At 32.0% G+C, this 70141-nt stretch overlaps 10 protein-coding genes across 12 annotated transcripts; 5 read left to right on the top strand and 5 right to left on the bottom strand.

Annotated features, from left to right (window-relative positions):
• The first annotated feature begins 14357 nt into the window (after nucleotides 1-14357).
• Nucleotides 14358-17199, top strand: LOC108777038 (NAD-dependent methylenetetrahydrofolate dehydrogenase). Of its 2 annotated transcripts, XM_018543837.1 has the most exons (4): nucleotides 14358-14843; nucleotides 15536-15720; nucleotides 15805-16173; nucleotides 16768-17199. In XM_018543837.1, exons 1-4 carry the CDS (start codon nucleotides 14770-14772, stop codon nucleotides 17157-17159), a joined length of 1020 nt encoding a protein of 339 aa, XP_018399339.1. In that variant the 5' UTR covers nucleotides 14358-14769; the 3' UTR covers nucleotides 17160-17199. The 2 variants fall into 2 exon arrangements, with proteins under 2 accessions (XP_018399339.1, XP_018399330.1); XM_018543828.1 differs by having other exon boundaries at nucleotides 15536-16173.
• A 1326-nt stretch (nucleotides 17200-18525) lies between these two features.
• On the top strand, nucleotides 18526-22178 carry LOC108777029 (glyoxylate reductase/hydroxypyruvate reductase). The gene is made up of 5 exons (XM_018543816.1): nucleotides 18526-18924; nucleotides 19177-19497; nucleotides 20008-20465; nucleotides 21421-21545; nucleotides 22085-22178. The coding sequence occupies exons 1-5, from the start codon at nucleotides 18731-18733 to the stop codon at nucleotides 22118-22120; spliced, it is 1134 nt and encodes a 377-aa protein (XP_018399318.1). The 5' UTR covers nucleotides 18526-18730; the 3' UTR covers nucleotides 22121-22178.
• On the bottom strand, nucleotides 21812-23185 carry LOC108777052 (mitochondrial thiamine pyrophosphate carrier). Its single transcript, XM_018543848.1, has 4 exons — nucleotides 23062-23185; nucleotides 22824-22976; nucleotides 22468-22670; nucleotides 21812-22308 (listed from the first exon to the last, which is right to left on the bottom strand). Exons 1-4 carry the CDS (start codon nucleotides 23182-23184, stop codon nucleotides 21858-21860), a joined length of 930 nt encoding a protein of 309 aa, XP_018399350.1. The 5' UTR covers nucleotide 23185; the 3' UTR covers nucleotides 21812-21857.
• A 710-nt stretch (nucleotides 23186-23895) lies between these two features.
• LOC108776551 (high choriolytic enzyme 1) lies at nucleotides 23896-28101 on the top strand. The gene is made up of 8 exons (XM_018543206.1): nucleotides 23896-24041; nucleotides 24614-24714; nucleotides 24783-24879; nucleotides 24984-25113; nucleotides 25205-25401; nucleotides 25536-25787; nucleotides 27875-28036; nucleotides 28082-28101. The coding sequence occupies exons 1-8, from the start codon at nucleotides 23933-23935 to the stop codon at nucleotides 28099-28101; spliced, it is 1068 nt and encodes a 355-aa protein (XP_018398708.1). The 5' UTR covers nucleotides 23896-23932.
• Nucleotides 28102-29248: 1147 nt separating this feature from the next.
• On the top strand, nucleotides 29249-31522 carry LOC108776691 (Protein-L-isoaspartate (D-aspartate) O-methyltransferase). Its single transcript, XM_018543383.1, has 5 exons — nucleotides 29249-29616; nucleotides 30277-30416; nucleotides 30649-30874; nucleotides 30985-31070; nucleotides 31139-31522. Exons 1-5 carry the CDS (start codon nucleotides 29556-29558, stop codon nucleotides 31313-31315), a joined length of 690 nt encoding a protein of 229 aa, XP_018398885.1. The 5' UTR covers nucleotides 29249-29555; the 3' UTR covers nucleotides 31316-31522.
• A 1502-nt stretch (nucleotides 31523-33024) lies between these two features.
• Nucleotides 33025-36441, bottom strand: Ent1 (Equilibrative nucleoside transporter 1). The gene is made up of 11 exons (XM_018543446.1): nucleotides 36100-36441; nucleotides 35759-35913; nucleotides 35569-35650; nucleotides 35322-35497; nucleotides 34970-35064; nucleotides 34827-34877; nucleotides 34504-34736; nucleotides 33880-34114; nucleotides 33718-33803; nucleotides 33436-33635; nucleotides 33025-33362 (listed from the first exon to the last, which is right to left on the bottom strand). Exons 2-11 carry the CDS (start codon nucleotides 35902-35904, stop codon nucleotides 33251-33253), a joined length of 1416 nt encoding a protein of 471 aa, XP_018398948.1. The 5' UTR covers nucleotides 35905-35913; nucleotides 36100-36441; the 3' UTR covers nucleotides 33025-33250.
• A 2863-nt stretch (nucleotides 36442-39304) lies between these two features.
• On the bottom strand, nucleotides 39305-43391 carry RnrS (ribonucleoside-diphosphate reductase subunit M2). The gene is made up of 6 exons (XM_018543506.1): nucleotides 43181-43391; nucleotides 41154-41339; nucleotides 40748-40989; nucleotides 39958-40186; nucleotides 39662-39880; nucleotides 39305-39520 (listed from the first exon to the last, which is right to left on the bottom strand). Exons 1-6 carry the CDS (start codon nucleotides 43241-43243, stop codon nucleotides 39353-39355), a joined length of 1107 nt encoding a protein of 368 aa, XP_018399008.1. The 5' UTR covers nucleotides 43244-43391; the 3' UTR covers nucleotides 39305-39352.
• Nucleotides 43392-46632: 3241 nt separating this feature from the next.
• Nucleotides 46633-49848, bottom strand: eIF5 (eukaryotic translation initiation factor 5). The gene is made up of 4 exons (XM_018543773.1): nucleotides 49767-49848; nucleotides 48022-49538; nucleotides 47698-47883; nucleotides 46633-47338 (listed from the first exon to the last, which is right to left on the bottom strand). Exons 2-4 carry the CDS (start codon nucleotides 49093-49095, stop codon nucleotides 47204-47206), a joined length of 1395 nt encoding a protein of 464 aa, XP_018399275.1. The 5' UTR covers nucleotides 49096-49538; nucleotides 49767-49848; the 3' UTR covers nucleotides 46633-47203.
• Nucleotides 49849-59929: 10081 nt separating this feature from the next.
• On the top strand, nucleotides 59930-63047 carry LOC108776778 (RNA pseudouridylate synthase domain-containing protein 4). Of its 2 annotated transcripts, none has more exons than XM_018543498.1 (5): nucleotides 59930-59965; nucleotides 60103-60359; nucleotides 61959-62145; nucleotides 62232-62418; nucleotides 62493-63047. In XM_018543498.1, exons 2-5 carry the CDS (start codon nucleotides 60155-60157, stop codon nucleotides 63030-63032), a joined length of 1119 nt encoding a protein of 372 aa, XP_018399000.1. In that variant the 5' UTR covers nucleotides 59930-59965; nucleotides 60103-60154; the 3' UTR covers nucleotides 63033-63047. The 2 variants fall into 2 exon arrangements, with proteins under 2 accessions (XP_018399000.1, XP_018398992.1); XM_018543490.1 differs by having other exon boundaries at nucleotides 60099-60359.
• Nucleotides 63048-63140: 93 nt separating this feature from the next.
• On the bottom strand, nucleotides 63141-64122 carry mRpL34 (mitochondrial ribosomal protein L34). The gene is made up of 2 exons (XM_018543697.1): nucleotides 64022-64122; nucleotides 63141-63373 (listed from the first exon to the last, which is right to left on the bottom strand). Exons 1-2 carry the CDS (start codon nucleotides 64060-64062, stop codon nucleotides 63154-63156), a joined length of 261 nt encoding a protein of 86 aa, XP_018399199.1. The 5' UTR covers nucleotides 64063-64122; the 3' UTR covers nucleotides 63141-63153.
• Between the last annotated feature and the right edge of the window lie 6019 nt (nucleotides 64123-70141).

Below are 70141 nucleotides of genomic sequence, written 5' to 3'. Positions count from 1 at the left end.
TGTGACAGATAATATCGAAATACGTGAAATTGAAGATAAGGCCCGAAGATAATTTGAAGGTAACATACCAGGACAAGCGAAGCAGAAGCTGTTAGCTTCCCTCGCAATATGCTAGCTAACACTCATTACGAATTCCTGCAATTTCATTCATCTACATAAATTTCGATGTCAATGAGATTAATTTTATTTTGATATCGAAACAAATTAATTTCTTTTTGAAAAAATTTGTTCAATATTGTCTCTCGCAATTTCCTAATGTTTAACGTTAATGCACGTACAGATTATTAATCCGTAACTAGAATATATGAGTTCTGGTGATTCTGAGACATTTTTTACCTCTAAGGGTCGGTTGTTCCATCTTTGGATAAATTATGTGATAATTTATTGAATGAATGGACAAAAGAGTAAAAGAATAAGAAAATCCGAAAATAAGAGAATAAAAAAAGCTGAATAAGTTTATCGAAAAATGAAAAAAAACAAGTCCCAGTCTATATCTCTTTTTATAGTAGATAACAAAAAGGTGAATCTTAAGGACATATGTTCTTTCAGTATCAAAAAATGTGTGTTACAGATTAGATTGAAATTTCGTTGAGAAATCAACTAAAAAAATCGTAAAAAATGTCTCATATTGTACGCGCATCATATAAACGATTTGTTCATTACCTGCTCTTCTTAAACTAATGACACTCTGCAAATCGCTATTGTTGGAGAAAGTAGCATACGTTTTACGCACGTTGCAGAGGTTTCGTGTTGCCGTGCGAAATCTTAGGTATTCTCATACAATAGAACATCGTGTAAAAGTTACGCGAAGCCCCGGCGGCTCTACGCCCGCGAATCCTCAAACGCAGTGGCAGACTTACGTTTAAATATTCAGGTCTAAAGATGTAAAATTATGCCGCGGAGAACGTGAACTGTACCCAAAGCGGAGTAAGACTTAAGACATTGACTGGAACGGGAAGCAACTTTGAAAATTTCGTATTCCCAGGGAGTTTTAGTGTATATCCGCCTTTTAGGACAAAGTACAAGACAAACTTGAGACAGAGGCCGCCTTGTCTGTTTACTTCAATAATGTCGTATTAACATATGAAAATAAAAATAAGATATGATGTGCGGGATAATTCTATAGAAATCTGTGAAATTTTATATCAACATAATCCGAATTTAGATTGATGAGAATAAATCTAATTAAATAAGAGAAATTTCTTTACTCTCCTGTAATTTCATTCAAGTATAGAAATTTTGATATCAAGATTAATTTGATTTTTATACCATTGCGAATTAATATATTTTCTTGAAGAATATTAAACTTTAGTATTTTGGATGAATATTTAAGCAGTAAAATCATTTTGATCGAATAAGGAATTTCTCTTATTTAATTATATGTACATCAAAAGATAATTTAATCAACATAAATTTTTTAGCGATTTGTTAGCGAAAATTTAGTCGAATTTCAGTTTGTCCTAATTTTATTAAATCATTATTAAATTTTCTTAATATAACATTAATAATAATATTATAATAAAAACAAATGATAATAATCTATTTGTCGAACAAATTATTTTACTAAAATTAAATTACGTACATTTCGATTATAAACAAGGTTTAACTTTGCATTATTTACCAAGACCATTATTATTACAGTTTTGTTCATCGTGATAGACGTTTTTAATCATCAGCAGTGATTTTGATAATTTTATACCTTATTTTACCAGTTTCAATTCAAAATAGACACATATTATTTCATATTTTTTATTTTTTATTTTAGCATTCTTGACTCTTATACGCCCCTATATATATATATGTATTTTTATATTTTAAAATTAAATTCTTATAAAATGAAGAATGCTAATTTTACAATTGCTTTATATTTCTACAAATTTGATACTCAATCATATATAATAAAAAAGAACTATTAATATAAATGGAAATTCTTGTAATCAAGGAATCGGTACCGGATTGTTATGGTAATGCAGATAAAGTTTGAGAAAACAATCTTGTTATCACTGAGAATGACGTTTCAAGAGATCGCGATAAGTGGCCATTAACTGTCGGAATTGTTTATAGTAATTGTCGAGAAAAAAAAACGTAACTAAGAGAATGCAGGGAGAAAGGAAAGAGGGAACGATATAATCCGACGAAAGGAGGTCAAGAGCCGGTTGGTTAGAATGAATAATATCCCAACATATGCGGCGAACAGTTTCAACCCCGCGGCGCTTCATTTAGCACGCGCTCGCGCCCCCGTCTCGCATTCTCCTTTCCTCTCGACTACCCCTGTTGAGAAGGCAGTGTTTTTCGCAAATTAAGAGATTCGCAATAATGGCCTTAATGGTAGCCGTAAGACTAGCAGCTGAAAATTACGTTGCCACTTAAATGCGATTATTTATTGCCTAATTTACTATTACTGCCAACAGGACAGCCCCGTGTACTTCAGTACACCGACTCGTTATAGCATTATGGCTCGTTGTGTACCCATAATTAATTTTTTCCTACCTTCGTTCTTTTCTCTCCTTTCTCTCCTCATCGCTGCTCTTCATCTCTCGATTATCCATACAGCGTGGCTGAGGTTTAAAACTGCGAGAGACGCGTAGGAAATTTTATGGGCTTTCTACAGTAATCCATTAGTAATAGATCAGAAGTTTGCGGGAGCGAATTGTAAACGAGTCGGTTAATGTGTTATAAGATACAATAATAAGTCAGTAATTAGCGAGGTAATTAGTGACTGCATGGAGATCAAATTCCATTTCTTATGAGTTAAAACATACAATTAGATAACGTTATGACTAACCAATCAAATATGAATAGAAGTCGGTATTCGTATAGGCCGGTATTTATAGCTCATTCTTATTTCAAGATCATCTTAAATAATGTCTCGAGATACTAATATTACTCTGGTTTGTATTATTATTGGTTTGTAATATCTGAAGATTGTGCTTAAATATGTAGAAGAATCGATCATGAACACCATCCATAGCGTCTTATTGTTTGTCTTGAAAACTAATATCATCCTTCTGATTATCTGAAATTATGATGCAACGATCTAATATGATTTATTTTAAATGTATAATATATGTTTTTCAAGATTTATGATTAATGATTTATATCTTAATAATTAATTAATTTATGACTTACCGTTAGTGTTATATGAGTGGAAATTAACGGCTTATTGTGAAAAGCCCATTATGCGTAAAAATCGATGAACTCTAATCGCGTGGAAAAAAGTACGGATACGTGTTAGCAATAACGTTTATCCCTTTCCTGACGAGCTCGATATTAAATCCATAAAGCTTAGAAAGCTTAGCTGAAGTTAATCAGAATATATTGTATTTTGGCATGGAATACTTTTGTTTCCCTGGAATCACGCGGTGATTTGTGTGTGTAAGCACAAACGAAGATTACAATTTAAAGAGGATTTTGAGAAGACGAGAGAAAATCGACAGTTACGTAATAAAAGCGTCGAAATCTCAACGCCGGACTAAGATGTCGAGGATCAGGAGCGTTATATGAAGTCTTAAGCTTCGCCAGCGAGAGTCTTTGGGGCGGCTGCTGCGGCTGATGCCCGATCGGAAAGTATTTCTCATTTAGCCTTTCAGGCTGCTCTCAGGATTACCCCTCAACCGATCCCACTTTCCACCGCCTATCACCGTTCCCCCCCTCGCTTGCACACGTCTACCGAAGACATCAATAACGCCGGCTCCAAAGTTTTGCCCGGCTTCAAAGTGTTTCTCCTACCTTTTTCTCACCTCCCACCTTCTTTTTCCTGCATTTTTTATAGCTCACGTCCGATGGTCCGGGAGGCAATGAACTTTGCTCAAAAAATGACAAACGAGCACTCGCAAGAAGTGGCGGAAAGCCGCCGGGTGAACGGAAGCCAGAGCACAACCACGGAGTGGAAATCTGTCGGGTTTGTTTCTAAATCTATCGTAACATAGAATTTTCTAGATAATCTTTCAACTACGTCCTCCCTATTAATATCGATCATTCATAATTTTTTTTTTTTAATTAAAGGGATTATCGCAACAGTGGGCTGCGCAAAACCACATTTTGTAAGAACTATCTCATACATTTTTTTTCACCATAAACCAATTATGAAGGACGCTGAAATAGATTATTAGAATGTCGAAACTTTTTGCAACATTGCTTATCATGTTTGAGTTTTCTAAATAATTGTTTTGTCAGTCCAACGAAATTATATTTTCAGATCTGTATGTTAAAGGAGCACTAGGATTCAGCGCGGAAAATAATATGCGCAAAATATTAGCAAAAAATTAATCATATACAAATTCTCTGCATGTTTTGTTTAGTTTTTTAGCCATCTTTAGCAGATAAAAAATCGAACATTTAGTTGCAATTCATTATATGTACACGTAGATATTTCGAAATATCGTCAAACCCTCATAACTCAATAAAAAGCAACTATATGCATGACACAGTTTATTTTCTTCGTTTTTACAAAACATAAATTAGCCCACTGTGCAGTACATGGACCGAACAATTTTGCTAAAGTATTTAATAATTTAAATATAGATTTGAGAATTGAAACTAATAAAAATTTTGATTCAGAAAATTCAAAAAGTTTAAATATTCTAACAGTTTAATTGCCCTCCATAATTATTTTATAATCTAACAAAATTATTTTTAGATCTATATCTAGCTAAATTTTGAGATATTTCAGCAAAACTGTCGCTTTCGTGTAAGTCCTTCAATTATCTTTTGGAAACATCAGAGCTTTTATGCGATTAAAAATTCTCCTTTAATCTCGCGTGCTATTCGATGATTTTTGTAGAACGAACCACTACCATTTGCATTTACAATCGCGCAAAGGCAGATCGCGAAATTTAGCAGAGTAAGAAATACTGGCAAGATCGAAATTCGAACTAACAAGAGGTAGTCGGATGAGAGACCGGGCGCTCGAAAAGAGAAACCAAGAATTGAGGGAGCAGTTGAAGGGACTGCATCAAGTAGATCAAACATTTTCTGTTGGTTACTCCCGCGGGGACCATGGAGAACCACCGAGAACCCGAATGAAAAAAATCTCTTAACCAAATGACGCGAAAGAAAGATCCATGACGGCGAAAAGAAAAGGAGAAGCGAAGAACGGGGTGGTGGAAGAAAAGCTTTCTGAAATTTTAAGCTCCTCCGAAAAGAATGGCCGATAAGAGGTTGGGACGAACATGCTCGCGGCGAGAGCGGGGCAAATAAAAAGTTCTGCAAATTTGAGTGGTGGTTTTAACGCCGATGTACGAACCACCGTGGCTGACCGCCGATAAAACCGCTCTCCCGGCCCTCCTCCCCCGGAGGCCGATGCCGAAGGCGATCCCGGCTACGATCGATTGTAATTAAATGGAAACGCTTTTACGTCCACGATGGGCTCGTTACGCTTATCGCTCCATTTTCCTCCCTTTTTTTTTTATCACGAAATAATATTTTAATTATTACAGCCGCGACGCGCGACGTCAAGCGCGGATTTAGCGACGATAAAATCGCCTTGCTGATGGAACAGCGATTTCTTAACGCGAAAGATAAAACCCGTCGCTTAAGTATATATAAGTTTGCTTTATTTTTAATACAAATCTGTACGAGACTTTTTTTCTCCATTCCAATATCATTACTATTTTGACAAGTGTCATTCATCGCAAAGTGAATACAAAAATATTGCGCTTTTTAAACGCTTTTCATTTTTTAGCAACTAAATTGCAGCTAACGTTGAACAAAACTAGGTAGAATCCTGCACTTTTACGAAATGTTAGTGGTGGATTTTACGCCACATTGCATTGGTGTTAAATATAATTCTCACCTATATTGCTGATATAAATACCAGTATGGATTTACAATGTGGATTATGCACTTATGTGACCATAAGTTTTAAATCATGGTGCTAAATCCCCATATTTTTATAGTATGCTTTAATCGAGAAAATGAAATAACTCGTAAACTGTCAATCGCGAGCAAAATATAAATAAAAAACATTAATAAATAATAAAAAGGGAAATGAAGAAAAGTAATTAATAAAGAGCATATAAGAATTACAAAAGTTAACTTTTTCAAAAGCAAATAAACTGTCCTCAAGCAAACCCGCAAGAAAGATTTACTTTATAATCTCGACTTGCTATTTAAAAAAAAATTCAATAGTCATTTCTTATAGTTGTATCACATATTTCCCCCTTTTATATACTAATTAACCGAGAAATGCATATTAATCATGCACAATATATTTTTATACAAAATTAAATAATTTTATTCGAATTTATACAAAGTTACGTTTATCGTGCATGACGATATGACTACAATACACAGCATATACAACGCAGTATGTTATACTCTTTTTTTTAACGTGACATTATTTTCTCTTAACTATATATAATATGCTCTGCATTTTATAGTGGTCATTACATTAATATCATGTACGTGCATCACGATGTATCTAGAAATGTATTCATGTATACGATTTTTATCAAGAAAAGAATTTCTATATACAGCTTTATGCACTATATCAGACACACGTGTAAGTATTTATGCAATACTGTATAAACGTTAATTTAATTGTAGAAATCTTGATTAAATTAATTGAATTCGAAATTAGTTTGAACTTGAAGTTCTGAAATGTCTTACTCGAGCATCGTCCAGATTAAACAATTATATTAATTTACATATTTAAAAAGTAATTTTTTGGTCGACACCTCTTATCGATATTAAATATTTTGGTATCGGTAATGGCTGCCCAAGGTCCAACGGATCCATGTTTTCGGTAAGTAGTAATACCGCAAATGCGGTGAGCCGCCAGTCCAGATTCTGATGGAAATCGCTGGCCGCAAATCCAGATTTCCACGAGAATCGCGAAACACGTCCAACATTCTCGAGAAATCGTAGAATTTACGTGCCCGCCATCGCCACCGCTTACATTAAATTAAAAGCTTAATTAACTGTACACTGCAAGTGGCAATCAATAACCGACGGAATTCCGTAATAAACCGCCGCCTTATTAATATGCGCGTGAAATCGGAAATAATATCAGGAGTTAACGACACGTATGATAGCTGCAGGGGAAAAAAGATTTTCGAGGCAGTGCATATAATCCAGAAGAAAAAATCAAGTGCAAAGAATATCAAATTGTATCTATACAATTTGAGTTTTTTTTAATCATTTCTATATGTATTGTCACTGCTTTTATTCAATATATCGTTTAACTAAAACAAATGGATTTTTACAGTGGAAAATTGGAAATAATCTTCAAATATATACGATACTTACTCTTATAGAAAATCTCGTAAACTATAATGTATTTAGCAGTATGACGTCATATCTTTTTTATTCAAATTTTTTAGACTTCATATTGAGATTTGTCCCATTATACGTAAAATCTTCAAGAATTGCTGAATCGCTTCTATAAATTAATATTACGTTAATTAAGAGCTAAATGATCGTATTATCGAACGGAAATGATAAAAATTAGCGTCAATCGCTGCACGTGTTACAACGATACTACGATTGTCACGCACGATTTCAATCAAAATAACCGCGGTGTCAGCGTCGTCTGTATGTACAAGCAAATATCCATTGCAAAAGTTGACTCCGGACAAGCCAATGCGTGACCTACTGACGTCAACCGTCAACACCGCTGTTGTTTTCAGAGATGTCAGCGACTAGTTTTACGTCATAACTTCTCGTTATAGCCGATATTTCGAACAAGGTTATTCATATCTGCGCAATTTTTTCCCTCCCAGTTTATCAAGACCCCCCTGGATACGTCTGATATAAAAATAGCAATGAACATTGCGACAACCGACTGTCGCAATGACGAAGTGTGATAACACAATACAGAACGTTCTATTTCATATAGCGTGCTGTGGTACCACAAATATATCTTAATAACACGTTTTTAGTTAGATTGTAAGCCAATTTTAATCAATATCTAAAGTAATCTAGCAATCGATAGCAAATAGGTGTTCAAATTAAATTATAGATTAAGTATAACGCCAAATATGACCGGGACTAGATTTTTTGATGCCTAATAAAATTTCTAACTTATAAGTTAATCATGAATTTATTATAGTAATTATACGATTCTAATAAGTTATCTTTAATTCGTGAGTATAAATTATTTGATTTTTTACATAAACGATTATTATTATTATTATTATTATTATTAACAACATATTGTATATTTTTTATTTTTTCTGATTTATTAATATTTGAGAACATTATGGATTTAATCACAATATTTTCAGATAATAAGTAAAAATTGAACAAATATTAAACGGAATAGCAAATTTTCTATTTAAAAAAAACTAATATTATATTACTGCGATAATAAGTTATTTAATTTTAATTAATTAAATTATAGTTAAATAACTTATTATGGCAGCAAAAAAAATTCTCTTAATAAAGATTTTAATTAATGTAACGCTTTTTTATTGCAGGTTTTTGATGGAATTATAATACATATTTAAAACGTTTGCAAAGAATAATTGTTAAAAAAGGAAAATATATTAAATAATTTACATACGAAACAATATTTGAAACAATTTATTTTTACAGTTGTAAAAATATCTCAAATGACTCTATTCCCAGATTGAAAAAAATTGATTTCCAAATTTATACTTTTTAACTTATTATGTAAATTAAATATTGTCCTATTTAAAAGCAGACGCAGAATGATAAACATAGATAAAAGCGGAATACAGAGCAAAGTTGCCGAATTTAGACGCACTCGCACTCGCCTTACTTACTGTGTCAATACCGATAACAATGTATGTACCGATTATGGCAACCGTTTTATACGCTGAGAGCGCCCAGATTCTTCGGACGATAAATTATGTATGAGCGCTGTCGCGAAGCTTACCGGGTGAAGGGTAAAGGACAAAGGGCGAGGGGTAATACATACGAGACAAGAATACATATTTATTCATTCAACGGGCGCATATTTTTTTGCATAATGCAGTTCTCGCGCGGTGCTACGATCTCGTTGACGTCGTCTGAAATATCGGGAGTAATTCTACTCGCGAAGAAAAACTAAAGTAAAAGAAAAGAAGGGGAAAAAGAAGGAGAAAGAAAGCGCGACATTCTTACGTGCCGCGGAAAACAAGACGACAGCTCGAAACACGAACAATCTCGCGGAGGAGACGCGGGTTCACAGGAAACGACGCTACTAAAGAGACGCATAATTATCATAGTTACGCGCAGTTATGGCACGGGCGCCGAATTGTTAAAATGTTGAACGGCGAGGAATTCTGGACGGGGGCTCAAAACAAGCTCGTGAATTTAGGAAATTCAAGTTGCATGGACACACACGAAAAAAACTTGCCGGAATTAATCACCACCGACTAAAATAGCTGAACTGCATGACATAGTTGCATGTCTCTCCCCCCCCTCCTCCCCCCCTCCCTCTTTTTCTATTCCTGTCAACGGAATATAAAATTAAATATTTACGAGAGCAGATATTTTATATAATTTTAATATAATTTACTTTATTCTCGTATAACGTGCATTAATATTTTATGTTTTACGAATTAGCATTTAAATCAATTTTGACATTTTGATCGTATTTTATTATATTTTACATACAGAAAGAATAATTTTGCTGAAGAATCCAAATTTAACTAGATACAGATTTAAAAATAATTTCGTTGGACTGTCAAAAATATGTATTATATACGAATTATGACGCTTAAGCATAATTAATGAACAATACTATAAAAAATGTGGGCATTATGGTAATAGTTTAAGGCCTACATAATTGTTTATATGTGTATATGTGTGCGTGCGTGTGTGTGTGTGTGTGTTAAAATAAAAGGCTAAAAATGTAGCTATATACATATATATGTATATATAGAGCTAAATTTTTAGTTTTTTATTTTAATAAACCGTTCTTTCCGTGCAATATAACAATATAAACATCATTCAATTTAAGAATAGACAAGTTGATATCTATATAAATTATTATTTAATATACAATATATATGTGTATACTGTCTATAATACTTTTTTACCTAATAAATGTATCATATATTTATATGTGCATCGAAGATATCAGAAATGTTTGATCCCATTTCGCAATATCAAGTATTTTAGTTGTATTGCAACCAATATGAAATTTTGACAAGCAAGCTTAGCAATAAACACGTGTTAACACATACCAGCACTTTGATCCATAACTAAGATCAACTATTTGATCAATGGTCGCATGTCGAGGCAGCTCAAGCCTGGCTTGATAATATCGGAAAGTATGCGCCCTATGCGCCAAACCTTGCGGCTAACTAAATATTTGGCCACACTGTGGGCAGATCTACTAAAATTGTCCAGCACCCCACCCTCAAAATAGTTAACAATAATCGATAGACCGCTGTTTTGAAACAAAGTGATGACAATGCATTGTTACGAAATTACAACGAAGACACCACGCGGCGCTTCACTGATTTATCGCCTTATAATAATAATGGAGTAGTACACCTGTTAGAGTAACAGATTTTATTATTTTAAATGACAAAATATTAAATTGTTTTTAATAAATAATGATTAAATAAATATATAACTTTAATAGATAATGAATTAAATTTAATAATAAAACATTTCGTTATTTTTAATAAATAATAAGTAAATAAATACACAACTTCAATAAATAGTAAAATATTTATTAATAAAATAAAAGTAATTATAAGGCTCTCTATATGTTGTGTGTGTGTGTGTGTGTTAAAATAAAAGGCTAAAAATGTAGCTATATACATATATATGTATATATAGAGCTAAATTTTTAGTTTTTTATTTTAATAAACCGTTCTTTCCGTGCAATATAACAATATAAACATCATTCAATTTAAGAATAGACAAGTTGATATCTATATAAATTATTATTTAATATACAATATATATGTGTATACTGTCTATAATACTTTTTTACCTAATAAATGTATCATATATTTATATGTGCATCGAAGATATCAGAAATGTTTGATCCCATTTCGCAATATCAAGTATTTTAGTTGTATTGCAACCAATATGAAATTTTGACAAGCAAGCTTAGCAATAAACACGTGTTAACACATACCAGCACTTTGATCCATAACTAAGATCAACTATTTGATCAATGGTCGCATGTCGAGGCAGCTCAAGCCTGGCTTGATAATATCGGAAAGTATGCGCCCTATGCGCCAAACCTTGCGGCTAACTAAATATTTGGCCACACTGTGGGCAGATCTACTAAAATTGTCCAGCACCCCACCCTCAAAATAGTTAACAATAATCGATAGACCGCTGTTTTGAAACAAAGTGATGACAATGCATTGTTACGAAATTACAACGAAGACACCACGCGGCGCTTCACTGATTTATCGCCTTATAATAATAATGGAGTAGTACACCTGTTAGAGTAACAGATTTTATTATTTTAAATGACAAAATATTAAATTGTTTTTAATAAATAATGATTAAATAAATATATAACTTTAATAGATAATGAATTAAATTTAATAATAAAACATTTCGTTATTTTAAATAAATAATAAGTAAATAAATACACAACTTCAATAAATAGTAAAATATTTATTAATAAAATAAAAGTAATTATAAGGCTCTCTATATGTATAAAATAGTATAAATATAAAGAGGGCAAAGAGCCAAGTAATTTAACAAACAAGTTTAATTCAAACAATCATATAAACATATCTAAAACAAACGTTTCGACTCCGATCGGGTCATTTTCAATGTTACATAAAATATATAAAATATTATAAATTAAAATTTACTGCATACATTCTTGATAAAGTTTTTTTATTTATTAATGAAATATTAAATTACGTTATTATGTGTTAAATTTTCCAGATTTGCATTTTCTTTTATAAACAAAAAAATAATAAACGTTTTCCGTTTCTTTAATCTAGATTACGTCAAGTTTTGCGATACGCGAGCGTATGCTCGGGCCAGACTCGGTGTTTAATATTTACTATGCAGGCCACGTTATAATAGTTATGATACGATGGATCGGAGTAATAATACGGTCGGCACGCCGGTACGCTCAGTCATATTTCATGCTCTTAATACAGTTCCAACGTAATATTATATAGGTACGCTTCGTCACCGAGGGGCGCGTCTCTTTTCCGGATCCCAAAAGTTGCCAATAATTTTACATAATCGCTTCAGCGTATTATCTCATTCCACAGAAATGTATTTTCTTAATGCGTGAACTGCAAGTTTCACATTACACGCAACGATCGACAACAGTGTCATCGAATTATTGGAAAAACAGGTAATAATTGTTTTTGCGTCAAACAATTAATAATTGATTACGTTGAGCAGAAAAAGCAACTTTGCAATTGTTACAAAATTCTGTAATACGATCACAATTTTATTCTTAATATCTTACTGGATCTAAATGTGTAAGTCAATTATATTAAAGAATTTTACAACAGTTGTAAAGTTGTTTTTTGTATTCAGCTTAATTATTATAAGTTGATCATATTTTTACTTCAACATTATTACACGAAAGATCGAAATATATTGTAACATTAATAATTCTAAAAATCTTGCAAAAATATTTCATTTCAAAGAACAGCAAATAAAAATTAAAAGAAAGGAATTTAATTAATATTTTAAATATTGGATATGCATGGATATTTCTATAACGATTTACCAAAAAAGAAGAATGTCGTATAAGCGTATAAATAAATTGTTAGCAAAATTAATTTTATAATGAATATATACAGGGTGTCCCATTTTAATCTATCGGTCGAAATATCTCCTAAAATACGCCAGCTATAAAAAAATGTTTCAAATAAAAATGGAATGGTGTCGAGGGGGACACGTTTTAGTCACATTGTTTTTTTTCTAAGTGGAGGCGCTAAAAAGATATGAAGGTCACCTCCACTTTTTTAAATGGAATTATGTAATTTTTTTTAGATAACGTGATTCCTCTAACTATTTTGCATATAAAAGTATTAAGGTAGAGATACCAAAAAACCAATAGTTTTCGAGATATTTTACACTTTATTTTGGTACATTTTGACACAAAATGTTAAATAACTCGTAAACTGTTGACTTTTTGATTATTGTACCTTAATACTTTTGTGAATAGAATAATAAGATAAATCAATTGGTATAAACAAAACACATAGTTGCTTTAAAAAAAATATGTATGCAAAATGGATAATTTTTTAAATACGCGACTATGTGTTTTCTTTATACCATTTGATTTATCTCATTATTCTGTTCACAAAAGTATTAAGGTACGATAATCAAAAAGTCAACAGTTTAGGAGTTATTTAAAATTTTGTGTCAAAATGTACCAAAATAAAGTGTAAAATATCTCGAAAACTATTAGTTTTTTGGTATCTCTACCTTAATACTTTTATATGCAAAATAGTTAGAGGAATCACGTTATCTAAAAAAAATTACATAATTCCATTTAAAAAAGTGGAGGTGACCTTCATATCTTTTTAGCGCCTCCACTTAGAAAAAAAACAATGTGACTAAAACGTGTCCCCCTCGACACCATTCCATTTTTATTTGAAACATTTTTTTATAGCTGGCGTATTTTAGGAGATATTTCGACCGATAGATTAAAATGGGACACCCTGTATAATATTTAAAATTAATATTTAAATGTATAATATTATATATTTACGACAAGATTATCGTTCATACATAAAAATTAATTTCGTGTATGATATGTAGAATGGCATATTCGTGCACACTAATACGATTATTCTTATTTCAATAAGAATCAAAGATAAAAAAAGCAAATAAATAATTCATTATTTTATTATATTTGTATGCTTACACTCGATACAGTCGACTAATGCACGAATCAATGAATTCGTGGAGCCATCTTTTTTGTCATTTGAAATTATTCAAATTTGCCGCTCTGCCGATAACATTGACTTGTCATTTTCTTCATTCATAGAAATAATTACACAAAATACAAGTAGTACTATATAATATATCAAATATTATATTTCTCTATTAATATATATATATATATATACATATATATAGAACATAAACAATTATTAAGATCCCACCTATTTTTATTGTATTTAAATGACGCATTACTATAGAATGTTAAGAGATTAAAGCGCGCTTTTATCGATAAAAATTAAAACGCGTTCTGAATATAGATTATGTTTTACTTGTTATCGTTTGTATTAAATTTACACAATCCTATAATATAAAGTATAACCTAGATATTTATATCGACAGTCGAGAAATTCACGTCTTGTATATCCAACAGTCGTAACGTCTGTACTTTCCAATTATCTCATATCTATAACCAAACTTACTTGAGAACAACGAAAATTTACTTGGAAAAGTCTGGCTTTTATTTTATACTATCTTGTCACAGAGAGTGATGTAATACGCATAACGTTCCGTTCAATGAGCTCATTCGCGAGCATGAGCTCCGCGGATCTTACGGAATCCGACCAGCTCCGGTTTTTCTACAGGATCTATCCTGTAGAAGGCGGAACTGGTTAAACGGCTCTAGCAGATCTAATAGTTCTCGCCTTTCACTCGGGGTCTCGCTTGACAACCGATCGATTTCACAACTGCAAATACTATCGACCCCCTGCGAACTAGCGGTTATCGCAAACTACGTCAGCTGTTTGTTCGGACGTGGCCCGCTATCGTACGAGCCCCCCTCGCGTTGTCGGGGATTACACAAGCCCCCTGCAGCGAGGGAATAGGGATTCCTCGTCGCCTCGCCGGGATTCGAAATCTCGTGGCAGCATGCGGTAGAACATCGACCTCAGATCAGCGTGCAAATTCTACAAAGCAACAGCAACAATGTTCTCCTGGAGGAGTGTCTTCTCTGTCGTCTCACAGAAGTTTGGGAGAAAGCTACATTTGTCAAAAGTCCGGTGAGTATGGAACTAATGTTCTTCCGTCAGAGACTTACGTCCACGTGGGCATCTATTTTAATTTGCAAGGCAAAGAATGTGTAACAAATTGTAATACATCATAATGTATATCGTTCACTTGCTACTTGCCATATATTTTTAATTTCTTACAAGAAACAAAAATAAACCACAAAAGAAAAATAAAATTGTAAAAAAAGGAAAAAAACATGTTTTAAAAAAATAAGAAACAATATATTTTAAAGAGCATATTTTTTATTACTTTTTATAATCAATTATTACACCATTACATTTCAAAATTATTATTACAAAATGTGTAATGATTAAAAACTTAATTAATTTAATTTAAACTCTTATTTTCTAGAAAATATTGATTATTTTTTTATATCATTGTAGTAAATGAATATAATATGGAAGATACATATTGTTATATATATATATATATATAACAAATACTTATATATATGAAATTTAGAAATATCAAATAATAATAATACACATTAAAAATAGAAAAATGAAAACAACAAAAAGTAAAAAAGTAGTTTTATTTTTATCTTCAATTTCTATGAAATTTTTTTGCTGATATACTTAATTTTACTAATTTTATATAGTAATAATAAAAAATATTAAATATAATATTTTTTAAAAATCATGATTTTCCGCTATCTTTAAATTACAAATCCTATCGTTTGCAGGCAAGAAGCTGTAATCATAGACGGGACGAAAATAGCAGAACAAATTCAAGAGGAATTAAAGGTGGTTATAGATACTTGTATAAATGCTGGGAAGAAAAGGCCAAAGTTAGTGGCGATATTAGTAGGAAATCATCCATCCAGTAAAGCGTACATTGGTAGAAAAATGAAAGCAGCAAAGTCGATAGGTAATTTTATGTTTACTCTCAACAAACAGATAATTTTCGCATTGCTTAGAATTCGTATTGCTAATCTCCTTTATCAATTGCCAGGAATTGAGAGTTACACCATTCATTTGGGAGAAAATATAACGCAAGCAGATCTTCTTAAGGAAATTGACAGTCTTAACAGAGATCCATCTGTTGATGGTGTTCTGGTACAATTGCCACTGCCGAAAGGCATAAATGAGAGAGAAGTATGTCAAGCGATAATTCCTAAAAAGGACGTGGACGGCTTTCACTTGGAGAACCTTGGTAATCTGACACTGGACAATAACAGTATTGCACCAGCTACCGCCTTAGCTGTTAAGGAATTAGTACTTAGAAGCAAAATCGAAACTTTTGGAAAGAACGCCGTAGTTGTGGGTAGATCAAAACATGTTGGACTGCCTATCGCGCTATTACTTCACGCAGATGGCAAAGGTGATTGACCAACCAATTTGATAATAAAATATAGTTTTATACTAAAGTATCGAGATAACAAATTTTGACGTCACAGACTTTTAAATCATATCACTATTTGCAACATTATCTAAATTCTCGCAATTGTTTAATTTCGTAATGTCAGACTGCCTATCTCTCTTGAGATGTTTAATTTAATTCATTTTTTTTTTATTTCTATCAGTTTGCAGCTTCTTCGTCAATTCATTTTCTTCTTTTAATGAGAAAACTCATTAAAAGTGTTAAATGGAAGTATTGAACGATCATTATTTGACCGTTTGTATTTTTTAGATTATATTTATTATATTAATATTATATTTTTTATGTAAAAAATAAAATATTCTGAAATGTTTTGACTTATCAATAATTTTTTTTATCTTTTAGATTGATGAAATGTTTGGTTTATCATGATTTTTTTATTTTCATAGTAATTTATTTGCTGTCGATCCTTTTAATGAATAAAAAAATGCCAGTACTTTTAATGTTAATACATAACTATTTACTTGAATTTTGCTGAACTTTTTAATATTTTTACCTTTAATTTTCCAAACTAATTGTACTTTCCACTTTCTGCAGGCGAAACGGGTGCGATGGATATGACAACGACAATCTGCCATCGTCACACACCTCACACGGAGTTAGAAAAGTATACGAAACTGGCGGATCTGGTTGTAGTCGCGGCCGGGGTTCCCGGCTTGATTACTAAAGAGATGATAAAACCAGGCGCTTGCATAATCGATGTGGGTATCACCAGGGTGAAGACGGCAGACGGCAAGTATCGTCTGGTGGGAGACGTAGATTACGACGGCGTGAAGGAGGTTGCTGGATATATCACTCCAGTTCCCGGCGGTGTAGGTCCCATGACGGTGGCAATGCTGATGAAAAATACGGTCAAGGCTACTATGAGCAACCAAGAAGACACAAAGCAATCCGATCATTTAGAAGATAGTGAGGCATTTGTATATTGACACATGGCAGTAGATTGTTTCATTTAGAATCTCTATTTAATATTGTCTATATAAATATAATATATATTGTGTTGTATTTTGTAATACACGAATGAAGTATTATTTTTACAAAAATAATATTACAATATTAATAAAGCCGTTTATATTTATTAATTTAAGCAATGTTATCAGATCGTAATATTAGCCTTTTATATTAAAACAAAAATTGTATAGATAAAATTTGTTTTTTTTTTACATACACTTTATCAAGTTCTTTGTTGCTTTTATGTGATTTTTTTGCATAAATGTATTTATTAACTTAATTAACACATTTATGTTAATCCCAATTTCTATGAGATATGCATATAGCACTAAAATCAAGAATCCTTCAAATTCGAAATTAGAAGTCATAGATTAGATCTAAAAGCTTAAAAAAAAAAAGAAGAATCAGGCATCACATAGCAAAAAATATAAATCCGCTTTCATGTATTTTGAATCACTATTCTCTGCTATAATTTAAAATATTTAAATATTTTAAATTTTATAAGAAAAAAATAATTTGTTCTTATAATTGAAGCAGAGAATAAGCAAAGAGTTATAATAACCCGTAAAGCCGTACAAAATTACCAATCATAGTAGAATGCGAGAAATATAATCGACTTTGATTGATCAATTTCTTACGACTTTACGACTTAGGGAATTTTAAAGCGAGGGGACCCAGCCTTAAGTCCATTGTACAATTGCGTAAACATAGTTGTAAGTGGCTGTAGTTGTAAGAATTGACTAATCACAGTCGAACATTTTCTTCGTAATTGACTGTGATTGGTTAATTCTTACAACTACACCATTTATAAACTACGCTTATGGGCCTTCTACAATAAGCCAATACTTAAGTTTTAAGTGTTAAGGCCTGATTGCACCAACGTGATTTCGATTTTAAGCGAAACTTAAACTGTCTCTGTCTCTGTCTCCCTTTCGGCTTTAAAATGAGATAGATAGAGTTTTAAGTCTCGCTTAAAATCAAAAAGTATTGGTGCAACCGGGCCTAAATCATAAGCAATTTACCAATCACAATCGAATGTGAGAAGAATAATCGACTGTGAGTGGTCAATTTCTATGACTTAATACTTAAAACTTAGATAATGGCTTATTGTAGAAGGCCTATTACGCAACTGTAGAATTTTTCCTTTCGGAACAAATTTCTAAGCATAAAATTCATGAATGTATAAAATTACGAAAAGAATTTGGAAGTGAAAGAATATATATTTTATATTACACATTTATCTTGCTCTGTTATCTCAAATCGTGCGAAAGCATAAATTCTATTATTAATCGCAAATATCGCAACAGACGTACGCAATTAATTTTTCATGCGTGTTCGCCAAATGCCAACTCGATATTGCATTGCATCTTTGACTTATAGTCAAAGTATTGCATCGTATCTTCGTATCTCTTTCATTTAATCCGTTAGCCATTTCTACATTTCTAGAAAATTTTGAAAATTACAATATGTAGAGTTAGTGGGGATTAATTTATCGACGTATCATGCGACTATTCGTTCAACTCCGGCATGTCATAAAAGCTGATAAATAATGGTATTCGCGAATGCTGTTCGTTTCATCAGTCAAAGCGAGAGAATCCTTCGTACAAAGAGAATCGGTTGGACAATCTGTGATTATTCAAAAGTTCTGATATCGAATGATTCGAATGTCAAAATGAGTAAATCGAAAATTCTAATTACACGACCAGATATACCTGCTGCAGGCTTAAATTTGCTGCGTAAACGGTGAAACTTGCATTTAAAATATTTAAATTATTGTCATTTTATTTTTCTTTTGCTTCTCTGTTAATATGACATGTCTGCTCAATTTCTTTATAATTTTATACTAGTTTAACTTTACGTTATGACAAAGACAAATGTAACAAGATCAATAATATAAATACTTATTTCATGTACAAAATACGTGTTTATAATTAAATTTAATGTAGATATGTCGTTACTTTATTATAAGTTTAATACTTGTTTTATCATTTACAGATATCATCTTATAATATGGGACAAACCTGAGCCAATACCACGTGATGAATTATTGGCCAAAATCCGAGGAGTAGACGCTGTATTCTGTGTGCTAACGGATAGAATAGATAATGAAGTTCTAGAACATGCAGGTTCACGGTTGAAAGTTGTGGCATCTATGTCAGTGGGCTTGGATCATCTAGACATAAGTAGTTTGCAAAGAAGAAATATTAAAATTGGTTATACTCCAAATGTCCTGACTGAGAGCACTGCAGAGTTGATAATAGCTCTTTTACTAGCCACATCGAGAAATGTGGTACATGCAAATTTAGCAGTTTACAAGTATGTAAACAAGTATATGGAACAAATAAATTCTGATAACCTTGAGACATTTTTCTAACTGTAAATAGTATAAGACTAATATTTTTTTTGTTTTTGTGTCCATTTTTGTCATACAACAAATTTTCAAGCTTACTGATTGACTATATGATAGAGACCCAAGAACTTCTTTGTCCTGTGCAACTAATTAACACGTTTGAAAAATTTGTTGTATGATAAAATGAACAAATATAATATTAATCTTATGATTTTATGATTATAATCTTATATTTACAATTTTGTTCTATTCATGATACAATATCTATGCTAGCTATTGTATCATATTTATACTAAGTCCAAATTTTTCTGTAGATAAAAATTTTTAAACTTCTAAAATTAATAACAAAAAGCTTTAATGAATTTCATATGTTTCTATAACATCACAGAAAATGTATTCTTGTTACGGGTTAAAGATGTATCATAAAATGGCATAATGCTTGCAGTTAAAACTAAATATTATCATGTTTATTACAGAGGTGAATGGACAACTTGGTCACCTTCATGGATGTGTGGTACAGGACTAGCAGGAAAAATCGTAGGAATCGTCGGCTTGGGTAGAATTGGCTGCAGAGTCGCTGAGATACTTAAAAGTTTTAATGTTGCCAAAATATTGTATTTTAACAGAACTGTCAAAGAAGCAGCATATAAATTTGATGGTGAAAAAGTTGATTTTCCCATGTTACTCCAGAACAGTGACTTCGTTATAGTAACCGTGGCATTGACATCACAAACTAAATACATGTTTAATGCATGGGCTTTTAATCAAATGAAGAAAACAGCTATATTCGTGAATGGTAGTCGTGGCGATGTAGTAGATCAACAAGCACTGATCGATGCTCTAAAGAATAAAACAATCGCAGCAGCTGGCATAGACGTTACAACACCAGAACCGCTACCATTGGATAATGAACTTTTAGGGTTAGATAATTGTGGTATGTATATCAATGCAGAGATATTATAAGATAAATATCTCATTGACTAAACTAATAAAAAGTTATGATCAATTTTATATTATTATTAAGTAAAATTAATGATATTACAAAAAAAAATTAGTATTTATATGAAATTTCTTTTGTGAGTGATCAAAAAAATACTAATGTATAATCTAAAAAGAAAAAACATTTAATTTTATTGATATATATTATATCAATTGTATCAGTAACTGAACTGAAATTTTTTAAATTTAATTTTCAGTTTTTTTTACGATCATAAAAAACACTATATACCGTATGTTTCATTTTAATCACAAATTGCCCAAGCAAATATCTCGAAAAATATGAAAGATACGAAAAAATGTTTCAGTTACAAAAATTGTATGGTTTTGAGGGGGACATAAGTACCATTAATTTAACCTTAAATAATTGTATGAATGTCAATAAATGGTACCATGAATGGTACATACAATGGTATACACCATGAATGGTACCATCTTATGTCTCATTTGAAACCTTATAACTTTTGTCTGAAACATTTTTTCGTATTTTCCATGTTTTTCGAGATATTTGTCTGGGGCGATTAAAATAAAACACACGATATATATGTTTGAACAAACACAATACATTTTAAAAAATTCAAAAAAGTCACCGTCTTACTCAAAATATGATGAGAAAATCAGTGAAAATATGATTGTTCCTGACACTTAAAATAAATAACTTTTTTCGTAATAATTTGTATCAGATTACTCGTTTTTGTAATATTTTGATACAAAATATTTAACTTCTTAATGTGCTATTTTCTCTGTTGTTATTGATAAATATCTTAATATTACAAATATATTATAGATTTTTCAATCACTGGATATACACTTGTTGGAGCATTTACCTTATCAGATTCTGTATAGGATATTAAATACACAATAAATATCAATCTGTATTTGTATTCTTTTAGTGATTCTACCTCATATCGGAAGCGCAACCATAGAAACTAGAAGTGAAATGGCTTGTATCACAGCAAAAAATATAATAGCTGTTCTGGAAGAAACTCCCCAAGGAATGCCTGCAGAATATACAAATGTAAATTCTTAACATTGTTTTTAATTATATAATGTACATACAGTGAGAAATTCTCAATAATCATAATTGTGATATACTTATTTTTCAGTCAAAGATAAACTTTTGTAATTTAATTTTTCAATGATTTATATATGTACATAGTACAAAGTGTATAACTTATTTAAGAGTGTATATTATATAATTATATTAATTAAAAATCAGTCTTTTAAAGTACGAGGTATAAATCAATCTTTTTACACAATATTTTTCCATAATTATTACGTGTATCTTACATTTACATATTATTATATGTCCTTTTCAATTGAGTTTCTATTATCGCAACATCTTTAATAGTAATAAAACCTGTTCATATATAGTAAAATGTAAAGCCGAAGTCGTAGCGGCTTTCATTTGACTCGGCACTAAACCTTTGAATAGACCTTGCGCACCCTCTTCTTTTACCGTCACTTTTAAGCAATCCAGTAATCCGTTGCATTGGAAAAATTTGCCGAATTCTTTACGACCATGCTGGAAACCTTGTATCTGCATTCTCTTTTTAGCGAGATCGAAAGGGTACACAATCATTTTCGCCATAAATCCAGCAGCGCTACCAGATAAAATAGAATTATAGAAACTGATATTGGTATTGGAGGTGTATCTCTTATAGAGATCTTTGAAGAGCTCGTAAAACATAAATTGCAGGCCAGTGTGAGGACCAATTTGCAATAAAGTTGGAAACAAACCGAAAAAAAAAGTCCTTGGTGATTCTTGTCGAAGGATCGAACTGGGAAAAAGAGATAAAATATACATATCACTCCAATGTAAAATTGTTTTTATAAAGCTAATTTTTTATAATTTCTTATGCTAATTAGTAAAATGCTGACAATGAGTTAAAATAATCAGCAATACAAATTAATGGAAAAAGTAAATTCTTGTTACCTACCTGCAAGAATGTAATATTCCATTGTATACCTGATGATTACGCGATTGAGCCACTAATCTAGTTCTCATAGTGTCAAAAGGAAATGAAATGATTGTCGCCACACTGCCAGCACCAGTACCGGCGATAAAATGTATCGTGTGATGCCATTCTTCAATTTTTGGAACTTGTTGCAGCGTTTTCAGAAACACATTGTAGGAATAAAACTGCATGTACAAACAGTATATGAATAAAAAAACATAGAACATATAATAAGATTTTTAATTACTGTAAAAGCCCAAAAGTTTTTTATCTATATATAATTTTACAATTTGTCAATCTAAATCATTGAGTAAATTTTATTTGATATCTGATTATACCTGACCCATTCCATAAGTAATCGAAATTAATTGTCCAGGTACATGACCCTTCCATAAAGCAGTAGGTCCTTCCTCTCTTAAAATTAACAGAACAGCTTGTGTTACAGACTTATATTTGCTAATGTGACACCTTGAAATTGGCTCTACTTGCAACTGTAATGCAAAAGCAGTAATTTATTAATTACAGGACTATAGAAGATATGTTAAAATATATATTTTACTATATAAATTGATTTACTTGAAACCTAATTTTTACAACATCCAAAGGTTGACATAGCAATCTCGTTATAAATCCACAAGCACTGCCTGCAATTGCATGATCTGAGAATAACTCAACTGTTTTTTGTATTAAAAAGCCCATAGTAATTCTGAAGCATATACAATTATTTGTTTAATTAGCATGGAATACAAAATCATGCTTGTATTAGAGATTCAATTTTGACTAGACTTGTGGTAGCCCATGGTGTAAGCCATGTGGTACACCATGGTGGTAGCCTTTCCAGCATGAACTTGTATATATTTTGATAAATAAAAAATCATTAACGAAATTAATCAGTACACAGTGACTTTGTCACGCTCATGAAACGGCTATTAACATGTGTGAATGAAATTCTTACATTGTTAAGAACTCGAGACTGAAGTAATTGAAGCAATAGAAGCCGGTAAACTCACATGACACATACAAGTTTCACAAATCAGTTAACCTATTAAGCCCAAGCTGCCCAACACACATTGTGTTTCCAGTTTTAGAAATCGGATACATTGGCTACGTTCCTGGCATATGCGCGCATTTTATATAGTGAGCGTCACGTATACTATAGAGGAATGCGCGTATATGCGTGAGGGTGCGATCATGATAGCTTTATATCATGGCTGACTGTAGGACACATAGATCAAAGGTACCGACACGAAGTGAAACTACTGTACTTACTTATACTGTGTCTATGGTGCTAATGCTAACCTACTCTAACATTACCTATCTTCAATATCCTCATCTATCTTTAAAAAAAAACCGCGCAAACAATGGTGGATTACAAAAACCTCATCTCGTAGGAATTTCCAGTATCGTAAAAGTACGATACAAAATAAAGGAGGAATCAATCACAAGGATGAAATCACTTGTGTGCTTGTTTTGTATAGCGATTATCGATTTTGGAAATGCATTGCCGATAAATGAAACTTCCGTTAACACGATACATCCTATTGTTCCTGACATAGGTAAATACGAACGCATCATAAAGAACATCCGAATTCTGAGATTTTTCCGAAGTATTAATAAAATTGTAAGAATGCAACAAAACTTATTAATGAGTTATTTTAAATTAAATTAATTTCTATTCATTTTTTTTTAATAAAAAATAGTACGTCTTTTTTATGCAAATTATTTATATCATTGTAATTAATTGATATATGGAAAATTTTCTGTTTTTTTTTAATTTAAACAATAATATATTAAACATTTTTAATATATTATTGTTTTCCTTTTTAAATTACCTTTTTAAATTAATAAGCAAGAATTAATTTTCAAGCACCTAATATATATAGATCACCATAAATGAAAATCATACAGACTTTTAACGCTTTCATGTAACACATTTCGGCTACTACTTTTTCCCATCTCTCAGGCAATTTTCAAATTCCATCTCGAAAAAATGACTCGTCTTTGGAGGCGATCATCTTTTGGAAAACGGACCGAACTAATTTGTACTCCCAATAAAATTATGCAATGAAACTGCATGCATCGTACTAAAATAATAAAATACAAATTACAGAATAAAAATCCTTTATAGTTAGAACATCAAATAAAGACTTATTACGGCTCTATGAATCGTCGCAAGATGCAGAGGTCCGTCCCGGTTTGTTCGAGGGAGATATAGCCGTGACAAGCGAGGTACACCCATATCGCTTTTTGTTTTATTTTATATCTTATAAAACGCGTTTTATATCATTTTCATGCAGTATTTCGATTACTGGCGCATCGGTTTACGCTGGGACGTTTTTCCGGATAAACTGTGGGAAAACAAGACAGTTCCTTATGTAATTAGCGCTTTATACGGTATGTTTAGAGAATATAACTTTACATTATATATTCTCTTTAATATCAGAAACTAATAGAGAATAATAGAAATAAGAATTTAGAAAATAACATATATGATTCAGATACAGTGGATTACATCAAAATATACAAAGCCATCACATATATAAATTATATGACATGCATAAAATTTGTTCCATGGGATACTAAAGCTAAAGACTTCTTGCTGATTTGGCCGATAATGTATCCCAAAGGGTGAATATTCCCATATTGTAAAAAGCGCAGGTCAAACGTTACGAAAGAGATGATTAATCCGTTCTTTTTGCATCGTGAAATTAATCCGCAGGTGTTGGTCATTTGTGGGAAAATTCGGTGGAGCTCAAATACTCTCCTTGGAACCGCCTGACGAAAAGGGACCAAATTGTTTGGAAAACGAGGGAAGAGCAATACATGAGTTAATGCACGCTCTTGGTATCTTTCATGAGCACAGTCGCGCCGATAGAGACATGTATATAGATATACACTATGACAATATTATTCCAGGTATATAAATTCATATTTAGAAAAATTATACAATATAATACAAATCCGTATAATTATACTGCGCACAAAAATTACATATTTTATATATTATGTGAAAATAACATGTATTTCTTTATCAATATTTTTTGTTGTAGAATTTCGATCCAATTTCAATAAACAATCGCCCGAGAATGCGACTTACAGATACGAGTACGGATACGACAGTATAATGCATTACGGAAGTCATTTCTTCAGTATAGATCCTACAAAACCGACTCTAACTCCGAAAAGACCTGGCGTCATGATTGGCCAACGAAAAGCAATGAGTAAAATTGATTGTTTAAAACTGAACGATCTTTACGGATGTTTGGATAAACCGGAACAAGCACAAATATATCACAATATTTGTAAAATATTTGGATTATAAAAATCTAAATTATAAATAATAATTTATGAATATACTGCTTTTAAGGTGGTAAAAGATAAACTTATATAGATGAAGAAATATGAATCAAAACACAAAATTTATTTTATATATAGTTTATATTATAAAATTTATAAAACTTACATAAATTATATTATATGTACGTTCTAGACAATATTTATTTTTATCTTTGATAATTCATGTACTCTCTTTACATTGCTAACAGACATGTGTGTTGTATTATAAAATTATCAGACGCTCAAGTATAAGCACATTACACTAAATAATTGAACAAAGTAATGTATTTTACGACGTAACCCACTTAGTTTTTAGTAAATTGATCGATCCAATCTTTCAAGATATCTTCTTTGTATTATAAAATTATCAGACGCTCAAGTATAAGCACATTACACTAAATAATTGAACAAAGTAATGTAATTTACGACGTAACCCACTTAGTTTTTAGTAAATTAATCGATCCAATCTTTCAAGATATCTTCTTTGTATTGTGTAAGTTGGAGTAACTTTTTATTCACGGAAAGTACTAAATGTTCAATCCTTCCTTATCCACAGTGCTTTTTATATTGTTTTCCACAGTGTATTCTGTAATTTCCAATTGATAAATATTAGAATTTTATTTTAAAATTTTTACTATTGTAAAAATAACAATTTAAACTATCAGTTCTTCCTAGAGGTTAAAAGATGTGTATAATCACAGTGATATCATATACCAATATCATCATATTATAAAAATCTTATTTTACTTTTATTAATTATGAAAACTTACTTATATTTATAACTCCCATTTGTAACATTTTCTTTGTGCACAGATGTTATATTTACATTAAATGTCTGCATTATTGATATTTTTCGTAACATAAAACTTTAAACATTTTTATTTGTGATAAATATGTACAGACATTAATCGTTATTCTTTTCTGATATATGTTTGAAGCGATTTTTTAGCTTTTTTAATCCAGTAACATTCTTGTAACATTTTTTACTTTCAAGCCAGTGTTAAATTTTCAAGCTTTCACATTTTTTCTAAGTTGGAAAATATCCAAAAATTACAAACAAAATCTGGGCCATATGCTGAATGACCCAACTGTGCACTAATGTTGCATAACATTTGTCCACCAATGTAAAGCTTGACATTATTTTGCAAAAGAGATGTTTCTTTTAGACTGTGTTATCGTTTATCGTTTGCTTCAGACAAGTATGTAAAGCATTGGTGTAATCTTCTTTATTCAGAATTTGTTCTGGAGGTAATCCTGTAAAATTAAGGATGATTAAATTAAGTATATGTGTATCAGTAAACTTACAAAAGTATGCATTAGCATATTTATGTGAAAATTAAATGTTGGCAACTTAGAGAAACGGCTCCAGACAGTATCGTGTGGATTCCGAAGGCAAGTTACCTCTTTTCTTTACCTCTCACAAGCATTCATGCTCCAGCGAGATACAAACTGGAGGCATGCCAAAATGAGAGGACCAAATCACCACATTGGTAGAAAAATGATACAAATCAACAAATTAGTTACATAGAATTGCAACATAGAGTTGCAATGTTAGAATTTTGAAAACTTATGGCATAATTTTAGAGAATGTGTAATATATATGATTAAAAATATAACTAGGAAAGTGAAATTACACATATTCATTAATTTAATTAAAACGTTTGAATTCAAAACTGAAAAAATGCTCTACAAAAAGTTACTATAATTATGAGATGTGTTATTTTTCTATCAACAGCAAAATATCGTCTACTTATAGAGAATACAAAATTTTTAGAAATGATGATTTTGGTGAAATTGATAGATAACAGAGTTTTTCATTCGAGATTGCAAATGTTCGTTATTTTGATGAAATTCATTCTAACCGTATGCCACCGTATGCCTAAATTAAACCACGTGGCGATTACAAATTTCACGAGAAAACGATTAGAAACAAAATTCGAAGAACGCGAATTTAAAGATATATTTATAAAAATTTGTGCACACAAAGGAATAACCGGCGAAAAATTCTGATTTTAAAAACTGTTAAAAAAGTAAAAATATATGCATTTATAAGGTTACGAAAAACTAGGAAGAGACATCTTACCATTCTTACCGGAGCCAACGATGGAAAGAAATGGAACCAATGGAACAAACGCCAACCGGCCCAAACCGGTCAACGACGGCAACAGCGCCAACTATCATCAGTGTCTGAAAGTAGGAAATTTCCGGTTTAAAGGTACGTTTTCAATTTTTTCACACTGATATTTGACTTGATTTTTAGCGTTAAAACAGATTACGTAAACAAAATTAACACTTGATATTCGTTAATTTTTATCATATGTGAGACTCATTTTGATGCTAAAAATGAATGTCAAAACAAGCGTTATGAATAAACGCATTGGAGTGTTACGTCCTGGACAAGACGCCGGGCAAGGATGATAACTATTATACCGACAGAGCGTTTGTCCCGTCAATTTTTTTAATCGTTTCTAGTCAATCAATCAATCAATCTTGGTGATGTGGCCGCGTCTCGAATTCCTAGCTGGGACGAAATGGCCAGAAATCGTTTCTAGTGTTATGAGTCGTAATCATTATCCTTGATTTAGAGAGGATAAAAGAAAATCCGTAGGCCGAGCCGAAACTTACGGGGGCTTTTTACTCTATTAGACTTATAATAATTAATTTGAAAGATTGTGGTAGATATCAGTATTTTGAAAATGTATATATATAATTGATGATAAAATAGAATTTTGTAGAATGTCTAATTATTTGAATTGAAGTTCGAAATAATTATCATATAATGGGATAATGAGATTTAAATAAGATTGATTGTGATAAGATGACATTTTTGCATTCTGGCCTAATGAATCAAGATCATTGATAATAGTGGTCAAATGATTGGATCAAATGGTGAGAAAATGCGCGCAGTGGTCTGACACGAAACGAGCATACCCTTGTCTTTATACCATGATTACTATGTTGTACTGTATCGCTTGTTGGAAGGCACACAGTATTTGATCGATGCACAGGGACACTAATCATCTAATCTGATATTATGTAATTTTCAATTCACGCAAAATTCGCGGGCGATCAATCGCAGAAGCGTCCGCCAATCAGAGTTCGCTGCTTTGGCCGCTTGATCCGCGGCAACTGGCAGCCCCTCTCCATCTATTTTTAAAAGCGCAATACGTGCCAGCGTGACGTTTCGCGCACGAACGTTCTCCAACGCTGAAGACAAATAATCGCGAGCGGGCGAACATAGGTGAACGATATTGCTCGACAAATATCGAATATTTTCGTATCTTGCTAATCCAGCACGTGTCGATTCAGTTCAGATCGTGATTCCTCGGGCATTCGACAAGACGGGCGACGGATTTGGGCGAGACGTAAAAGCGCAGTTGTCTAAAAGGAGCGAGAAGAGTCATTCGTCGAGCGTTTCCCGATAATATTCCGCGCGCGGCACCGGTCGATCGGTTCATCGATTGTCGCGTGTTAAAGACGCCGTTCCAGGGTACACCGTTTTCAGGACTCGCCGAGTGGAATCGAGTGGAATTCTAGCGACCGGAAGCGACAGGTTGTCGGTCTCGGTGTCCGAGGCGCGCAGCCGCGACTCCTCCGTTCGTTTGTTTTCGTTTCGACTTTCGGACGTACCGGCCACCACGTATCTCCCCAAGATTCGTTCTCGCGTCGTCGAGTGCCTTTGCGCGACGTTCGCGATCCTGTCACCCGCAGCGTTCACCCACGTCACCTACGACATGGCTTCGTACGGGCGGTATTGTGGCAGGAACAATCAAGAGCTCGTGCAACATCTGCGGCGTAAGTCCACGCGTAGTTATGCAATGTTGTGTCATCGAGATCCTCCTCCTCCCCCCCCTTCCTCTGGCAATACCGCTGCATGCCCAGCTCGCTTCTATCTCGTTGACGTCGAGATTAACGTAGTATTACAACGCAGTTTATGCAATTTGTAATCTAATCAAGTTCAAACTGTAAAATAGAAAATGACCGATTGTTGCCTTTGCGTTTTATTTTGAAATCATTTAGTTTTTGAAAAACACATTTATGTATGCATGTGTGTATGTGTACAAAATAATTTCAAAGATTACAGAGAACATAAATTTTAACTTTATTATATTTTTGTATTTATGTTATTCAGAAGAAACATAATACATATACTATATGATAAAATTATTTCAGGGTTCAGAATGATCAAATCAGACAGAATAATTTGATATGATAAGTTTATTTTGTGGACACACAGAAGAAAATTACATTTAAATTTAAAGTAGTTTAATTTGAAACACATGTTTACATATGTATATGTGTGTGTAAAAATAATCTAGAATTAATGAAAAAATATAAGTGTCAATTTTATTATATTTTTTATATTCTTATTTATATTATTCAGCAGAAATAATACGTGTGTATGTGTGTGTGTGTGTATGTGTAATGTGTATATGTATGATAAAATCATTTTAGGATCCAGGGTGATCAAATCTGACAGAGTATTTGACGTAATGAGTTCTGTAGACAGAGGAAAATACACTCATCCCATTAATGCCTATATAGACGCACCACAAGGAATCGGTTATGGTGTTACCATCAGCGCTCCTCACATGGTATAATACAATGTATTCTTTTCTTTTGTGTCTAATTATAAACTGCCAATATCATGTAATGTCCATAAATTAATACTTTGTGTTATGATATAAGTAAAAGATCACTTGCAAGAGAGTTATGTTTAAAAGTAAAGTACTTTTTGCAATAATAGTAAATAAATGAATGCACACTGACAAAAAAAAAACACTGAAAAGGAAATTACAAGTTGGAAGACAAACGGAAATTCTTTAGCACGCGTATGCCCTGGAATTACTTGAAGAAAAGCTGCGTAACGGTACAAGAGCACTAGATGTTGGTTCTGGATCTGGATACTTGACAGCATGCATGGCTCTTATGATGGGACCACAGGGACTGGCCGTTGGAATCGATCATATTCCAGAGCTTCAAGCAATGGCAGAAGAGAATATTCGACACGATCACCCAGAACTTTTGACAGATGGACGCGTAGAATTAGTTGGTAAGTAAAAAACTATTTTTAAATAATATATAATATATACTATGTAACATGTTACTATTCTCTGTGTGATAAAATTATTAAGTTCATTTTTTGTGATTGCACTTATTTAGTTGGTGATGGAAGATTGGGATATCCAAGTCGTGGACCATACGATGCAATTCATGTGGGAGCAGCCGCCAAAGAAATGCCACAACCGGTAAAAATGTCTTCAAAATTATTGTTAAATATGTTGAAACACAGACTACAATATTTTCCATCTTATAGTTAATAGATCAATTGGCACCTGGTGGACGTTTAATAGTACCCATGGGTCCAGAAAATTCAGATCAAACTTTAGTGCAAATCGACAAGACTGTGGATGGCAAAATTAAGCAGCGATCTCTTATAAGTGTGGTGTTTGTTCCTCTCACCGACAAGGAACGACAATATCGTCGATCATGAGGCACGTGCTTGCTCCAATAAGTGAGCGCCATTTTATTTATGTTCGTGGTTACGTTTGTTATTTTGCTATTTTAGAATCTCATGCGAAACAGCTTTATTCATGTAAAAAAATATCTATATAAAATTATTTAAATTGTATGACAGTTTGTAAGCACTATACTGACATATATTTGCACAGCAAAATTGTTATAAATTATTTTAATTAGTCAAAGCTTTATCAAAATTTAGTTGTCAGGACAACTATCAAAATATTACAGTATATTCAAGATTACGATCTTATAGATTTGTTTCATAAGAAAATGCATTAGTGTTACAATTTCTACTATTTAAAAAGGATTTGATTTTGTATCTAGTTTAGGTTTTTCAGCTTATAAACTAATGCTCATCTAAATAGTAAATTTGTCACTTGCTATTGCTTAACTTAGATTTACACAAAAAATAATATTTCTAAGTCATAATTTTTATTATTTATCGTAATAATTTTATTATATAAATTTTTAAGATTTTATTTCATGGATAGACATAGAACTATATTAATATCATTAAGTATTTTATTTATTAACATAAAATTGATCATATTTCTATTTTTATGAGACATATATTTAATATTTATTAATATCTTTTTTCATTTGTCGCATCGTAATTACTATCTGTATTTCTTTTTAAATTGCAGATACTATGTTTAAATATACATAATCTCTTCAATATAATTTACAATGATATAGTCAAATATTTTATAATATATACCTATTTGTTTCTTTGATGTAATATATACATGTAACATTTGTAGAATTACATTCTTTTGTTCTAAGATATTTATAATAAATGTATCACATATAAACTATATATAAATCTGAAGGAATGTAATTTATAAATAATATCAACATCGTCTGTTTCTAGTAATTTGATGCCTACTATAATACATCTTGAACAGTCAAATATAATAATACGAAATTGCGCCATGCAATTGTGTTAAATAGATAATTTCGAAACTAGTCATAAAAATTACATATGATGTAGATTCTTACTCAGATATTTAGTAAAACACTCCACAGAAAGCTGTGCTGAAAAAATTCTTCAGGGTTACCACAAGTCAGGGAATTCAAAATTGCATCAGGGAAAATCAGAGATTTAGTAAATTTTACTGAAAAAACAAAATAGCTGTAAAGAAATTTAAAATATCTGTTTAGCTTGGTGTCTGTTTCATTTATATCACTGTTGATCTAAAATCGACTGTGATAAAGTTGAGAAAGAATTTAACATTCTTTGTCATAAGAATTAATTTATGCAAGCAGTTTGTTAGGGAAAATCAAAGAATTGATCATTTCTGGAAAAACTTCAGAGTCAAGATAATTTCCAGAATGTTTGTTTTTGTGAAAAAGGTCCTTATTCTGAGTCATGATCAAGCATTTGTTATAAGCAGATCGAGATTTTAATAAATTTAATAAACAGGACGTAGTAGAGAAGAAGAGAAAATGAATCGTGTTCATACATAAAAGGAAAGATAAACAATACTACTAATTTAACAATAAAATGCAGTGTCAGCAACATTAATAATAATTTAATTACACTGTTACGTTTTAAATTGCTCGATCAACAAAATATTTAACAATTTTGAAATCAGGATAAAAATACAAAAAACATTTCAAAATATGTATTATTGAAAGTGAGGGAAGATCATAAAATTATATCTGGAAATCAGGGAATTTTAGGATGAAAAATTTGTGGCAACCCTGTTCTTCGTAGAAAAAAGAATTCTCATAAATCAGTAGCAATGTTTTACTGGGATGACGATAGAGAATTAATTTATACTGTTATACATTTAAAATCTCATAATAAAAATAATAATATAATCTCATAGTCCTACTTGATTTCGATTGTACAAGGGGCAGTGAGATGTATGTATCTTATTTAATTCTTTTAAGGAGTCTAATATTAAAGAGCCTTCACCATGTATAAACTGAGTGCAGCGCCAGATGCTAATCCTATACCCAAAAAGGCACCCATCATTGCAGACGCAATTTCTTTTTCCTGATTGTCTACGACTCTATAAAGTCAATATATACAATTAGAAAATAATCTCTTGCAATTAATGAAGTTTTATTGTTAAATATACTTACGTGGGCGCGAGAATGAATGTTAAATTACAGAGATAGCCATTAGTTACAGCGAACGCAATAGTTATCAAGATGTAATATATATCACTGTGAATATAAACTGGTAGATGATGCCTCGGTTGCGCATTGCAAAACATAAGTGCAGGTATAAAAATACCTCTGGCGACGCTTAAAAATATTATAAGCCATGGCTTGCCTCTTGGCTACAAAAATAAAAACTTAATAAACACCGCACAAATAAGTATTTGCAAATGGTAAATTCTCTCTTAAAGCGTAAATTCTCACCCATTGAAAAATACCACATAATACTCTTCCTGCATAATCACCTATACTGAAGATAAGATACGTAACCACAGGTACAAAGTATATATCTGAAAAGTCATTTCAGATTATATCCATGAACTTGTTTGAAATCTATAAATTTATTATATACGAATTTGAAATTACCATTCCATGCATGACTTTTGCCTTTGTTTTCGCTTTCTATTAGCACAGTAACCGCCGGATACACAGCTAATGATATGAAGAATATTAAAAATATGCTAATACCGTAATGCCAGATTCTTTTTATAATCCGTGTGTAAGACACACTTGGACTTATCGAGAAGCTGACTTCTCCATTTATGGAATAATCTGTATCTAATTCAGGTACTTTCTCTATCATGTGATGCTTGAAAAATGGCTGTAAGAAAAAAAACGTAGAGCAATGATTTTTAAATTAAATTTTGTCAATCTAATTAACGAAATTGTTTGTAAAAAGAACTTTAGTTAGAAATGCTACTGTATTAAAACAAAAATAATCCTATATCACTTATTTCGACTATTTATTTATTCTATTTATCCTTTACACTTTCAACAGATGTGCGGTAATATAATACATGTCGTTTATTATCATAAGTAGCTTATCATATGTTTACAAAACACTTGTGCTGCATATATCATCGTTTGAATGAAACGATAAATGTTAATGATCTCATTGTTTTGTACGATACAGTCATTTATCGGATTAAAAAAAACGCAATAAGATAATAAATTAATTCCCGAAAGTATGTTTAAACAAAATTGACTCACTGCTTTTTCCAAAAGGATGTATGCGATTAGCGATAATAATAAAATAGTGTCGCCGATAATAAAGTATACTAAGCCAGAAAGTACTGGACTGGCACCTATCCACAAAGAACAAATTTCCGTTAGAGCCGTGAATATTCCACCAAGAGCTTGTCCACTGGACATGGCAGTTATATACTTTGGTGAAAACTTGCCCACTATACCCATTAAACTCCCTCCAAAAATTGCACTCGCAGCTAAAAGTTTATATTACCGTTGTCTTACAAACTCAATTATAATATTGAAATAACTTTGTCATACATTTAATTATTTAAAAACATACGCACCATTTACAAACGCAACTGTCGTCAAAGTAATTATTAGAAATGTATTTTGCCCTGAAAATATTTTATTTTATTTCTGAAGTAATAGAAGTATTTCTAATTAATATGATAAATCAATGTATCGATAAAATAATTTGCTAATTTACATTTGTCTGTATTCATTTCCACAAATGCAGTCGTCAAGATGAAGAGCAACAATATTGCACATTGAGAACCCACCATTCTTACAGTTAGTGAGACTCTAGAAATTTAGAAATTTTAAATATTGCTTCTATCTTTTTACACTACATGATATAATGTTACTAATCATTTTTTTTTTTATATTTCTGTCTTATAAAAATTGCATAAAATACATCAAATATTCTCTTGTATAGGGCTCCAGTTATTCGATTTTAAAAGCAAATGTAGTCATAAAAAGAAAATCAAAAGTATATAGTAACTTTGAATCACTCTTACATATACTTGTCTATTATTTTCTAGCAATAATGTTTTACTTACTTCTTGCTAATAAATGCATTTAGTATTAAAAACAGAGTATTTGGTAATGCACTGGCTACACTCAAATAAGAAGTAAAACTAGCTTGAAGATCCGTTTTCTGCTCGAGTAATTCTGCATACGTATGACTAAGATTCGTCGAATTATTGTGAATTTCTCTAAATTTATACATCCAGTACTAAAAAAAAGATGTTATATAGGCAACAGTATTCCGAGTGTAAGAAAAAAAAGCAAAGAAATTTCACTTACGTCGTCAGCAGTAATAAAAAAACTCCATGGTATTAAAGTATTTATGCCAAGTAAGTAAAATACAATGTATGCAAGATTATATCTAAAATATACAAAAAAATTTATCAGTCTAAATTAAAGATTTTATATATAATATTAATAAATAATTATGTAAACTATCAAATTAAATTTAAGTAGTGGAACAACATACTTGTCATGTGGCTCATATGGTTTCAAAAATGGTTTCTCGTCAGGAATTATAATGTTAGGATCGTCCACTTCAGTTTCCAAATCATCTTCAAATTCGCTATCATCCGTACCTCCTAATAAGGGTCTTCTATTGATAGAGTATGACATAATTTCTCTCTAACGGACAATAAAATACGAATCAAAACTGAATAACTGATATATACAAAACAAAGAAATATGCATAACGTGAAATATGAATAATTATTTCATTACACGAGTCAATGTGTTATATTATCGTATAAATAAATGAATCCAAATATGTAAATGTTTAGACGTTATGCATACATATTGCGCACGTTTTACCGTTGATATAAATTTTCCTGCTCACGGCCTGCAGATGAACAAAGCTTCTTGCACCGAACACGTGTTTCCTTGTAGGAAGCCGTACTCACGGAAGCTGCACGAAGTATGGAAATATCCTGGCCGTAAACGAATAATAAAATCAGCGATTGTGCGTAAATATGAGAAGCCGTGATTGAAGCATCTCTGGCGGAGTCAGGTAGGAGTCTGGCACGAACGTTGTCTGAGAAATCACACCTAACATTCGAGGACCTTCGATATTCCTAAACATGGATAGAGACTCAACCATTATGAAATATCTTCCACTTTGGTCCAGTCGGTCCGCTCCAGTATGCTCCGACAGACTGAGAGCACAAACTCCTGACTGGCCAATCTCTTGCATTTACGTATAGCTGGCATTCTTCGACTGCATCGTTAACCACTCCACACTCCACTTGACGGCACGCCTTCTTCTCAATGAGTCAACGCTGGTCAACACGCGTTGTGTCAATCAGCTGATCGCGAGATTTACCCCTACTCTGTCTAGTATAGACATGTCATTGAGCAAAAATATTGACTAAGTGAAAAAAAAATATATATATATTCCGATATTTTAAAACTATCTACTCTATATTATAGTATAAATATAAAGAGGGAAACGTAAATTAACGAACAATTCAATTTAAACAAATCATATAAACATATCTAAAACGAATGTTTCGACTCCGATCGGGTGTCATTTTCAATGTTACATAAAACGTATGAAGTATTATAAATTAAAATATATTATATACATTCTCTTGATTAAGTAAAAAAATATTCTCAATTCTATACCCTTTAATGTTGGTGTCGTAAGCATAATTAATCCTTGTCAATAATAAAAGAAAAAGAAGTAATCGAATGTGAGAAGAATAATCGACTGTGAGTGGTCAATTTCTTACGACTTAAAACTTAAAACTTAGGTAATGGCTTATTGTAGAAGGTCTATAACATGGATGCCATTAAGGTAATCGTACTGCACTATAGAAAATATAAATCTGAAAACTCATCGAGTTCTAATGATGAATGGCATTTGAACCACGCGCGGGGCGATGAGGTGAGGGGGACAACATTAAGATACAACATTTTGGAATAAAAATTAATTTATAAAACTTGCAATTGCTAGTATGTGTAAAAGTGATCTAAAATATACAATATTTTAAAAACAATGCAATTGCTTTTTTGTCTTAATCTTTTACATGTCATTCGACGAAATTTATGCGGGTGTCTGAACTTCCATGAACAGTAGTGTATGTACAATGCAGAAAAATATTCTAGTGCTAATAGCGTTTTCTCTTGGCTGCACCAATGCAACACTCAGACAGTAAGTCTGTTCTTTATTGCTGAACTTTTGCACTAGTTCATCTTTCTCTCCAGGAGAAGGGAAAAGGAAAAAAGATGAACTGGTGCAATCACCCTACACTGGTGCAGCCAAGAGAAAACGCTATCAGAGAGGACGCAATTTTTAGTAACGATTATCTTCACAAAGAATATTTTCTTGATAATACAATTTAAAATACAATTAGGTATTATTTACTTGAAACAAGTAATATTTATGTAACAATTTTCTGTATGTACATGCGTACGCTTTAAAACGAACTAAACTGAGTTTTCGAAGAGTTCTTCATCATTTCTCAATTTTCAAGATATTATTTTTAAAGCGCCGAATATCCGCGAACATCTAGTGACTATATTGGTTCCGGTGACGTGAACGTGTTGGAGCGTGCGCCGCGGACAAACCTTATATCTACCGTAATGTTTATGGGATTATGGGCCTTCTACAATAAGCCATAAGTCATAAATCGGAAGTAAGAAATTAAAAATTGACGACTGTGATTGGTCCATTTCTAGCTTATGACTTATGATTTGTGACTTACGGCTTATTGTAGAAGGCCTATTATCCTAAGCTCCTTATGATCCTTGCAACAGCCAATCAGAAGCGTTCTAATACACATTGATATTTCTAATCGGTTATCATAAGAATTGTAAGAGCTTACGATGAACAATACAATAGATATAGATGGGCCTTTGCCGATTACGACTCACCGATAGCGGTTAAGCAAAGACTTCCAATTACAGACTAAAAACTCATTATAAACCCGCCATAAGTGCTATTTCCAAAATATGACAAAATCGTCTTTAGGATCCCCTTAAGATTAAATTTAAAAGGATTATTAATATTTCAGATGGATTGCGTTAAAAGTCTGATAATAAGGCACACATATGCAATTATAATTTTGAAATAAATTAATTTAAAGAATATATTATAGTTCAACATTTCTTTGACCGTATTGGTACTTCTTGAATATAAATATAAAAACAATATATAATATAAAGTAAGAAATGAATTAGAGATGTCACTACTATCAAATTTGAAATTAAAAATGTCCATACTATCGATATCAAAAGTTCAGCTAGTCACTCCTACCAGAGAGAAATCTGAGGGGCCATGCCAGCCTTTTTCCTGTTACCACTGAAATTGCTCGTACACTACCCACCAGTACATCCATTTTTGGTTTAGAAACTACATGGCATATGCATTTTGTGACTTATCTTTGTTGATAAAATCATAGAAAATGTCAAAAATGGATATAGTGGTACATCTACACATTATAGATGTAAAAATAGTAACAGGAAAAAGGCCAGCATGGTCTCTCTCAGGTTTCTCTCTGCTCCAGCACACGGACTTAGGAATATAGGGACAGAGCATATATAAAGGGGTGAAGTGGTAGGAGGGCTGCCATGTTGGTTTCAAAGATCGTACATATATAACATATAATACGTGTACGTGTTGTGATATAAAACTAGAAAAGATTAGAGAATTAATAAAATGGTCTATTAATAAAATGGTCGGAGTGAATTCCAATCGGAATTGTTCGCTTTTCTATAAAACACAATAGAAACTTAGGGAAGAACTGCATAATTTCAATTAGAATTTATGTAAAGTTATTGAAAACCAAAATGATGGAAAACGGTTCACTCCGCACGCCTGAGTTTCCATCCTCTTTCGCCTAAACTAGGCCTTTAGACTTCTATTCCTAAGTCCGTGCTCTAGCATCGCTTTACAATACACTGTTTTGCTGTGCAAACATTTTTTGTCTTTTAAATATTTGTCAGATTTTTTTAAAGTTCATTATTACTATAAAGTTATTTCAAAGTCACGGAATTAACATCCTTTTTTTTTGTCCTCGAGAACTATATACAATATTTTTTGTTTATACTATTCAAACCTTTTATATTAGAAATGTGCATTAAACACCACATTTGATATGTTACTCGTTTTTTGAGATTCTTCTTCCACAACTCCAAACTTCTTGTACTCGCCCACTTTTTTCTCGAAGAAATTTGTCTTGCCCTCCAGAGAGATAAAATTCATAAACGAGAACGGATTCTCCGAATTGTAAACCTAAATTTATCATAATATTCTTAGTAAATAAAATTAAAATAAGATTTAAAATTTTATTACAAATTATTAGTATCTTTCAGTATTATTATTGTGTACAAAACATTAAAAAATAAAAAAATCAAATCGAACTTTATATATTACCTTTTCAAATCCTAATGCAACGAACAATCTGTCCGCGACAAATTCGATGTAATTACACATAAGTGTGCAATTCATACCTATTAATTCGACAGGTAATGCCTGTGTTAAAAATTCTTTTTCAATTTCCACGGCATCCATTATAATCGATTTCACATGCTCAAATGATGGCTTTTGTATGATATGTTTAAACATTAAACAGGCGAAATCACAATGTAATCCCTATAAAGAAAACGATAAGTACAAAACAATTTATTTAATTGAATAACCTATAGATATAAAAAAAATAATTTACTGACTTCATCTCGCGAGATAAGTTCATTGCTGAAGGTGAGACCTGGCATAATTCCTCGTTTTTTCAGCCAAAATATAGCTGCAAAACTACCGCTGAAGAAAATACCTTCGACAGCCGCAAACGCGACTACACGTTCAGGAAATGTAGCACTCTCATGATTGATCCAGTTTAATGCCCAATTAGCTTTTTTTCCCACACAAGGAAGTGTCTCAAGCGCATTAAATAAGAAATTTCTGGAAATAAGATTTAATAATGTAAAAAATTTCAATAATATAATATACTTAAAACAAATATAAATTCAGTATAAATAAAATAATGCGTTAGATGAAGTACATAAAACGGCCGCGTTACTGCCATGATTGCCATAGTAATTATTACATATAATATATAAACAAGGCTGAGCGTGTGTCTAAATTACTTTTACTTAAAAAACGGTATTTGTAAGATAATTACATATTCTGAATTTGGTATTTCAGTAGAGCACAAGAAAATATTTTGTGTTTTATATTTCATAAAAGTATATAAAAGTATCTTATATTGTTTGTATTTCGGTATTAATAACAAAAGAGTAACAGTATTTTATATTCCAAATACTTAAGAATGACAATTAATCTTATTATTTGAATTACAAAATATATAAAATTTTCAATTTTGTAATTTTAAATACAAAATACGTACTTTTATTTACATTGCTAGAATATAAAATACACTAGAGTATTGCAAAAACTGTTTTATAAAAGTATTTCAAATACATGCCCACTTTTATATGTAAATGTAGATAAATGTATTCTTACTTTTCTTTTGGATCAGAAATATACGTTTCAATGAGCAAAGAATACATCTCAGAATGGATGTTTTCTATTGCAATTTGAAAGCCATAAAAACAACGTGCTTCGGTAATTTTTACCTCTTGACTGAATCTCTCAATCAGATTCTCATTAACAATACCATCGGATGCGGCAAAGAATGCTAAGACATGAGAAATAAAGTATTTCTCGTCAGAACTTAGCTTTTCATCCCAATCCTTCTTGTCATCCTGTAGAAATTACAAGAATTCATATATTGTTAGGAATATAAAATATTTATTAAAGTCTATTCATATTTTTAAATTTGTTGATTATTGAGCTATTCAATTTTCAAGCTATATATTTCTATTTCCAAAAAAAATATGTTGTGAAAGCAAGGTTTAAAAGCTTATACCTTGTGAAGATTTACTTCTTCTACTGTCCAAAAAGAGGCTACAGCCTTTTTATACATGTTCCAGATGTCAGGATATTGAATAGGAAACATTACAAAACGATTTGGACCTTCTTGGAGAAGTGGCTCCAGTTCTGGATTGAAGTCCTCCTTTAGTTGTATCTTTCGTACAGCCTTTGTCTTGGCAAGCTACAAATATGTTTTTATTATAAACCGGCATGTTTTCCAATATACATAATAAATACTGAAAATCTATATAATTCGGTTTAAATATACTATAGATTTTCAGTTACTGACAGTATATAGTAGTATTTATTTACACTTCAGCTTTACATACTGACAGTATATATTGACCTAAATATTATAGGTTAATTGATAAAATTTTAATATAAAATAAAAATCAAGAAATATATATATATACTTATATATTACTATATTATTATATATATATATTAAAATTAAATCATCACTAAGAAACATTATCACATTCTATAAATTACTTTATTAATTCAATTGCGAATGTACTATAAACTAATATGTTATAATTAAAAAATTCTTTTCCATTATTGAATCTAACATAAAGAAAAATTGATATAGACAACAAGATTGCATAATTTCATGCAAAAAATAGAAAACACTTCAGAGTAAACACTATTCCGATATAAAATATTCTTAATATAAAAATAGCAACAAAATAATAAATAAAATTCTCTCTGGCAATATTTTATATATACTAGGAAATATTTTAATTAAATTATTCAAACATGTTTGTTTCGAGCTAGATATTAAGTGGGTATCTAAATTTTAAATTGCGTATCTAATTTGTAAAACAAACAAATCCAAGTACGTGAATTAATTTCGATGAAAAGAAAATCCTAAAATTCAGAGAATAGAAAAAAAAAGGAAAAATTTTGAAGATATTTTCGCAGTTAAAATATTAAAAAAGAAATAGATACGTGACTGTGAAATAAAATATATACAGGATGTGTTCATTGAGAATTCATTTTAATAACACAGACCATACTTATACATATCTAAGTTTTTCATGTATAAAATCGTAATTCTCAAAAAATAATCCTATCGTAATATATATACATAGACACACATACAGAAAAAAAAATTATGTTAAATCAACAGCATTATTTTAATTGAAAATAATTTTGTTAATTCACAACATTATTAATGAAACAAATATGTGATGCTCCTGTTTTAATAAAATTTTATTTGGTTCATTGACATTAGCTGTTATTAAATTAACATTACTATTTCCAATTATAATAAAATAATGATGATATTAAAATATCATTTTTTAGACAAAGAGAGAGAGAAAGAGAGAGCGTGTGTGTGTGTGTGCGCGCGCGCGCGCATGCAAGGTGTTTCAGGATTTCACGGACAAACTATAGGAACATATTCTATGGACATAAAAAATGTTATATAAAGTTTGGCTAGAAATGTTTTATTATACAAAGTTATAAATGAATATGTATATTAAAACAGAACATGAAATAGAAAACAACGAACTTTGCATTGCATAGAAAATATACTTTTCGGGTAGGGAAAAGTCGAACGTGTTTATTTCGTATGTTTCATATGTATTCACATCATATTTACTATTTTTAAACGATTCAGTATCATTTTAACCTGCGCGTAATTTGTTTATAACTTTGTAATAACTGCATTTTTAACCAAACTTCGTATAAGATTTTTTCTTATCTGTTAAATTCTGGAATAGCCTGTATAATTGACTAATACATGGAAGTGAAACCACTAATCTAAATTGCCGTAAATATCCATGTATAAATTATTTTACTTCAATTATCAGCAGGAATTTATTCACTTATCTACCGCCACATTTACGTTCCATTTCAAAGAAACGCGGACGCATGTGTGCGTAAGAAGCAAAAAAGGATCCTACAACTCGGTGAATTTTTCCATTCGCGCTATTTGGCAATAATGAAGATGCGTATCAAAACCAGTAACAAGATTTTCGAGCTAGAAGAGTAGGAACAGAAAAAGACGAGCGGACTTACGTGTAACACGTCCTCCGGGTGCTTACAGCGGACGTTTTCTTTTGTTGATTCTTGCAATGCCATCGTTAATCAAGAGGTCTGTTTCTTTCTGTGGCTGAACTAGTGTATACTTTTAGAACTTAAAGTGAGATAGGTATATGTTCGATATTTGTAGGAAGCGAAGATTCGGATTCCAATGCACAGAAACCACGATAACTCGGTTACCGTTCTGCCGAACGAAGCGGGAAACACTGGCACTTTACGCGGGTAAAATCAGGGAGGATAAAAAAATAAACTCCTATCTTGGAAGAGGGGGCGACAGATTCCCTAGCGCCACCTGGCTCTGTGGCACCAAAATTGGAACTAAAAAGGCTCACCTGACCAGTAGTGGGGATATTCAAACCTATACGCGCATATCCATATGAACATAACCCGGTTCTAAGTTCCTGAGCGATGTGTTAACTAATGTTATTAACATTATTTAAGTTTGCATTATTTAAGATAGAGATATATACTGATTGCATTATTTTAGACGGAGAAATAGTATATTTCTCTATCTTAAATAATGCAAACTTAAATAATGTTAATAACATTAGTTAACACATGTTGCTCTGAAACTCTCTTAACACAATTTGTATCTGTATTAATAAAGGTGTTGACTAATATTATTAAAAATTCTTCTATTTTTATTAATATTTATTTAATAAATATATATATGTTTTATACATTTTTTAAATATTACTATAAAAGTTACAATTATTTTTCGCTATTTTTTTTTTTAATTAAAAATATGCAACACATTTTCCCGTCCCACTTTACAGACTGCGGACTGTCGGATATACAAATATCGAATACCCGGTGTGGTTAAAAAATGTGATACATATTGTATGATACGATATAATAAATGTAACAGGTATAAATACAAAGAAAAAGAAGAGAGAGGGAGAGGGAGAGAGAATAAAATACAAAGAATATATAAAGATAAGATTCTTTCGTTTCAAAAACGGATCGAATAAGCCCAATTTCATCGATTTTTGAACTGCGAGGCAGCTATTCTGTATAATTACTAACCATAGGAATATATACAAAAAAAGATAAAAAATAAATTGTAAGTAAATATAAGAAAAACTTACCGCTATATATATTTCTCAGTGCTTCACAAACCTTGTAGATGATTACCTTCAGAGATATTTGGGCAAACAATCACGATTTACAACAATTCACAATGATTAAACACGTGTAAACACGGTTACGTGAGAAACAGTGAGAAATTCGAAATGATTCGAGAAGCCAAATTACACTTCGTAAGCGTTCGTTGATGTTCGTAAACATTCGTCGACAACGGCCGACAACAACAACCCATAGCGGGGAGAACACGGTGCTGCCGCCTGACTCTGTGGCACCAAAATTGGTACTACACCAACTTCCGTCGTCCCCAAAATATATTGGAGTTTGTCCCCCTTGCTCGCGACTCGCGATTGGCTTCCCGTGCCGGCGTTTCGCGCCCAAACCACCACCCACCAATCAACTGATCGGGCCTTGCCGCCAATTCAGCTGATTCTAACATTGCCCGTCCTTTTCCCTCTTCTAACGCATTTCTCGGCCGAAAATATTTCCAGATGAGTTTCTCGCGGTCGGTTAGCATGATAAGAAGTGTATACAGAATGGTTTGGCGAACAGTATCTCTCGTGCGACTCTCGGTCTCGATGATGATGGTGGTTTCTCGCGCGTTTTAACGAGACTGCGCAATGAGCATTGCGGATGAATCATCGAGAAGGGAAGGGAGACGATTCTTGTGATAACTCTCTCTACAGAATGCAAGTTATATAGCCGTAAATTATTTGGATAAGTATTAACTTGCTAGACAAATAAAAATGGTCTTTTTTCTTTTTTTTTTCTAGTTATATGGCTTCGTCTTTATATCGTATATAAAAATCTATAATATATATGAGGCCTTGTGCATAAATATTAAATATAAATAAATAATATTATAAATTATGTAATATTATTATATATTAATTATGTCTTATTTATAGAACGTTCCACGTCAACGGGGACAAAAGTGTCTGGGCAAAATTTGTTAAGTCAAAATAAGATGTTCAAGGGGTTAAAATTTTTATTTTTATATATAGTTTAAGGAAAAACGTGGCGTTTTAAAAAATTCAAAGCAGCTGCTCCAATATAAATATAAAAACTTATGGAAATTATTTGGTTTGTTTTCTGTTCCTGCACTAGACTAAACTAGAACTCTCTTTCTCGCTTTCGACAATATCAAACATATACCCCATATACCTATCTTACTTTAAGTTCTATCTAAAAGTGTACACTAGTTCAGCCACAGAAAACAGACCTTATTACTGGATCCGTCATTTCGAATTTTGAAAATATGACTACGGATTGTTCATGAGTGATTTGAAACTCACAAATATCGATTTTCATGAAAATTGTATGAATTTTGGACCTCATTAATGAAATAAATGTTTTCAATAATTTCTATAAGTTTTTTTATTCATTCTAACTGCCATATTGGAGCAGCCGCTTTGAATTTTAAAAAATGCCACGTTTTTCCTTAAACTACATACAAGAACGAAAATTTTAAGCCCTTGAATGTCTTATTTTGATTTCACAAATTTTGCCCAGAAATTTTGCTCGTCTCCGTTGACGTGGAACGTCGCTTGTATATTTTTATTATATTATTTATTTATTATTATTATATATTATAATAAATATTAGAGAAATAAAAAATTAGAAATAGATTACGTATATGTCACATCTCAAATATAGATATGACATATGATGTATATTTATAATATAATATTGTTTTATCTTATTTCCATTGTGCATTTAATGTATTATACATTTTTAATTTATTTTCATTTAATATTTAAAATTTATTGTAATAATTTTTTCATGCGTAAAGCTCAATGCATACTACAGTAGGTATTTTCGTAAGCAATATTTTCCAAAAATAAGATCCTTAGATTGATAACAATAAAATTAAATCAATTAAAGTGTCTAAAATGTTTTCAATTAAATATTTGTTAAAAATGATCATGGAAGAGATAGTTAATATTACCAGAAACTTTCAAAAATTTTGTTTTATTCACTTGATGACTCTTCTGATGCAACTGTTTCTCAAATATTAAATAAGGATAAATAATGCTTGCAAGCGCGTGAGCGCCAAATGGGATACACGCCAAAGATTATTAAACAGCAGCTCATACTTTTACAATGAGTACGTTCTGTAATCTTATCGAAATATTTCTTTTTCTATCTTATTTTAAAAAGAAAAACGAACTTATATATACATAAAAGTGGATATGCTCAGTAATTCGTTACCAAAATCATTACATTTGATTAATCAATAAAAATTTAAATTGTTTATCGATCCTTATTAACATTAAATTATCACTACACTTGTAATTTATTTTTCTGTTAATTATTATATAAAGAGTGGAGACATTAGGTGATCATTGCAATAAACCATATTTATTTGAATAATAATTAGAATAATACAATAAAGAACGTTTTTAGCAGGCCAATTTCTCGGTAATGCTCATGAATGCTTTATGAATGTTTTCTTTATTTGGAAGGGATGCATTTCAAGATATACGCGCACCATTAAAATGTTTTTCCACAACAATCAATCAATATTAAAGAAATAACGATCTTTCAATAAATGCGTGTCTGCGTCGATAAAACAATTAAAAGTATTGCGAATATACTGTACATAGATAATAACGCTAAACTCTTAGGAACGATTAAAATTTCTTTTTCTTTCTTTTTTTCCTTTTCTTCATTCATGTAAATAGCATTGTTTAATTGTCTCGCTCTCAGTCTAAAACAACGAAAATCCTATATCTATTTGCGTATAACTTGAGATTGCATTTGCACAATTCTGTTCAAGAGGAGAAAATGGTTATTCATTTCAGATATTTTACGGCTCGGACCAGTGTTCCTTGTCATCCGTTGCGCTTGTGTGTGTGTGTGTGTGTATATATGTTGGGTGTACGATACGTGTAATACAGTGTGTATGTGTATGCTTTAAATGGCATCAATATCGAAGTCATCCTCGGAATCATTGTTGGCGGCAGCGACGGTCTTAGCGGAGGCAGGTTTCGGTGTGGCCGGTGGCTGTTGTTTTAGAGATTCCTGCTTGGCTCTATCGTCGTATTCAATCTAAAATGAAAAATTCGAAATGTCAGATATATATCTTTTTATATTATAAAGCTATATAAAAGAAAACATACATATATATATGAAAATAGTTTATGAAGCATAAATAGCGCAGAAAAATTTTCAAAAAATTTTATAGGGCGTTAAATTTAATGATGATTACTTTGAAGAAAATATTTCAAACCGAACTATTTTATTTCCAGAGTTAAAAGTTTTAAAAAGAAAAAAAAAACAAAAGTAAAAAAAGCTTCTATTGTATATTTAATTATAAATTAATAAAAGAATTATGGACAAAATAATTAAAAAATTGCATTAAAATATTAATGATTCTCTTAAAAGTATTTATGAACGATGAGTTTCACCTCCACGTCATCGTCTTCTTCCTCGGATTCAGACTCCTCTTCTTCTGCAACTTTTAACCATGTTAAAAATGGTGCAGCTCTATCATGAATCTCCTGCGACAGATCTTTTGAGACATATTTCTTGCTGACTTTGTTTGACCATTCATCAAATGCCTTTTCTTCCAAAATATCAGCATCGTAAAATAACTGTACATAAATATTTTAGCTAATTGATAATTTGATAGTAATATCTAATAATTACGGTATAAATTAATACTTTTTAATTTCTCTAATAAAATTTCTTAAAATATTTCTTAAAGAGATCCCAAAAATTTATTTCTTTACCTTGAGGATTCCGGGAACCTTCGGCATCAATGCATCCTTATGCAGCGCGATCACTTGTTCGATTCCTCTGATCAAATATTTCTGTGCTTTAATGTCATCATGAGTGAAGCGCAGCAGTAGCACCCGATATTTCTTCGCCTGTGCAGCGATTCCTTGATCAAATAACAGCTCAGCAAGAATCAACGGCGCCTTGGTCTTAATCTCGAGACGCTCTGCTTCGGCTACGAGCTCCTTATGATTGTTGTCGAGTTGGCCAGCATCGCGACGACATTTGACCAGTTTGTAGAACATGTCCATACGCTCTTTTTCGCTCTTATCAAGGTCATCACTGATGGTCATACCCTTAGCACCATCTGTCAGGTCTTGAAGACGAGCCCTGACTGCTTCCTCAGACACATCCACCGCCCATTTATCGTCATCTCCGTCGTCATTGATCGTTCTTTCTGGCGGTGGTTCCACCACGACGTCTCCAGAGTTGTTAACGTCATTTTCTGGCGAACCAGATCGATCATTGCCGTTAGTGGTGGCAGTGGTGGTGGCGACTGTAGTCGCGGTGTCACCATTAGCGCGTTTCGAGCGTTTGCCGCGTTTACCCTCTGTCAAAGAACTGCCCTGTACTGCTGGATTCAAGCTCGGCGGATTTTTCAAAATGTATGTGTTCAACTTGTGATTACTCTCAAGAAGACCATGATGTCCACATGCTTTGCAACCCTGTGAAATCGTGCCCTTCTTCGAACTGACCATTAATTCGGTTTCCGGGTTATCGCAGGCCGGGCAAAGAACATATTTTCGGATGAAACCATCCAGCAGATCTTGTAGCTTTGTCGCATCGTGCGAGCCGTTGACAATGAAGCGTTCGTTCTTGAAGTCAAACTGTGTCTGAGCGCCCAACTCGCAACCGAAATACTTGGTCGGATATGTAGCAGGACGACCGATCGCTTTCGCCACATCCACCATATTGACGATCACTGTCTTAATACCATTTCCCTTGCCTTCCACTTTCGCCTGGATCCGCGGCATCTTATAACGATAAAAAGCATCGCTGACATTGCGATTGACGTTTAAGCTCCCCATGATGATCGATGTTTCCGCCTTCTTTTGCTCTTAACAAACTTTATTTCTCCGATCGACAATGATCTCTGATGAGACGTCGTTGTGAAAGTATTAATGAATCTGAACGAAAAAAATCGACTCTTGAGCAGCTCGTGAAGTGATGTCAGATCTGTTCTATTCAATCTTTTTTTCTCTTCTTTCTCAGGTGGGTAACGTCTTCGTCCTGGTTCTTCTAGATCCCCTCTGTCGCACGTTTCCAGCCAGCAGCAGTTTGATAACCAGCGGTGGCCAGTAGCAGGCGATTGCTACCTGCTCGTGGTAGCTCGTAACAGCAGCGTGTCGAGTCAGGGTGGTTCTTCCTCTTCTCAGGATTGTAGTTCTTATTAGCGGTAAGGCGTGCCGCGCCGCTACCCGCTGACGCCAGTCACGTTTCTCTGAATGGCTGTAGCTTCCGATGCCTATTACTGTAAAAAGAAAAAACTTTGCCTTTAGTATCATAGTGCCATTAATAATTGATTTTAATTACTAAAATTAGAAGCAATTATTAAACATTATAAATGTAATTTTTCCAACATTTCTAAGTGTTTATTAGCGTTCTAGATTTGAGCAGAAATTACAGCGTATTTAAAAAAATTGTATTAATTTTCTCAACAAAATAAAAAAATTGACACTAACCAGACTGACTCACAAACCTGGAAAATTTTGAGGTCCTGTGCTTAGGCAGGACCAGGTGAAGATTTAGGAATCGTTGGGTGGTATCTTGATGCCTCGGGTGTTGCCTCGGTTTGGCGGTGGCGGGCGGGGTAGGGGGGTAGTCCTCAATGATCATACACGCTGCCTGTCCGTTGCTGGTCGCCTTAAGAAAGCCTGGCAATCTGTGGTACCAGGTTGGTAATGATGTCGACGTTAACTCGCCGGTTAACTCGTCGCACGAAAACAAACGGTCGTGGGTAGTGATGGTGTTGCCGTTTGATGATCGCCAGTCGGATAATAATGTTCTACTATCGCCGCCGCCTTTCCTACACGCCGATCCTTTCCCTCTGGATGATATCCTGGATGTTTCTGTGAAAAGACCAAAACAATCTTGAAGATGTCCTAATTAGTTTCTTTTATTTTCGATTTTCGTTAGATTACAACTTCCGTTTATAAATTATAATTTTTACATTTCTAATTCTAATATTTTTGAATAAATTATTACTAAAATAAATTAAAGATATTTTTCTATATATTTGGGGTTTTATATTTAAAGAAAGTCAAACAAAATTAGAATTTAGTAATTTTTTTGTTTTAAATTTAAGGAATTTAAAAATTAAAGGACTCTTACTTGAAGTGTTATTTCAAATTTATTTAAATATATAAGAAAATTGAATATTAAATTTTTTAAAGAAAAAAATATAATTTTTTAATTTGAAAGGTTATTTAAAGTTTGAAAGTAAGACGTTTATATTTGTTTAGAATACATCTACCCAACTTCAATAATAAAATATTATTTTTATTTTTCCCTTTAACCTGAATCTGGTTGGGATCATTTCAATTGCAGGATTGTGCATGTATTCCGGATGCGAAGGAAGATGGGCAAATCTTGCGGGCTGCTCTTATCCATGCGAGTTAGTGGTCTGCTAAAAGCATTCACGAGAGATGCAAAACCATGAGGATGAAATTTAGGATAATTTTCAGACATGGACGATCATCGGACCGGTGTATGTTTCATCTGGCTGGAATGCTAACGATCATTCGGATGATTTTCGTGCGGGATAAACCGTATTAGGAACATGATAGCGATGATCGCTAGATCGGACTGAACATCCTTGAAGTTGCGGAAATGAAAATTGCAATGAACAGATTTAATCTATTTCGATAATCGAACAAATGCAGTCGCAATAAATGAACATTCGCTCGAAGTATGATGCGACACGGAAGTATACATAATAAATGAAGGGATAAGCTAGATAGATATAGATATCTATACCAATCTATGGGTAAGCTACTGTCATAAACATATGTTTGCGACGTAACTCGACTTCTCCAGACTTATTTGAATGTTGCTCATTCGATCGTTTGATTCCGTTTATGTTTTCTAAATGATGGCATTTGCCACAATAAGATAATTAATTTTTCATAATAATAAAATGTTCGTAGGCGCGTGAGATTAGAACGAAGAATTGTTTTTTTATTCACGTATAATTATTACGTGAGATTGTTCAAAAGTTTGTATACAGATTTACACAAGGAATTTACACTGTTGTTACAAATAATCAAATTAATGTCGCTCTTGTAATACTATAAAGAACAGTACTTCTCAAGGGACATTACGTCTATCGATTTAGTACCCGCGCGAGATATCTGAGAGTGCGATTTGCAAGGACTCGTATTTCAATCGTAGTAATGTAAGTAGTGTAATTCTGCACCCGATTGCAGCCGGTGCCTGTTGTTTACAATAACTGTGCGTTATTAATATTGATTCTTGCGCTCCATTTACCGTGCTATAAGCGGCGCATTCGTGGCTACTGTTAAGATACCTCAAGGCGAATCAAAGACGTAGCAATAAACTCTTAAGACAGGCTAAATTATGCTTTAACAAAGACACCAATTCTAAAGATGGACTACGAGAATCAATTGGAATAATATTTCGAACGTTGCTCTTGCGATTTAACGATAGAATTTTTTTTTTTTTTTTTTTTTTCAGAAAACGATACGTTTTACTCTTCAATTTGATTCACGCATGGAGCCGTAGAACTTTTGCCTTTCCATTCCCTAGAGATAGAATGCAGCAATAATCTAATGGCAAATCTCGGCGGTTAACCCAATTGTGAGGTAGTAATTGTTCAGGGGATCTAATTCTCTCGTGGAAGTGCGTGCACCGGAAACGGTTACCTGCTCGGTACAGACGCATAAGTCGTGATTTGCGACGGTGACGCGGCTGCTGTCGTTGATCGCCAGATGTACCCAGACTTGTTCCTCTTCTCCAACAGCACCCTCGTGAGCAGAGAGATACGTTGAAAAAGAACGAGGCTCGAAGACAGAAAAAGAGAAAGAGTGGAAAAAGTAGAGCAGGTCTGTCGCGTCGCTGAGAGAGAATCGATTCTCGCGCAGAGGGTAGTTCGCGAGAAAGAGAGAGGAGAGAGAGAGCTCAGGAAGTCGGCCTCTCGCTAGCGCAACTAGAGTAGTTACTCGTCTCTTCGTAGTCTGACGGCTCTCGGGACCTCGGGTCGGCCTACCCTGCGGCGCGCACGCGTCCTTTAGCCGCTGTATATTGATCGGACGCCGACGTCGCCGATCCGGATGCCGACGTCGTCTTTTCTAAGGAGAGAGAGCAGCCTTCGGGCAAGGTCACTCTACTCTATTCTACTCCCGAATAGCTATATAATCGCTCGCAATCGAGAACTCGTCTTTAACAAATTGTGGAATATTTGTGTGTGCATAAAATCACATTAAGCCCGTGATATAATTTATACCTATTAGACTAAAGTTGAAAGAAAATTTCTTTGCAGTTGATTGAGATTCTAGTCAGCGACCTACGAATAGGACGAAAGCTTTAAGAAGAAACCTCGTGAGATAGGTCGGGATGATTTGACCCAGGTTCAGGACGCATCATGGATTGGGTATTCGGTTCTCTGTTTACTGTATTAATTATATATCATATATCAGGTGTCTGATTAAATGAAGTAATAATCATGTTTCTCCGCATGGAAATCAGTGAATAATTAATTTGACGAATAATTTAACCCTTCACCAGCTAAGCTGGATTTTAAAGGCGTAATCGATATTTTGATTATAAATTCTGGCAGATAGATTCGAATCTGTAAAAAATAAATGAAATATAATCCGATTTTTACGATAGTAAAAACTTGTTGAAGAGAGAGAGCTTTCACAAATATAAATAAAATTTTTTTCTAGATAATTTAGGAAAAAGATCTAAGTTGAAGCTAAAAATTTGTATATAATGTTTTTTATTGATGGCAAATGAACGTGCGCTTTAAAGTCGTTACACACAAATCGATATATAAAGATGTATGTTTAATGAAAATATAGGAACGAATTAAACCGCGAAATTCTCAATATATTTTATTGTGCTATTTGATGAAATATACATTGAGCATTTTATCAATTAAAATATCTTTTCATATTCAGATTAGAGTAGTGTGTGATAGTTTTAATGTACATTGAATACGCACCAGTTTTACTAATGAAAAACGCTATACTTAGATTGCGGACGGAAAATGCAAAATTCCACGTGGTCGGCGGAGGATTAATAATCTCATTTTTAATAGTAATTTAACGTTCTCTTTTGATACTTGAATAGTTTTGTTATTTCTGTATTTCAATGCGAAACAAATTACAGAATTTGTAGCAAAATTTACTTAATGTGAATTCAGTTTGAATTGGCAAATTCTAAGACCAGCGTTTCAACATTTGTATTTACATAGTTTTGTATTCAATAAGTTTTAGCTACTATTTAAATTTCTCAAAAGGAAACTTGTTGTTCTTCGTTACAAAAGATTTTATTTGCTTGTTAAATGTACAGTCAGACAATATATTAAATTCTCGCGACCAGTTTCAACAACTAAACAAGTCCATTTAATTCTGGAGGAGTCCGATGTTCTTGATGCGCCGTAATTATTGGCCCGGTGATCCTCGATACTTTCCTTGACGAAACTCGTTCTGGCACTTGCCTCTGCTCGCGATTCGAATTCGGAGAAAGTGAGAGCATGCAACGCATAACATTATTTCATCGCTGCGACTAAACACATATATGTACACGCATGTTCTAATGTAATGGCGCAATTAATTTATTCTTATGAAGAATAACGGAGTTTCGATACATCCTTTCAAATTGAAAAGTATTTACAAGAGATTCGATTGTGCAACTTGAAAATTACAAAATGAGCGAATTTACTAGAATTTTTATATCTTCATTGATTAACATTTAGTAAATTCGCTCATTTTTGTAATTTTTATCAAGTCGTATAATACACGATCGAATCAAGGTCATTTCACCAGTGAGATAAACTATAGAGAAATGTCCTTCGCCAAAGTTCATGGAAATTCTACAAATTCGCGAGTGTTTGAGAACCGCTGTCTGATAAAGCGGTATTATTTTGCATCGTTATCGAGTATCGTATGTATTAAGGGTCAAAGTAGCAGACCATCTTGGCCAGATAAACGCAAAAAAACATTCACCAGTCACATACGGACAAAGGAAGATTTTGAATTAATCCTGACGCAGTTTTCACACATTTCTAGAGTTCCAAAAACTGAATATTTTCCAGCGATCGCACTCTCAAGAAATATTGTATACAAAAATACAATACTAAACATTACGTATATATATTACATATTATTTCTCTAATATTTTTGTATGCAATATTTTGTAGTTGAAAATAAGGTCCTAGAATATCGCGAAAATAAACAAAACGCTTGAAAAAAAATTTCTATTTATTATATTATTACATAATTTTTTGCAATCTTGATAAAACTTTAATTCTTATTTTTATATTTAATCTCATTGAGTCGTGATTTTCTTATCTATTAAGATAGATATCTAATATATGCGATTCTTTAATCTTCTGTAAAATATATATATATATATATAAACGGTACCTGATAACATTAATGTCTTTTTTCGAAGCGGACTTTTCGAGAACCTTTTCAAACTCGACAAAATGACAACCGACACTGCGTGCGCTCAAGGAAGTCCGTATATTGTCGATAGGGACGTATTTACAAACACGAGCCAGACGAGTCATAGCCGATCGTGACGAGGTTGAACAATACGAGTTAGAAAATCGCGCCGAAAGAATGTATTTATCTGCGATTTTTTATCGACGTATTTGCAGTATACATATCTACAGCTATATAATCTAATCGCAACATATACTGCATGTCTCCGAACTAACATTGTTATCGGAAAATTGGACTGGAAATGTACCGGGAAAAATAAGTGAGATATTGTATATTAAAAAAAAAAAAAAAAAAACAGCTAGATTGACTTTTACAAAATTGAATTTAATTTTTATGTCAATATCTATTAAAAGCCCAATGGAATTCGTCAAAAAATCAATCGGATGTAAAACTTTTCGATTAGTCAGCACTGTGGCTATTGACAATAATGCAGCAAATATACATATACTGTGACTAATTATGCACGTATCGTAACATTAGCTTTGATAAATAAATAACGAATCGCTCTTGGAGTAGTTATTAGATGACGCAGCAATATACAATTCGTATAATAATGCAAACGTCACGCGAACATTTGTTGCTCATTCCTTTTTTCTTTTTACAAGTTCAGTGCTTTGAATCAGATTGCAACGTAAAATAAATATTTTCTTTTGTTCAACGTTATGAAATAATAGAAACGCAAATAAATATCAAAAGGAATATTCCATTTTTCAACCGTTATCTTTACGATTAAAATGGCAGTTAAAGCGAGAAGTCATTTCTGCCAGGTCATTTAATTATCTTTTAAACTTTTAAAGTGTGCATAATTTTTGAACTATCATCACGGGAGTAACAAAATGTGTAAAAAAATGTCATTTATAACAAACTATGAGGACAAATAAAGTAAATTCAATGAATTTTTTTGGAATCTCTTATAATATATATACATATATCGTATCTAAAACAATTTTCCTTTGTATTTGGCTACAAAATGTTAGAGATGTCAATGCTGACAAATTGTACTTGTCGGATATTAGCAGTCCCTGCTCGTAAAACAAATTACTTGTTCTCTCGTTACAAAAGAGAGAAATAAATTCCTTATTGTGGCCACGGATACGCGTCAGAGTAGAGATGCGATAGGCTAGTTGGAGAAGTGCTCGCTAAAATAGATCCGCTTGTTTTCGCTGCTCTTGCTACACACTTCGTTCTTTCCCTCCCTTCTATACATATATTCGTCCTATTCTCGATGCAGAGAATACAAGAGCTACACCAAATTACAAAACACGAATTATTTAAAGTAAAAATATATATGTTTAACGTCTATTTTTCAAAGCAAATTTATTTTAAATTAATTTTATTTTATCTTCACCTTCTTTTTCTAACGCTAAAATTAGAAAAAGATAAAAAAATAAGTTAAACCAAAATTGAAGTTATTCTTTTTTTTATTACTGCATTGGACTACATTTTCCTTTTCGCTTTTCCCAAATTTCAAACATCTATTTCAATAATTACAAAAAGTGTACAGCTCAGTAATAAAAAAACCTATTGATAGAAATTATTAGGCTTGCTCTTTTTAGCTGAATTTATTGCGTCATTTGTCTCTTTCTTCTTTTTCTTTCCATATAGGGGAAAAAAAGAAAAAAAAATGAACTGTACAAGTTCAGCTAAAAAGAACTAAACTTATGAACACAAGATGAATAAAGAGAAGGTTTTTTTAATCGCTTTCACTTCTTTTTTCTTTCCTTCCACAAGAATCTAGATCTGGCTTTTTCTATCCCGTTTTTTCCGTCTACGTATTTTTTCTATGAAATTTTCCATAGCATACACGCGTTTACGTTAAGCAGCTTATTTTTGTAGTCAGATTTAGTAACAAAATTGACTGAAAATAGTAAGTCCACGAAAAGCGCAGACTGAAGGATCCAGTAATGAGTAATGTTGGGTCAGAGATATAATAAAATCTAGCTATGAGAGATAACGACTTAATTGGCTCATCATTTTCGTCCACTTCAATAAATTAAAATAAGTAAAATATTTTCTTAAATTTTTTAAAATCTCATTCTATAAATTTTTTGAAATCTCATTCTAAAAATTGAGTGATCTTGAAAAAGAATCTTTAAGAGTGAGATTTCACTAATCAGAGTAAGATTCGCTCTAATGCTTGTTTTTATCAATGTAGATTAATTTTATTTCGATTCAACTTACTCTTTACACAGAAAAATACACAAATAATGATTATTTTGAAAGTAATAATTACTTATTTCAAGTATTTTAAAGTTCATATATATTCACAAATATATCATAAATTCATCACAAGTGTTAAATTTACTCAAAATATATTCTGAATTCTAGTAAATTTAATACTTCAATCAAGTTTATTAAATTAAAACAAATTCGATTTGCTTATTATAAAAAGTTATTTTTTTATTTTTTTAAAATATTCACCAAAAAATCCTTGTTTTGAGTACATGAGTTTTTTTTTTAAATTTTGTAATAAATATATTTTAAGATTATTATCAAGAAAAATTTTTAAAGATAACCGTACTTAAAAGGAAAAAAATAGATTAAGTATTTTTCTTGGCAATATATTGATATTTTTCTGCGTGTTCGTCTATTTTCTATTCTTAGAACTAGATAATGATGAAAAATAAATGTGACGGAAAAAATTAATGAAAATTTAAAAAAATATAAGTCAGAATAAGACAATATATGTACTCTTCTTTCTCACTCTTGTCAAAATCGCTCATAGCCAGAGACTGTTACAAAATTTCAGGACCGGCTTTGAGAAGAATCGTTTCCTCCGCCGGTGCGACACGCACGCAAGTCGTCACGTCGTCCGAACGGCAGAGGGGGAAGGGAAAGAGAGAGAGAGAGAAACGCTCATTTCCGCAGAAGAGCGAAGGGTCTACGACTCGCCCGTTCGCACGCATGCACGCACGCATCACGCCCCGTCGGGTCGTGTCGTGTCCAAAATGGCTGGTCGCTAAAATTAGAGAACGAGCGAACACGAGCAACATGGGCACAGAGAGGTTATGGTATCAGGAAAAAAAAAAAAATTGGCAATTCGACGCTAAATATTGACGCTAAATTGATATCGATTGGACCGTCATCGTCAAGTCAGCGAATCTCTCGAAGCATTAAAATTCGGTAAAGGTCAAATGGAGGGTGATCACCTTAAAAATCGATGAAATTATCCTCATTCGACTCATATAAAATTCTAGAGGTCCGAGAGGTGGGAGGGGGGGGGGAACTTACCTCGTTGTCGAAGTAAAGTCATATAAGATGGTATCGCCCTGCTGGACGGCCGCTTTTTAGCGTGAAAATCCTCCGCTCGGGGAAGCCGAGATTCGAGACAGATGGATCGCCTTCCTTCTCGGGAGCAACCCGATACGTGTCACGATACGTGAAGGTTCCTCACTGTCGATATCGACGAGGTTGAACTTGCGAGATGGCTCGCTCGCGCGAGAAAAGGAGAGTGAGGAAATAGGGACAGAGCCGCCGGCCTTCTGGTGGCTCCTACGTCGTCGCTCTCGGTCGCTTCCTGGCGTCGCGTCGACGGGTAGAGTTTACTCTATCGACCCGTACTCGTGGAATCGTCTAGAGAACGATGGCTCTCGATCGATGAGAATCGAAAAGACGTGAGAAAGGCGAGTACTCTGGGCACTGACTGAAAACGCTACAAGTCACATTTGCTGCGCGATGGCTAGTATGGCTACTTCTTGAAGCTTGAAGTCACTTGAAGTTTGCCCGAACCGCTTGAACGCTTAATGTAGCTGCGAGTGGTTGCGCCGAGTTGCGAGCGCTGCGTACGCTGCTTGTTGAGTGATAATTCCGCGGTGTACGATTCGTCGGTATATATGATTGTCATTATCATGTTATTGACAATCGGTTATGGATTTTTTTACTTGTTTATTACTTTTCGATAAAATTATCTGACTATCAAGCGGACTGCGGGGGTCCGGAGAGATGTAATCGAAAAAATTATCTTTAAAAATATTGATAACAATTTCGTATCAATATTACTGATATAAATTCCAATTGTCGACATAGATATTTGAATAATTAACATTGACTGCAGTATTAAATTCATTATGTAGAATGCATATTTATAACATTATTGATATATTTATATACCAATATTAAATGTTGCTAAACTATATTTTTTTAGTTTTACCATGGATATAATCGACTCCGGATAATAAAATCGAAGATTTAAATATAAAAATTAAATATTAATTAATTACCGTATCTTAAAGTTTTATGTGTATATATTTCTTATCTTATGAAATATCAGGATAAATCATAAATAATAAATCAATATTGCGTCATTAAGTTTAGTGATTGCACCATGTGTACCAGTTCGGAGAGTGTAGGAATAAAGAACAGATATTTGGACGTGATGACGATATTCGGTTATTGGCTGCGTTCAGTAGAAAAAGCAACTTCGTAACTATTAGGGTGCCATTAATTTAGATTTGATTGGCTAACGTAACTTATATCAATCAATCAAATCATTTAAACTAAAAAAATGTGTAATATTTGATACAATTTGATTAGTTCATGCAAGTTACGCTTACCCAAATTATGTCACATGTGATGGCATCCTTATATAATATATAAAATTCTTGAATATGATTGGTGTATACATTTACATCCAGTGAGGAACTGACAACATATTAAAGAATTTTACAACAGTTGCAAAGCTGTTTTTTTTGCTGAAAGCAGCCATAGACTTTAATTTCATTCTTGTTTGTTGTTCTTAATAATTAATTGCGATCCTACGTAGTTTTTAAGTATTACGTTTATGGCAATTGGCATAAATTTTAGTCAATATGCACAATATCGTAAGAATTTTTACTTAATATGTTAAAAAATTCTTTATTTCAAGTTATAATTTTATATGTGATTGTGCATAGATATTATTGTGATTTTGTATAAATGTGATATACAAATAAAACAACTATTTATAAAATAAAAACGTTTTCCAAATTTTTTAATGATGTATTGAGCTTCTCAAAAGTCTTGTGATTGTAAATTTCTGCAAATCGAAAAAGGTTTTATTTGTGGTAGAATCTAAAATTTTTGAAATTTTTAGTTAGTAGCCGACTCACTAAAATTGGCAACACTGCACTAAATACTATACACGTTTCAGTATAAATTGATTTAAATGAGTAAATTGTTGATTTTTGTAAATAAAAGCTAAAACTTATCTCTAATTTACTGAAAATAAATGGTAACTAAAGATATTGTTTGTTCTTAAATAATTAATTCTATGTGTCGTATCTGTTATCCGTGGTTATTCGCGATATCGCATAGTTGCGTCGAGTTTAACCTCAAATTTAAGAGCAATTCTGTGTCTGTTGAAGGCAGTTATAATTCGTAAAAGAACGACTTGAATTTCACAAATCTTAATTGAGAAGAAATGAAGGGCGCTATGACAGTACTCAGAAGCGTGCGGACTAGCGAGTTCGCAATTATTCGTACGTGCTATAGGAAATACTGTACCACAGAGAATCATATGACGACAACAAAGCAGAAGGTGATCCATCCATATAGCCAAATTCATCCGTGGAAATCAGAGAATGAATTTGCAAATGATTTGCTGAAGAATGTTGTTTACAATTCAGGTGGAGAAATCTTATATCTACAATTAATGTAACAGTTTTTTCCCAGTAAGATGAAACTATTTTTATTGTTATAAGATTGATAAATTTGTCTTTTTTATTCCTGTACTAGATTGCGCTAGAAATATTTTTCTCGTTTTTGCTGAATATTAAATGTATATATCTCATTTTAAGTTCTAAAAGTGTACATTAGTTTAATAGCATGAAATATATCCTATTATTGTTCTATTTTGTGAAAGTTAATAATCTTTGCTTTTTGATATAATTTCAGCACTATTGTGACTATTAAACAATGTTTATTTGTAATAATTATTAATATTATAATTAAAAAATGTTGTTTATTTTAGTTATTCTACTTATATACATTATTTTAATATAAAAATTTTCTTTTATCATTTTGTGAATGTTAGTAATCCTTTTTTTTTTTTAATATAAATTTATAATATCATTATTATTAAAGTAATAATATTTATTTTCAATAGCCATTAACTTTGGTATTGATGTCAAAATCTGTAATATCAGTTACTACAATACTGGATCACTAAGATATTTTGGTTTATGTTGAAAGAAATTAATTAATTTTGATAAATACGTATGACTTGTATAAAAAAGAATTAATAAGTTTATTTTAATACAAATAATCCAAATTCATAGATATAACATGAAAATGTTTGATATTTTTGTGTAAAATGGTAATTGATATATTAATAGATAAAGAATTAAGAATTAAAATCTTAACAAAATTAAGAGAGAGAGAGAGAAAGAGAGAGAGAGAGAGAGAGAGATACTTATATTTTTTTATCTTAATATCATTTTATAAAGAAAGTTATATTATTTTGACTCACTAAAATCTTTGTTATTTAAGAAATAACTGCTTGAGATATTGACATATTCAAGATACAAAAATTTGAAACTTAATTAAGTTTAAACTTTTTGAGCTGTAACTATATTTTCCTGTCTTTGCTTATGTATCTTTAGATAATTTAGAATCAGATATTTCAAGCGCTAATCCTTTTCAAAATATTACTTTGATTTATACAAAATAATCCTTTTCTGAATAAAAAACATAAACAGACTGAAAACTAAACTGAAACTCTTCAAATCATGAAAAATTAAGAGTCACAGTAGCACAATATTTTTTACAATTTGTTAGACTTGAAAGAAATATGAAGGGAGAGAAACTACAAAAGGATATTTTGCAGATCTTGATTTCTAGCAGTAACAAAGAAATTGATAATTTAATCTTTCCAATAAACACTGTTACAGTTTCAGAGGATTATATTAACATTGTATTGAATTCAAAAAACATTAAACCATAGCCAATATACTTGTTTAAATTATTTTAAGTATGACGGTTTTCTTTCTTTGTCTCAGAGTTGGTTTTTCTGTATTGCACACAGAAGAGATTCATTATTTGTTAGAAATTTTAAGTAATATTAAGAAATATTTAAAAAAATTAAGTAATATTAAAAGGAATATTATGTCTTTGTAAAGTTATATATAATATTTTTATCAGAAATAAAATATATTTATGTATATTTGTTTAACTTAGCTAATAAAATTGATGTATTTCAATATTAATTTATAAATACTCTTTTACAGATGGAATAATTGCAGTAAACAAACCATATGGCATACCCATGCTGAATAGTAGGCCAAATATAAACGTACCCCTGCATTTACATCATAAGATTGTAGGAGCAAAAGATTATACTTTAAATGATATTTTGCCATATCTTGCAAAGGAGTTAGATGTACCAATGTTAATACCATGCTTGGGATCAGAAAAGTATATCATTCTCCAATTTGCCTCTTTCCTTTTTCTTTTAAAAAATCATTTTATTTATTTTACAACAAATTTTACTTTATTTGTAGATATATGAGTGGCATATATGTTTTTGGAATTAACAATGAAGTATGCCACCAAATAAATCTGGCAGCAAAACGAACTCGTGGTAAATATAGGAAATATTGGGTAGTCACAACTAGAGTTCCAAACGAGATCAAAGGAAAACATCATTTAGGAATGATTTTAAAAGTATCTGCATTAGGAGATAAAAAGGTATATACCTCTATATACATATTTTTACGAAATAATTAATATTCACTGAGGTAACAATTACATGTGCATTTCAGCCTGTTATCTTGACTCAGTGGAGTAACAACTCCTGGAAAAGGGACGAAGTCAAGATAATGAATGTTGATTATAAAGTTATAAGCAATTCGACGCATAATTTAAGTTCGCTAATAGAAATTGTGTCATCCTCAAGAAAATGGCATTCTGTTAGGTTATTCACTTCCACTATGTTGTACAGCCCGATTCTCGGAGATAATATTCACGGATCACGAGTTCAAGAAGTCATGGGTACATGGTTAAAAATCGATCCTTTCGCTGATTCCAGTTGGGATTTACCAAAGCTAAATCGACAATTACTAGATCTATTAGATATAAAACCAAGTCAACAAGAAATTGTTCCGGTTCACATACACTTGAGAAGTGTACACTTAATCTTTGGCAAAGAGCAAAAAGATTTAATAATAGAAGCCCCTTTAATACATCCGTTCGATTGGACTTGCAAGCAGCTTCAGTTTAAAATCCCAGGTGAAATCAGGAATTCCGTTAATGAAGAAAATGAAGAAGAGTTAATTTACATGAATGCACATGATGGCAATTAACTCACATACTATGTCACCAAGTATTTTGATTGTAATAAAAAGGATTTTAATTAAATTGAAAATATTTATTTTGTAACATACATTCTTATACATTTAATCAATTGGATGGATAACATAATGATTAATGAGACAGCACATGTTTGCCCTTTAAGATTCTTCTTTGAAGAATTTTCCTACCATTTGGTGTTGACATCCTCGTCAACCAGCCATGCTTTTTTATTCGTTTTCTTTCATTAGCGTGAGGAAAGTGATATCTCATTCTGTTTCTCACAAATGTTAAACCCCATGGGCTCCATACAGATGTCGCAGTCACTGCTGATGAAAGCTGGTTTGAAGCCTGCCTGTAATCATATATAGTAACAAAATATGTGTTATTATATTATATATTTATATTGTCTCAATACGCCAATGATTATGTTTTACATTAACTCTTGATAATTTTCTAGTTTTTTATTATATATAATGTCGGTATTCTGGACAACCATTGTGTGAATTTTCATCACTTACATATATATAATATACAAAAATTATTAAATGAGATTCTTATATATTTTAACATCTTTAGAAAGTGTGAAGCTGTATATTTAAAATAAGAAAGAATAAAGTTAATATTCATCGTTAAAGGCAAGTTTATGTAAGATCACAGTGCAAAAATATTTGAAGAGAAAGAATAACGACTATTATTTAGCCAAATTTTCCTAATATTTTAAGGAAAAGAAATACATAAAACAACTGACTCAATCATGTGCACTAAAGGTTAAATAACGCAAGTAGCACAGTTTATTACGTTTATATATAACTTATTATATTACTCTTTTATATTGTTTGACAATATAATTAAATTCGTTTTTTATCTACAACTAATGATTGGTATAAAGAAAATATCAAATGGAATGCAATCAACAACAAGCAGAATTGATAATGAAACGCATCACAAGTTACTACGGAAAATATTAATTCTAGAGTGAGAAACAGAAGTTGATATTTACGGCAAAGACTGAAATATGCCCGAGATCAATCTGCCGAACATTTTTTCATAACATAACGTCTCACAGGTTAAGTTTAATATATACACACAGTCGAGTCCATACTTCTATAGATTATCTCAGAAAGTCGAGTCGATAATCACGCATGCGCAGTATGTACACCGGTTCACTAGCGAAAATCATCGAACGTTTTCGAAAACCGACAGTATGCTGTTATGTGGCGCACTCTGGTAGCAAAAATTGGAGTTTAATGATTTTACTGCTACTGTCTGAATCTGTAATATATTATAGTCATCACGTTTTTACTTATAAAAAATGTAACGTGCAATTTTATCAATTAATGCAATTTCGATAATTTTTTTTACCTCGAAATATTGACAATATCTATCAAAATGAAAAGAAAGGAACAAATACTTAGCAGCAGTAAGTATAATGTCTTAATTGTTGTCATTTCCTTAATCGGAAACATAATTGTTGAAATGCATATATAATTGTCAAGTAAAAAAACTTCCCAATAAATCTTTGAAATATAACATGAAATTTGAATGTATACGTTTCAAGCGCGTTAAAATATTTACCCACCACAAGAGAGATCTTTAGATACCTGTCATAACTGGCTGGCTTCAATCGGTCTATTAGCGAGGACCGTATTCACTGATTGATCTATTCTAGGGTTCACAATATATCTCATGGGCTGACTGAAGGGCGCAGCAGTATTAAAAGTACCAGCCCTCGAGAAGGTGATGGGGCAACAATATATCTTATTCGGTTATTCGATACAACATATAATACCGATCCTAAAAGGTACAATACACATTCGACAAATTTCTAAGCTTACATTTGAGTAAAGAATCATTGTCGCTATGAGATAAATGGGCTTTAAATTATTAGAAAAAAACTACAAGTAATATATGAGTCTCGCTTTGAAACCGAATAGATTTTGATTCTATACTCCACTTATCTCTACTTGATCTTTACTTTTCCTTTCAAGTAGCAGAGCTCATGATTTATAATAACTTATTTGATTTTTTCTATTTTTTACATTGTTAAAGTTTTGGATATAATTTTCTGATTTATAAAATATCGGTGATTTTAACTTATTTCTATAAATGTGTTATATAGATTTCATATTATATTTTATAATACTACTGTTTGAATTTAAAATATTTTTTGAATTTATTTAAAGTCACGAGAAAAATTGTAGTTTACAATACATAAAAATTGTCTGTTATTGAAATACATATTATATTGTTAAAGTATACGATTTAATTATATAGTTGATTAAGTTTATAAGGCAAAATGAATGAATATTCATTATCGTGACTTTTTTTTTTGTTTTACAATAATGTTTTTGGATATATTTGTTGCGTTTGGAAATATCACTCGAGTATCCTTATCCTTGTTTAACATTGAATGAACAACAAAGATAAGACGATACTCGGGGAAACCTGGGTGATATTTCCGAACGCAGTTATTATATATGAAAATAATTTTTTCTGAATAATTTGTTCTTAACTTTGAAAGTTTTAGTCAAGGTTATAGCATAATATTTAGCTATTGAAACTATTTAATTTATTTATTAAGAGTATTCCCCCCTTTTGCGTAAATTATTATACATTCTAAAAATCGAATAAATCTTTGGTTACTGATAATTGAATTTATTAACAAGATACAACAGCTCGTGTGGAATTCTCTATTAAAATATCATTGAAACAATGTTAATTTTAAGTGACAGGCAAAAAAACACAAACATTCTTCCTTTAACTTTCTGTAATTTTTTGAAATACTTAGAGGAAAGTGTTTCACGTTTAGTCCACGTATACGAAAAGAACAATTTTGCTGAAGTTTCTAATAATTTAGTTACACGTAGAAATCTGAAAATAATTTTATAAGACCATCAAAATAATAATTAATTATGCAAAATGCTCAAGCTGGTTGCCAGAATATTAAAACTTTTGCAGCCTTATCGTCATGCTGAACAAAACCGGTTTTTTTTTTTGTTAAAAGTGCCGCAACAATGTCTCGATCATATATTAAAACCACTCCTTCAGTTTCTCTATGTCGCACCCTCCGAGTTCTCATTCAGAAAAATTCTTTCTTTCGTCAAATGCACCCCATGGTGCCGACCTACCCCATGGGAGGATTGATCTTGCCTCCATCTCGACGGTAATTGAACTGCCGTGACCTCGTTGACACGTAGCGTGTAACAGACAAGCGAACACGCGTGCATCCATGACGTCATCGTATCACGTACGGTGGTCGTCTAATCATGAGCCCACATGGGACCTCTGCACCGATGTGATTTTGATATATTTTGAACGTTACATTACATTACTCGAGATAAAATTTGACAGATTTGACGCTTGAAACGTGAAGAATCGACATTAAACTTTCTTGTTATAATTTATTTAAAAAAAATGAAAAAGGAAAATATATAGTTCTACAGCTTGGAAATATATTTTCTTTATCAGTATGAGGGAATAGATTTGAGTTACATACGAAAAAACAGTTATGCCGAAATATCTAAAAATATAAAAATTTGATAAAAAATTTAACTAAATAAATATATATAGATATCTAAAAATAATTTTATTAAATGTGAAAATAATTTTATGGGATTATCGTTGTATAAAATAATTATGTACGACACTTATTATATTATATATAAAATAATTATAAATTTTGATATTCTAGCAACCATCATCAATGTTGGTTCAACAAAATTATTTTCAGATAAATTTTTTAATATTTCAACAAAATTATTCTTTTCATATATCTCTTTTAACGTTACTATATATCTTTTTAAATATTACTAAAGAACAAGTTGTTTTCAATATTATTGGTTTCACATAAACGCCTCCAGGTATAACTTATCGTCCACCTATTGACAAACTTCTCTTCCTCTTTCCTATATAAGTTTCGCGTAATTACGTTAGTACCGTCGTACGATTATCAAGTATCGGTCGATTGTCGAGTAACGTACCATCCCTGTGCTACTCGTAATCTATTTAATGAGCGAGTTAATGCGATATCATCGGGGTTTGGTTACATGGGAAAACGGTGCATATACTTGCCGTTCGAAGGGTGCGCTTAGGCACTGTTAGACTAAACCTATCTCGTGGGTGGATGAATTTTTTATCTGCATCCGATGATGGAATCGTTGCGACCTATTTGTTATGTCACGTGGAACGTGCACGCGGCCGTTCCTCGAACGCGCGTACACGCATCACCGAATATATTATCACGTATGTCTTGTTACGACATCGATTAAACACGACGCGGTGTAGAATCAATGATGCTTAAAAAAAAATTAACAAACCTTTTTTTCGCGATTTTTTTTAACTTAATACAGATCATATGCAATTCTTAAAACCTGTGTTTGTGAGATTTCTATTATTTTCACATGTTAAAATATTTACTAATAATTTCTTGATTAGAGTAAATGATTATTTACCAATTAAGGTGTAATTTTTATACTAAATTGTTATTTTTAATAGATAAATTGAGAAATATTTCTTAATTACTCATTACAATTAGTAATTGAATTATTGCTAGTCAGTGTACGTTTTTATTAGAATATTGAACGTCTCCAACAATATGCGGAAAAAAGCTGTGCGGAAAACATATTAAAGCAAAGGGATTCATCTGTTTTAATTATTTCTCTTTTACATTATTCGAGCACATAGACAGAGAAAATTCCGAGAAAAAAACAGTTATTATTAACGCGTAACAAAGAGCGTAGCTAGATCTCTTTAGTCTTTTATTAAAATTTACTTGGAATAGGGCACTTAATTCTTTTGTATGAAACCGGAGAAAGACGAAATGATATGTTTTTTAAACACAGAGGACATGGAAGGCAGTAATATAAGTTTTTATGTAACTTTTAATTAATCTATTTATAATAAGTTTCTAATTAATAATTTTTTAAATATTATTTTTTCACATGCATGTCTCATAATTTGAACTTAATTTTTTAAATAAATAATATTATTAAATTAGATTAATATAAACATTATCCGTATTTAATTCTCAAATGTAGTATAATTATTTATTTTGAAATTTAATTTTTTTACTACTCTCTTTAAAAAATAATTTTAAGTTAGGAACAGCATTACACACTCTTAGAGAAATTCAATGTAATACTGAAATATAGTAATTAATTACTTATTTTGTGCGTGCGTGCGTGCGTGCATGCGTGCATGCGTGCGTGTGAGTATTAACAGCTGTTTAATACTTAAAGTAAAAGTAATTAATCACTACTTTCTAATATGATATTAACTTTTTTAAGTGTATCGACAAAATCGTACGAGCATTGAGAAAAGTTATCAGTACTCGATTGGGCACCCGGTATATTTTCAACTGTCAGTTGACAAGATACAGGATGCGCCTTTTCCGTTGCAAGAGTTCCGAACCGGCACTCCCATCCTATAGAATTGCGCTCAATCGTCCATCGATTCAACATGAGCGTGTCATAGCGTCGGCAGACTTATTATCGATTTGTTTGCATAATATTTTCTTATTATACAGCATGAAGTACAATCTTCTGCATTACGTGTAAAATATAATAGCTGAGCATTTATATATTCGGTACTAGAATATCATATTTCGGGAATATCGTTTATCCGGATTTTTAAGATAATTTGATCATGAAAAATATCACGAGGATTTCCTCGTATATTTATTTAGCTAATATAAATATTTATTCAGCCAGATCTGTTGCAAGTTGCTGCTCTTTCTCAACTGGAAATCGGTCGAATCTAGAAATGGCCGGGATGCGGCTCTTGACCGTGACACGTGCGTCTCTCAGCGACGATTTACTTGTCAAATAATTCTTCGTACAACCGCGGGGTTCGCGATTACTGCCTGAGCACACGCAGTAACTTATGTGCATGCTTACGTTACGTCGTCGATATTTCATTGTGCTCGCAATCGAGTGATAAAAATGTGCGGTACTGAAAAATATTGCGACGCTGCGAGCGTGACTGCTTTGTGGTCCGACCAAGTCCGAGAGGAGATTTTAGAATGCAGGAAAACGAAATGATATTTACGCGATATCGGCTTTCCTCTTTTAAAAACTTATACACGGAAGAAAAATAATACTTCATCGACAATACAGTAGTCTACTTGGAAATAAAGTTCTTAGCAGTTTTTCAGATTATTATTAACATCAAATAATGTTAATTTCTTACTGGATACTTATTAGCATAAAAAATGATTCAATTGCTTGATAAAATTACCATAATCTTAAGAAGTTATAATAAATGCACGGAAGATATCTAAAAAACTTGTCTTGTTATCGCCGCACAGTTAACATATTTTACGAATTCATTTCACGCCGAATACGTCATTAGATTGCACATCCATCTCTTTAAATCGATCTAATTTGTGTGAATTATTTCGCACAGTCGGTTATTTTTATCATATAAAGTAGGATTGAATTGAAAAGAAGAAACAATGTCACGCATCTTATGATACATAAGACCGGAACACAGACTTTTGTATGACGCATAATGCATAAAACATAAGAGAATCAACCAAACAGAATCCTTCATTTCATGAAAGGAAAGATATTCTAATTGATTGATTCTTTTATGCTTTATGCATTATGCGTTATGCAAAGGTATATTCCGGTCTTTTTTTAGACTCTTTTACGACTATTTTTATTTCTCTCGATATAATTTAAAAAAAATGTCTTTAAAACCTTTTTAGTTATCAATATATTTCGAACTCTGTACACAAATACAATTGATTATATGTTACGTTCTACTGGAAAGAAAAATTTGTAAAATTTAAGGTACAATATTTACACATAAAGTTTTGACCACGTTTCTTATTTGTTGTATTAATTTATTATTGACACGTATGTACGAGATATTTATTAATTTTGTCATTACAAAGAGTAGTTTGTGGCACTCTGTTTATCGTTTAACGGCTATACAATTCTCTATTCAACTGCTCCATGAATCGAGACCGACCTTTCGCGCCTCGCACCATTTTTCCACGAAGCCTTACAGACGTTTTAATGCAGCGGTTTATATACGATGCAGCATCCGCCCCCTTCAGACATAGTATACCGATCTCATTGTGACGACGGCGTCGCATTGTCAGCGTGAAAAGCTCTTT

This window comes from Cyphomyrmex costatus, unplaced genomic scaffold (genome assembly GCF_001594065.2).
Source record: "Cyphomyrmex costatus isolate MS0001 unplaced genomic scaffold, Ccosl1.0 scaffold112, whole genome shotgun sequence".
Classification (NCBI taxonomy): domain Eukaryota; kingdom Metazoa; phylum Arthropoda; class Insecta; order Hymenoptera; family Formicidae; genus Cyphomyrmex; species Cyphomyrmex costatus.
This window is presented reverse-complemented; position numbering and strand designations above follow the sequence as displayed.

Bases quoted from the DNA above. Each gene is read 5' to 3' on its own strand.
- LOC108777038 (XM_018543828.1), top strand. From the start codon at position 14,770: ATGTTCTCCTGGAGGAGTGTCTTCTCTGTCGTCTCACAGAAGTTTGGG. The intron at 14,844-15,535 runs GTGAGTATGGAA...TATCGTTTGCAG, and splicing joins CTACATTTGTCAAAAGTCCG to GCAAGAAGCTGTAATCATAG. The intron at 16,174-16,767 runs GTGATTGACCAA...CACTTTCTGCAG, and splicing joins ACTTCACGCAGATGGCAAAG to GCGAAACGGGTGCGATGGAT.
- Ent1 (XM_018543446.1), bottom strand. From the start codon at position 35,904: ATGTCATACTCTATCAATAGAAGACCCTTATTAGGAGGTACGGATGAT. The intron at 35,651-35,758 runs GTATGTTGTTCC...TGTATATTTTAG, and splicing joins CCATATGAGCCACATGACAA to ATATAATCTTGCATACATTG. The intron at 34,878-34,969 runs GTAAATTAGCAA...AAATATTTTCAG, and splicing joins GGAAATGAATACAGACAAAT to GGCAAAATACATTTCTAATA.
- LOC108776551 (XM_018543206.1), top strand. From the start codon at position 23,933: ATGAAATCACTTGTGTGCTTGTTTTGTATAGCGATTATCGATTTTGGA. The intron at 25,402-25,535 runs GTATATAAATTC...TTTTTGTTGTAG, and splicing joins CTATGACAATATTATTCCAG to AATTTCGATCCAATTTCAAT. The intron at 28,037-28,081 runs GTACGTTTTCAA...CTTGATTTTTAG, and splicing joins AGGAAATTTCCGGTTTAAAG to CGTTAAAACAGATTACGTAA.
- LOC108777052 (XM_018543848.1), bottom strand. From the start codon at position 23,184: ATGGGCTTTTTAATACAAAAAACAGTTGAGTTATTCTCAGATCATGCA. The intron at 22,977-23,061 runs GTAAATCAATTT...TTTGCATTACAG, and splicing joins TTGTAAAAATTAGGTTTCAA to TTGCAAGTAGAGCCAATTTC. The intron at 22,671-22,823 runs GTATAATCAGAT...TTGTACATGCAG, and splicing joins TTACTTATGGAATGGGTCAG to TTTTATTCCTACAATGTGTT.
- LOC108776691 (XM_018543383.1), top strand. From the start codon at position 29,556: ATGGCTTCGTACGGGCGGTATTGTGGCAGGAACAATCAAGAGCTCGTG. The intron at 29,617-30,276 runs GTAAGTCCACGC...AAATCATTTTAG, and splicing joins GCTCGTGCAACATCTGCGGC to GATCCAGGGTGATCAAATCT. The intron at 30,875-30,984 runs GTAAGTAAAAAA...GCACTTATTTAG, and splicing joins TGGACGCGTAGAATTAGTTG to TTGGTGATGGAAGATTGGGA.
- LOC108777029 (XM_018543816.1), top strand. From the start codon at position 18,731: ATGGTATTCGCGAATGCTGTTCGTTTCATCAGTCAAAGCGAGAGAATC. The intron at 18,925-19,176 runs GTGAAACTTGCA...TATCATTTACAG, and splicing joins TTAAATTTGCTGCGTAAACG to ATATCATCTTATAATATGGG. The intron at 20,466-21,420 runs GTATGTATATCA...GTATTCTTTTAG, and splicing joins TTTAGGGTTAGATAATTGTG to TGATTCTACCTCATATCGGA.
- RnrS (XM_018543506.1), bottom strand. From the start codon at position 43,243: ATGGCATTGCAAGAATCAACAAAAGAAAACGTCCGCTGTAAGCACCCG. The intron at 40,990-41,153 runs GTATAAGCTTTT...TAATTTCTACAG, and splicing joins AAGAAGTAAATCTTCACAAG to GATGACAAGAAGGATTGGGA. The intron at 39,521-39,661 runs GTAATATATAAA...TGATAAATTTAG, and splicing joins TTGCATTAGGATTTGAAAAG to GTTTACAATTCGGAGAATCC.
- mRpL34 (XM_018543697.1), bottom strand. From the start codon at position 64,062: ATGTTCGGCAGATTGATCTCGGGCATATTTCAGTCTTTGCC. The intron at 63,374-64,021 runs GTAAATATCAAC...ATATGATTACAG, and splicing joins GGCATATTTCAGTCTTTGCC to GCAGGCTTCAAACCAGCTTT.
- LOC108776778 (XM_018543498.1), top strand. From the start codon at position 60,155: ATGAAGGGCGCTATGACAGTACTCAGAAGCGTGCGGACTAGCGAGTTC. The intron at 62,146-62,231 runs GTATATCATTCT...CTTTATTTGTAG, and splicing joins CCATGCTTGGGATCAGAAAA to ATATATGAGTGGCATATATG. The intron at 62,419-62,492 runs GTATATACCTCT...TGTGCATTTCAG, and splicing joins CTGCATTAGGAGATAAAAAG to CCTGTTATCTTGACTCAGTG.
- eIF5 (XM_018543773.1), bottom strand. From the start codon at position 49,095: ATGGGGAGCTTAAACGTCAATCGCAATGTCAGCGATGCTTTTTATCGT. The intron at 47,884-48,021 runs GTAAAGAAATAA...ATTTATGTACAG, and splicing joins AGGTTCCCGGAATCCTCAAG to TTATTTTACGATGCTGATAT. The intron at 47,339-47,697 runs GTGAAACTCATC...TTTTCATTTTAG, and splicing joins AAGAAGACGATGACGTGGAG to ATTGAATACGACGATAGAGC.